At 33.1% G+C, this 72,089-nt stretch overlaps 5 protein-coding genes and 1 long non-coding RNA gene across 6 annotated transcripts; 4 read left to right on the plus strand and 2 right to left on the minus strand.

Moving 5' to 3' along the window:
- Positions 1-3,275: 3,275 nt before the first annotated feature.
- LOC133202880 (NFX1-type zinc finger-containing protein 1-like) lies at positions 3,276-10,090 on the minus strand. The gene is made up of 4 exons (XM_061338752.1): positions 10,086-10,090; positions 9,302-9,315; positions 3,710-9,103; positions 3,276-3,610 (listed from the first exon to the last, which is right to left on the minus strand). Exons 1-4 carry the CDS (start codon positions 10,088-10,090, stop codon positions 3,426-3,428), a joined length of 5,598 nt encoding a protein of 1,865 aa, XP_061194736.1. The 3' UTR covers positions 3,276-3,425.
- Positions 10,091-16,628: 6,538 nt separating this feature from the next.
- Positions 16,629-19,856, plus strand: LOC133202355 (uncharacterized). The gene is made up of 2 exons (XM_061338162.1): positions 16,629-16,750; positions 18,786-19,856. The coding sequence occupies exons 1-2, from the start codon at positions 16,629-16,631 to the stop codon at positions 19,393-19,395; spliced, it is 732 nt and encodes a 243-aa protein (XP_061194146.1). The 3' UTR covers positions 19,396-19,856.
- On the minus strand, positions 19,650-22,946 carry LOC133202356 (protein N-lysine methyltransferase METTL21D-like). The gene is made up of 4 exons (XM_061338163.1): positions 22,694-22,946; positions 20,903-21,080; positions 20,042-20,161; positions 19,650-19,853 (listed from the first exon to the last, which is right to left on the minus strand). The coding sequence occupies exons 1-4, from the start codon at positions 22,930-22,932 to the stop codon at positions 19,746-19,748; spliced, it is 645 nt and encodes a 214-aa protein (XP_061194147.1). The 5' UTR covers positions 22,933-22,946; the 3' UTR covers positions 19,650-19,745.
- Positions 22,947-23,146: 200 nt separating this feature from the next.
- Positions 23,147-46,110, plus strand: LOC133202681 (uncharacterized). Its single transcript, XM_061338536.1, has 7 exons — positions 23,147-23,284; positions 24,535-24,759; positions 25,828-25,947; positions 26,683-26,818; positions 27,348-27,535; positions 28,985-29,091; positions 45,063-46,110. Exons 1-7 carry the CDS (start codon positions 23,153-23,155, stop codon positions 46,108-46,110), a joined length of 1,956 nt encoding a protein of 651 aa, XP_061194520.1. The 5' UTR covers positions 23,147-23,152.
- Positions 39,494-40,639, plus strand: LOC133202755 (uncharacterized). The gene is made up of 2 exons (XR_009723294.1): positions 39,494-39,612; positions 40,458-40,639. It is a non-coding gene; the product is annotated as an uncharacterized LOC133202755 (long non-coding RNA).
- An 11,142-nt stretch (positions 46,111-57,252) lies between the features above and the next one.
- Positions 57,253-63,494, plus strand: LOC133202881 (uncharacterized). The gene is made up of 2 exons (XM_061338753.1): positions 57,253-57,532; positions 63,085-63,494. Exons 1-2 carry the CDS (start codon positions 57,253-57,255, stop codon positions 63,492-63,494), a joined length of 690 nt encoding a protein of 229 aa, XP_061194737.1.
- The last annotated feature ends 8,595 nt before the right edge of the window (positions 63,495-72,089 follow it).

The raw sequence follows: 72,089 nt of genomic DNA on the forward strand, positions 1-72,089 counted from the left end.
ACTGTCCAATGGTTACAATTTAGAATTTTACATAGAATATTACCTGTAAATCATTACCTTAAAAAATTGAAATAAAAGAAAATGATAATTGTACTTTCTGTAGCAATGAATGCGAAACCATTCTGCGTGTATTTTTTATGTGTAAAGCTGTATTACATATATGGAATGACCTTAGTCTATATATTCATAATTATACATCAAAACGGGTAGGTTTTAATGTTCAAAATGTAATTTTTGGAGAGTTGCCTCTTTCAAATTCAAACTATGTTATTAATTTATTTTGTTAAACTATATTTCATTGTATGAAAAATATTAAAATGTGTGTGCCAAATTTAAATGGACTGGTAGCCTATTTAAAAGTGTACTATAATGTGGAAAAATACAAATCTGTTAAAAATGCAACTGCTGATAAATTTGAGTCTGTATGGAACAATGGAAACTTATGTTGGAAACTTAATTGCTAAGAAAAAAGATATTAAGAGACAAAGGCTACATACAATTTGCGTTTTTATACATAGTTTGTAAATACGGCTAAAATATTAAATATTGTTTATGTAAGTATGAGTGAAGAGTGGAAGTAAGTGTACGTGTTAAAATTTTTTTTGTAAAATTTATTTATGTATTAACTGTATTAAGTACAAAGAAATAAAGCATTAAAAAACTTTTATTACTTCAAGGAAAAAACTTACCTTTTGTACATGGTTCAGGCCTTAAACGAGATCACAGTTTTTCTGAAATACTTGTATTTATGCGTAATTTTACTTATATATCTATAAGGTAGATGACCTTACATCATTTATCAATTCAAAATCTTTGATATGAGTTGTTTAATTTTCTGATAGACCTCTTCAATCCTATGAACCAATCAAGTCTTTAAGTGGTTTATCTGCAACAACCAGAAATACTTTTGGTGTTAAGCACTGTAGTGCGGGATTAAGACAAATGATTAAATCTATGAATTGTGATATCAAATATTAATTATCTTTATATAAATATTAAACTTTTCTTGAATAGTTATTTTGAAAAGGGGCAAATATGTTGCTGTTTTTTTTTTAAATGTTAACTTTTTGTATATCCCTAACAAGTGACCTGTGAACAACACCGATCAAATAAATCCTGGATCCTGGAAAATGATTATGTACATGTTGACAAATGAAATTTCTTTTTGTCTTATCCAAATTAAATTTCTATTTACAATATTTTGAGTTGATGTCAACTTTACAAAGTGTACCTTCTTATTATTGCAAATTTTTTTTTTTTTTTTTTTTTTTTTTTTTTGCTTATTAAACTTTGTTCCCAAATTGTGACCCCAACCTAATCCCTTGAAAACTAGTGTGTTCTACTGTAACCATATTCTCTTGAAAACATTGCTTTTTTGAAACAATACCCAACATTATATTTCTAATCAAAAAGAAAATTGTCTTTTACGTGTATTTGAGTAGCCTGTGTTTGTCTTCAAAAATTCTATCTATTGAAATAATATACAAAAATAAACTTTTCCGAATTTATTTTTATAATTGATCCAACTCATTAAATTATAAAAATGTTGAATTTATGCTTGAATTAGTAGTTGTGTCTTACTTAAATTAAAAAAAAATAGACAAAAAATAAATAAATAGACAAATAAAAAAATATATATAAATTCTTCATACTGTGTAATCCGACACTCTCACTATTCCGACTCAATTTTTGTCTCCCATTGCATGTCAGATTAGACATGTTTCACCCTATCAAATATGACAAGAATATATTGTACTACATGTAACTTTTTATGCAATTTTCATCGCTACCGATGACAACATTTTACTTTAAAAATTAATTATTTAAGACAAAAAACAAGAGTTTGTAATTTACAAAAATAACTGCGTCACACTAAATATGAAGCTAAAAGAAAACGACGCAGTTTATTCAGAATTTCAAGCCGATTCATGACTTTTTTTCTATCTCCAACCTTCGATTGCATATCCAGACTTCAATATATCTCAAAGCAAACAAACGCAGTGTATTGCAAAATATTACACTAGTATAGATAAGATTTATTTCCCTGTAGATAATGGCACTTGAATATACACTTAAATCAATATAAATCAGTTTTGTGACCCAGAAAAAGAGACACTGATATTAACCTACATGTATGCCGAATGAACATTTCCACATCTTCCTTGAAAAGCAATAAATTTAAAGTTCCCCCAAAAGACCCCCACCCTTTACTTATACCCCCCTCAAACAACCAATCAATCAATCAAACGAAAAACAATTGCAAAAAAAAAAAAGGAATAAAAAAGAAAAAAATAAATGAAACCAAAAAATGGGGGGGGGGGGGGGTTATAAAAAATCTTGATAACTATTTTGAAAAAAAACAACTTTTTTTTATATAATTCTACATTTTTATTTGATTTATGAACTACGCATATATTATTTTTAATCTGTCATCCACAATTTGCTTATACATGTATCAATATTTTTAATCTCAACTTCTGACTAAGTGATCCTTAACCTGTAAACCTTATAGAACAACTTTAATCACGCCATCTGTAGATGTGAATATGAAGTCCGTTGACAACCTATATTACATTTGTTGATGGGTTGACCTTCCAAGTTGGGTACTGATGACCTTAATTTTTTTTTCAAATGAAACATAGTTAAATCAATTCAAGATATATTTGACGTAGACATATACCAACGATGTTAAAAATCACACCACATATATCAGAAAGTTTGGTAATTTGCATATCTTCGTTATAAAGGTGTTCAAGATACGTACAGTTATTATTTTCATCAATAAATATTATAGTTCTTTTACAAAATTAATCTATATTAGACACAAAAACAACTAAAATAAGATAATAACATGCTAACATTTGAATGTTTCAAACTGTCAAAGAAAAAGAATAACTTAATTATGTCTTGAAGAAATTAAAATATGTGTAGCAAAACATTTTTTTCTTATAACCTATATAAGTGTAGATAAAACGCCTTATATAAGAAACTTGAAATTTTGCATCTATCGATACAACTATGAAATTAACATATCTGGTTCAAACATATAATTATGTAGAAATTTACTTTTCACTCTATATATATATATATATATATATATATATATATATATATATATATATATATATATATATATATATATATATATATATATATAATGTGCTAATCTTATGCAAATTTAACTATTTCAAATACAATATAGTATATGGTATCTATGTAACAAATGACAAAATACTAAAAAGAAACTAAAGATAAAGAATTATCACATGAATATCACATTTTAAATGTAGCAAAAACCACTTTTCATAAATAAATGCTCAGAAAAGTTTTATGGAAAGAATATAAAGACTATTACACTTCATAATTTCAGGGGAAAACCTATCATTATTGTATAACCTATCACGAAAGTATACAGCAAATATTGATCAGAACATGTAATTCGCCATGTTTGCTGCATCAGACCATGCTGGATGCTGAGCGCCATCCATCTCTCCTGCAAATTGATTATCACTACGGAGTCGGTGACCACTTCCACCAATAGTAGCATTACACTCCGGACATCTACTCTCAATCGTGGCTCCACCACAGTCCCCAATTACATATGGATGACCTATGAAAGAATATTTTCATTAATTCCTCTAGAATTTCTTTACTCTTATTAAAATATGAAATCGATAAATACTTAAACAATCGAGTATGGTTCACTTACCATTCGGACATTTAAACCAGTGGCCCTTCTGCTCCCCCAAAGCTTTGACAATCTGGATTTTCTCTTCTTCTGATACCCCGAGTCCACTTAGAGGATATTTCTCTTTCAGTTGTGCAAGCACATTTTCTAATAACCTTTTTTCATCTGCGTTTAACTTTTTACCTCCTTTCAAAAGAGTTTCTACTGTACTAAGACTTTTCTTAAGTTCGCCTCCTGCTGGTTTTCGAAGAGATATGATTCTATCAATATATGCTATGAAACGTTTAAAAGATTTGAGACGAAATATTTCATCCTCGGCATCCATTAGTTCTTGTTCTGTGAAATACTTTCTGGTTTTAAGAGTCCATTCTCTAAAGTAAGCTAGATCTTTAAGACAATGTTCTTTGAACATCTGTTGAAGATCACTTATGTGTATGTGCTTGTCCCAGTCTTGTTCAATTTTATTGATGGCCTTCAAAAATTCAATCTGATTTGTAACAGCCAACAAAGTATTTTCATCAACAGTTGTCTCAAAAAGCTGATCGTAAATTCTTCTCATTGCTTTACCATCAGTTGCATATTTTCTTGTCAGATCTCTAATGTTCTCCGGGATATCATTCTTCATTCGCCGTATACGAATTCTATCTCCAATAATTTTTTCCTTGACTGCTTCAATATCCAAGACTGCTTTCTTAACTTCGTTTCCGTATCGCATATTTCGGCGGATTAGAGTCTTGCATTTAGGACATTCAATAAGTTTTATGACAGCATCTTTATTTCCTTCTCCTTTCCCAAAATGGTTTATGTATTGATCTAGCCCTTCTACCTCAAATACATGACCACAATCTTCCAGCTCTACAAACCTTGCATCGTCCTCTTCTTCTGTACCAAAAAATATTTCCGTTACTTCCTCTTTATTACAAATGCGGCATTTTCTTGGACAAGGCTCCCCACAAAGTCCTATGCACTGATGCCCACATGGAATCCGTAGACGGCAAGGTCTGTCGCACCGAGGACGGTTACAGGGCTCAAAACATCTCTTCGTGCATTTGAAATGTTCACATCTCCATGCACACTTCTCGACGCAAGGTATACACATTTTCCCACAAGATTGGGTACATCGGCTATGCACACAACGGTTATTGCACAACTTTTCACAGGGGGGACATTTGGAACATTTGTCAGGGCATATATGTCCACAGACGAGAGTTCTTTCACATTTACTTTTACATCCAATATGAAGTCTTCCATTTAAGCACTCGCCACAAGTTCCTCTACACTTGTGCTCGCATGATAAAATTTGTCGACACTTTTTAGGACAAACAGCTGATTCCACCTCAAAACAAAGTATATCTAATTCATGGCCACATTTGAATTTTCTTTTTACTGGATGTTGACAAAATTCAGTGTGTCGTTCTCCGCACAAACTCTGGCACATGTGGCCACAAGGAAGCCGAGTTTCACATTGTGCCATGCATTTGAACTGATACGGTTTAGTTGAGCAAGGTACTGGTTGTTGATGCCCACAAGACAGCAATTTAGTCACACGAATTGAACATTCTCCACAATCCTGGTAACACATTCGCCTGCATCTGTGATCTTTATTGTCACAAATTTGCTTTTGACATGGCTTTCTACATTGGTATTCTTTATGGTCGGCATTGATGACATGACAAACGAGGGCACATGTGTGTCCACAAGGTAGCCGGTGTTCACAGGGCTTCATACAGCCTCCCTCAGGTGCCTTTTTAAAGTCCTCTGGCTCCGTCGCATGGATTCCTTCATCGTTCGGGTGATTTTGACAATATAAACGTAATCCTTCTCCGCATAAGTTCTTACGTTTAACATGGTCAACAACTTTTCTCCAAAGTTCACTGTTACCAGACATAAGGTTTAAATTCCCGATGACATAAAATCCCATCTTAGCACGGGAGAGAGCAACGCATACTCTATTCTCTATTTTCAAAAATCCTATCTTTCCTTCGTCGTTACTGCGAACCAATGATAAGAGGATAATATCATTTTCCTCTCCTTGGAAATTGTCTACCACTGTTATTCTTATCCCATAAAATTCTTTTTTGGGCATCAGTTTCTTCAATTGGAAAAGCTGTCCAGAATACAATGTTAAAATCGTGATTTGTTCCGGGTCGTATCCTTGAAGTTTGAGATATCGACAAAGTGCCACAATGTATTGAGCTTCGTAAATGTTGGAGTGACTTCTCTGCTCATCGTCATTACTTTCGGGGTAGTCATGATGTATAAAATACATGTTCTCTGAAATACCTCTAACGCTTGGATAATTTTTCACCTCGTCATGGTCTTTCAATTCCGGATATATGATTCTCATCATTTCCGAAATTGTCGGTCGCATCCTATGTTGGAGATTTAGGCAATCGCACTGCATTCCATTTTTCACCATTCTCTCAAATAAAGACACATCCAGATTATAGTCCTTGGCAAGTTTATAAACTGTTGGATTTGGCTTCAGCTGCTTGTGGTCACCAATAAGAATCACGTGTTCACAACCTTGGCTCAACGTTGTAATTATATGCGCCTCGAGAACTTCTGCAGCCTCCTCCACAACGATGACTCTTGGACCGATTTCCTGAAGTACTGACTGATATCTTGCAGCTCCTGTAGTTGTCATCCCAATAATTGTTGCCAAGCGCATTATCTGCTGGTCTTCCTGCATATGGATTTCGTTTAATCGAGCTGCATTTCTTTCATACTCTGCTTCTTTTCCACGAATCTGTTCTCTGTACACACAACAGAACTTGTGTGTCCAGTATCGATACAAACGCCATTTTTCTTTTTGAGTCAAATTCCAAACATCATGACCCATCCTCTGCAAATTTTGAAACTCTCGTTCTGACATGCGATTTGTAGACTTAAGTTCCTTACGCAATTTTGATTTCATTTTTTTCTTCTGTTTCCTATCAATTTGCCATTCCATGTCGCCTCCTTGTTCATCCATTTCTGACACATTCAATGCTACAGCCTTTTTCTTAATTTGAAGATTTGCTAGTTTTCTTTCTAAATCTTCAGGTAGACCAAGACCTGCAAATAGATCTAAGTCATCCAAATCTAGATCATCTTCATTGTCTAGTTGTCTCATCTCCACCATTTGATCAGCATCATCAAAGACATCAACTTGTTCCTCTTGTTCTTCCTGCAATTCATCAATGAGGTCTCCATCTTCATCAACTTCTTGTCTTCTCTGCTCAGGTGGAACTTCCACATTCCCATGTTCTATATGTAGCAAGGTCCCATATCCAAGCCATTCAACAATAGCAGATGATCCCTTAATTTTTTTAAGAGAAATGGTGGGATCATGATAATGCACATACTGCTCAAATCCTTGGACAAGTTCATTGTAATATGGACCCATATAAGGTTGCAAATAACCCTCATGGATAACTTCTCGTTCAGCAATTTCTATTTTCATTGCAATAGCGTTGATGGCTTCTCTTATTTGATTCAACTCCCATCCAATTCTACGGGCTTCCCTGGAAATGTCACCATGAATTTCCCTACCTTTTCTCATATTCATGCGGTAAGTATTGATGTTATATTTCTTCAAAAGTTCACTAGAGCTTCGCCCTCCAACTCTTAAAACGTCGCCATGATAGAAACCTAATATTCCTTCTAGGAACTGGTCCAAGGCATGATTCGTATAGCAGACAATTAACATTGGTTTGTGGTCAGTAACACCTTCCAGGTTAGTGTTCCATATTTTGTGATTGTGTAGCAAAGCTTTGACAATTTTGAGACCAATGTACGTCTTCCCTGTACCAGGGGGTCCTTGAGTAATCACAAACTCCTTGGTAAGAGCATTTTGTACTGCCTTATATTGTGAGTCGTCCAAATATAATTGGTCTGCAGAAGGCCATTCATCAAAATCTGTAATCTTCACATTCCCAGCCCTTGCAGATAGGCGACTGAAATTGTAGGTGGGTTCACGCAAAACAGGAGCTCCCAGATTTCTTAACTTTATTTCTCCTTGCAGAACGATATCATTATCCACGAGAGGACGGAGATCATAATTTGCATTTCGTCTCCGTCGCAAATACACTGGTGGCTTCACTTCATCTGTTTCACACCTGACAATGTATTTCTCGAAAGGGATTTGTCGCATATTTTGAAGGCCATTTAGAACATGTTTGTAGGCTTCAAAATAAGCTGTTGTCTCTGCCATGACAAATCTCGCATCTCTTGGGAGGGCTGCCATTTCTTCATGGGTGTTTTCGAATTTCAAGTCAACAATTCCTTTTGATATCAGTTTTAATTCTCTGTTTGAGACACTGGCAAACAACATTGTTCGAAACCCATCTCTAGATAAACATACAAGAGATCCAAATATCAAACGTTTGCTTGATTCCCATCTTACACGTTTGAGATTTTCTATGTCGAAACTAACCCTATAGGACAAACCAGACCGATCACATATTGGTGAAATAATTTGAACATCTTTGTATATCCTTAGATCCTGCAATCTTTTGACTTGTCCAGTATTGTGTAATGCCTCGATATATTCTTGAATACCTTCACGCAAGGGACAAATGAAGTCTTCTCTCAGAAGACGAAACTGTACATCCAAGTAATGTTCCAGGTCTCTGTACCCACCTTTAGCTTTATTTCGCCGTAGGAAAGGGTCATGATCCATACCTGCTGCCACATCAACAGTCTGCGGACACACATTGATCTCTCTGAAATTATTATCTGGTTCTCTCTCGTCTTCTTGTTCGAATTTTCTTTCTCTGTTTTGCTTTTGGGGTTTTGGTTTCATAACCCCCTCTTTGTGTACCCTACAGGTCTCAAAAGCTTCTCCTAGACTGCTGTTCAATAACCCCCCATTTTTCAGCTTAGTAACTACAGCTTCAATGGTAGCATATATTCCCATAATGGTTGAAAGACTGTGGGGCATATTTTGAGCTAAGGCAACAAATAAAGTTATCACATCTTTGATTGCATCCTGGTGCTCCATCAATTCAAATTCATTCACCGCTAAACCAAACAAAAATTCCATCAATTTCCTTTTCAAAAAATTGGAATTTTCTATTGTTGTAAGTAGAGTTATAGTTCCTTGGCGCTGAGATTCACATTCTAAAGCTATAGCAATGCACCTGAGTATCAGCACCATCATATTGGTATCATGACTGTCGTCTTCAAGGGCTTCTTTAAAGCGGGTTCCCGATGAACTAAGTGTCATTAAAACTTCGTTCGGGGGCTTCATCTTCAGTTCCTGCAGTCGTCGAAAGCCACATCTTAACTTCCAAGAACCTTCTGGTTTCCCCTGAATTTTGCCTGAGGAGCCTCCGCGCCCCTGACGTCCGCCATGACCACCTGCTCCTCCTCTTCCAACCCGTCTGGATAAAAGTAAAATAAAAAAATAAACCCATATATGGTAGACAAATTCTGTATACACATTTCTTAATTTTAAAACCAATTATATACAGGTTTTGCACAGAGAAGACACTAAAATATGGACGTCTAAAAGAATTCCTATTATATTTCAGGTACCTCCATGATAATGTTAACATGCAAATATGCTTGTTTATACACACAAATATATTTCAAAACGAAAATATAAAGTTGTCTATGATGCGTACATACCTTCCGTCCATATTCTTCAATTAGAAACAAAAATTAAGCTGTGTCATGGGATATAAGTTCCTACAAAAAAGGGTATTTTAACATTATCGGGACACTCAGTGAACTGTTTGTGAACTAAATAGACTCATACAAAGTACACTTCAGTCTTTTTGAATGATATGTAAAAGTCTTAATATACGCAAAATCGAAAGCAAAAGTTCTGATTTGAATAATATGTATATGTCTTAATGCGCAAAGTCGAAAGCAAAAGTTCTGATATAAATGATGTCATTCACATTTTATACGAAATCTAAAATAATTATACTTTCGGTTTCGTTTTGATTTCATGTAACATATGTAGACCTATAATCAAGCTCAAAGATAAAAATTGAAAACATATTAAGTTTAATTTAGACATAAATTCTATCTTAAAAAATTAATTAAACTTTATTTTCGAAGGTTTGGATACTTAATTGTTCTTTTTTAATCAGTGTCAAACATAAGAGAGTTGTTAGTTACTTAAAAAACACAAAGGAATTATAAAGAAAATAGTTATAAAATTGACTATATTTTGGCATACATTATAGGTAAATCATATTACATATATTTTTAATTGTTAAAATTACAATATTGAAAAAAACTTTTTAAAAATTTTAAGGTTTATTTTTGATACGAATTTATTTTAAAATTATTTCTAAAATTAAATGAATTTTCAAAAATAAAAATCAGTAAATGACACTTAATCAAACGTTTGTGATACACGTATACTACACGTAATCATGATAAATTTGAAACATCTGTTTACGCCATCTCAACCCAGTGGTGGATCTTATGATCTGTCTCCTATTGACACTGCAGTGAATGTTCTAATTATTAATTAAAATGTTTAGTCCTTTGATTACTTAGTAGTATTACAATTAATAAATTCTGATAAACTTAATAGTTAACGAGGAACACGTCACTCACTCTAAATCAACAATACGGGAAGTATTTTCTCGGTTAATCAGTACAATCTCATGTTAACAGGTTTGTTTGAAAATGTTTGTATACATGTGTAAAAGCATCAACATAACAGTTTTCATACCTGGAGTAAGTGGGCACCATTCATAACTGCTTCCATGGCATGTATGTTTCATTTGATGGAAGATTTCTAGGAACTTCTTCAAAAAAATTTCCGTTGTGCCTATTAATAAAATATCTACTTTCGTTTTCTCTATGCAGTTCACTGAATAAACATGACGTAACATTACATAAGAAAAACGAAAGTACCTGCAACATAAAACTATATATAATTTTTTATAAATAGAATTTTGATTTAATATAACATTTTGTCTTTTTAGTTGATGTTGTTGTTTGGTCATCAAAATTCCAACACCTCCCTTGCCTGAAAAAAAAAAACCGAACGTATAAACAGTTACACAGAATTCCCTATAGACTGCAGGAAATGCATTTCCACCCCCCCCCCCCAGACTTTATTTCCTTTTCTGTACAAAAAACAATTGAGGCCTCAAATGAGATAACGTTCGCATTATAAACTCTTATCATGATTTTAATTTTAAATCAAATTTTACTGTTGATGATTTGAACTGGAGCAAATTATAAATCTTCTAAAATGCCCATACGAACCGGTGCGGTGGAAACGCACGAAGTGTGGTGGGAAAGGGAAGAGGTGAACGCGCAATAATTTTGTTAGCATATACTATTCAGTGAAAAATATAGCTCGTAAATGTACATGTAGTGTCGCTTCAATAACATGCCCTTTTGTTTATTAAAGAATATATTCGATTGTGGCCTTTCCTCCTTCAAAATGAAATAATATTCATATTAAACATGTATAAATACCGTATAACGGGTATTTTCTGCGGTTGGAAATTTTTGCGATTTAACCCCTAAAAGATAGCAAATTAATTTCTGCGTTTTCAAGTTTCTGCGGTTGCATTATACCGCAAAAAATTATTTACTGGGTATGATCACCAATCTCTAAGAATTATCAGATAGCTGCCATGTTTACGTTTTATAAATTCATTGAGACATATTGATCAAAGTTGCATGAGAACTGGTATTAAGCTATTAAGCTTAATTAAACTACTATCTTTCAGTTAGTCTTTGTAAAATTATGTCGAGTCCCAATTGAAATGAATTATTGCAGTATCGGTCCACCCAAACAACAATAAAAAATCTTTATTCTACAATGTAACAAACGTTTTATGCGATCTATTAAAATATTTTAATATATTGATAATTAATGCATCCAAGCCATATTCTAAAAAATACGCTTATACTTAATTGCCATCCAAATTAATCTGGGGCTCGTTTCTCAAAAAGTCGTAGATTTGGGCCTAAGTTAGTCCGACTAAGTAAGTTACGCCAAAATTTAGACGGGCCTAAACCGCGTTTCAGAAAGCAGCGTAAGACTGGGCCTAAGACTAAGACCTCTCCGCTAAGTACTAAGCATGCGCAGATTGTATTTTATTTGGTTTAGAGACTACAATTACATGTGGCGGATCAAATTAATATCAAACTTAAACCTAAATACAGAAGTAAAGCACGGAAAGCATGAGCGCGCGTGTATGTTTTCTCTCTTCACCATCTTTCAAACAGATATATTACGCAATCCCACCTGTATTTTCAAGGTCAAAGCATTAAAATTAAATAACTTTTTTTTGTAAGCTCAAATAAAAAAAATCGATATAGGTACAAATTACATTAGAAAAACATAAACGTGTACACGATTGTGTTATTTTGATATACAATCGTACATTAAACCCAAACGATGTACATAGTATATGTACTTACGAAAAATTCGAATTAAGCATGGGGAATTTTAAGTAATTTTCCTTTGATTATAGGCTATATTGTCTTTCACTTATGTTAAGTGCATTAAATCAAATACACATAAGGTAATGGCAAAGGGCTGGAACAGGCTTGTAGCAACAGTTTAAAAGGTGGAGGGGCAACTTCTCCAAAAAAATCTGACAAGCCAGAAAAAACAAAAACAAAAAAAAAAAACTAAACTAAACTAAACAACCAAAAAGTAGGGGAGGGGGCAATATCCCAAATTAATGTGACAAAAAAAACTTCATTAACTGTCCAAGTGAAAAATTTAATTATTATAACTGTTCATGACTGAAGTCATGGAATTTGCCAGTCCTCGACCTTACAGCGGGGGGGGGGGGGGGGGGGGGTGTTAAAATCTGAAGAAAAATTTACAATAGCAAAATACTATACTCAGAAAAAGTGGAGGGCCGGGGGCCACCGCATTCTACGGGCCTGTTGAAAATTTAAGAATTATGAATTCATACACTACTTTTATTAAAATATTGATAAGAGTTTTGAATAAATATCAGTTGTATTGAATTTATAATTTCATAAGAGAATAATCAATTCTATCTGAATTAGTCTTATTGGCATTCAAAGTGATACATGTATTATAATATTACACTTTGGACATACAGTATTACATTGATATCGATATGATAATTTAAACAGTCCATGCAGAAATACGCATATACAGCATCAATTTCCATTAGCACACGCATTCTTATTAAAGGTTTGCAAAAGCTTAATTAGTTTTAAATCAATTTCTTGTAAACCATATGACAGGCAAGCAATCTTGTATTTTTATAAATTTCTGAAATATTTCCATTTAATATATTTTCAGTCGGGATCAGATTTATTTAGATCGGACAAAGTACAACTTTCAACATCACCATCTTTGTCTTAAATCTAGCAATTCCGTTTAGTTCTTATTAAGAATATATGATCATGATCATGTAATATTTCTTTTATGGATGCAGAATGTTTCTTGGAGATTTCATCTAGATTTAAAGATATTAACAAGCATGATTTTCATATTCATAAATATTTTTAAATAAGCAAAATTTCTTCGTCTTGATATGTTTTATGAGTATAATGCATTAAATGACAGCAAATTTGAAACTGTTTCTCATTTACTCATAAAAACATTTTTAACACGTTATTGACCACTTTCTTTTCAAATGCGTGTAATATAAAGTGTTTATCTGTTCATAAATCCATCAAAAGACACTCTCAAACAAAATTCGTCTGAGAAACGTACGATAGATTGTATATTAATTAAAAACAAGTACCTATTTTTAAAAAACATGATAGACCAATCTGCACATCTTATACGCCATGGCAGTTACTCCCTTGACATAGGAAAAAAAAAACAGTATTACGGACAAGATGATTAATTACTGGAACATTTTACAAATTCCTATTTTTCTGTTCTATAAATTTTATATTGAATTAAAGGGGAAATTAAGGTAAAAGGTTCATTAACTTTGCATAATTACCGAATATTTCTTATTATCGTAAACATATCAAATGTATATTGTTTGTGGATTTTTTTTTTCAAAAACATTATCCATTTAAAAAACAAAAAACAAAACAGGGACCCAGTGTCTGGGGGGAGATGGGAAAGGGGGGGTATGTAATTGAGTATCGAAAAAAAATATTCAGCAAACTTTGACAGTACAAGAAAACAAATGCTGAAAGTGAAGTTAAGCCTAAATTACAACTTAATTTTTAGCAGAAAACACCATTACTGAAGAAAGCGGGGGGGGGGGTGCAGCCCCCTCCCCATACTACGCGTGTCTGCTTTTTTTTTTTTAAACTCGGGCACTTCTTAATATCTTAAGCTTACCCAGTTTCACAATTCAAATTTCTTACTTACAAATGTCTAGCTCTTCAAACCTTTTTACGGAAAAAAATTATGCATCCTCGCTGGATTTTAATTACCTTTCTATTTAGCTACATAATAATTGTATATCTCACGATTTTTTGCATATCACGTATGTACATGAATCGGTATTATATCGTTTACGTACAAAATAATTATTCTTTTATCTCTTTATGATCAAAACACTTGCCACTTTTTTCAAGTTGTGTACAGACTAAGAACTTACGCCTACTCATGAGCAGGCCTAGATTTAAGCTTAACTTTGGTCTCGACTAAGTCTGCGCCTTTTTGTGAAACGCTACTTAGTCCGATTTTGGGGTTTAGTCACTGACTTAGTCCGGACTAAGCTTACGCCTGGTCTTAGGCCTTTTTGAGAAACGAGCCCCTGGTGTTTATATTTTAAGCTCAAACAAACAGTTGCATAATCAAGTAACCTTAAGTTGACCGTGTACAATCACAGGTGCCATGTGCATTGAGGCGTAACTAATCCTGTCAGTCGTCTGCATTTTGTGAAATTCACGAGACAATCAAGCCACTTTGTGTATACAAGCAGTAATTATGGTCTCCAGATAAAACACAAGATTGAAAAAAGTGTTAAAGAAAGAAAGAAAAGCTACTATGTGTTGTTTGCAGCTGTGGGAGTTTGGGCTATTAATTGCGAAATCTCTTTTAGTCATTTACATGTACATGTATATCCGTATAAAATAAAGAAGTAGGTACAAGAAAAGATGTTTTTGTATAAACTTATTAAATTGATATTATTTACAGCAACGTTTTAATTCAATATGTTTTGGAAAAATCCTGATATTCTTCGAATTTCGATGACACCCGAATTTTCTCGCTAACGAGGACATACGCACCATTTATCATACTTGCATGTATAAAATATATATCTGAAGAAATATTGAAAAATATTTTGCGAATGTAATTTTTGCGGATTTGGGCTATCCGCAAAATTCCGCAAAAATTAGACAACCGCAGAAAATATCCGTTATACGGTATTTCGACTGCGGGTTGTTTCCGCAAAGTTTACGGGTACGGTAACGTTTTAACTGAAAAATTTAAGCTGCGTATATAGTATTAAAAACCACGTTAGTGAAGCTTTCTGGTTGAGAAAACTCGGACAGATAAACCAGAAAGCATTGTAAAAACTTCGATTTCAAACAGCCCTTTCTAGCCTTGGAATATCAGCATGGACGTCGGAATGCGGATTTTTTAAACTGACATTCCAGCTGGCATACAGGGCTGTTTGGGACTTTTAAAAGGTAATAAAGAAACAAGATTGGGATTACAATATATTGTTAGTTAATGGACACATGCTTTTGGCGGGGTACGCATATAATTCAAGAAATAATACCGGAGTCGAGCGACAAAAAAGCGGCGCCGTAAAAGTTTTTTTTTTTTTTTAAATACATTGCTTCTGAATTTTCTCAACCAGAGAGATTTATAGTTCTTTCACTGAATACATGCATTAATATTATTTGAATATCTTGGATAAATCTAATGCTATCTCTTTTTATTCATCAGTCAGTTTTTAACTTCAAAAATTATTGGCAAGCATTAAATTTTCTTTTACACTCGTTATTAAAACATATGCATGAAGCCCAATGAATTGTATCTTTCAATCCATAAAAGAATCGTTTTTATATATTAAAAGTCTTATAATTTTTAGACCAAAAATTATTTCACTGAGGACCATGAAAGGCAGAAATTGCGACTGTCGATCCCAAGCCCCCTAAGGGTGCAAAACACAGTTTTATGTATGACGTTATCACGACGTAATTAAATGAGGGACATGCAAAAGTGACACCCATAAAGAAATAATATGAAGACTTGTTACATAGACATCTATAAATCAATAAAAAGATAAAATGGTGAATTTTATCAATATAGAAATATATTGTATTTATCACTTACTAATAAGAAGTATTTGACACATGAAACATGGGGGAAATGGGGAAGTTTATGCGTCTAATTGTAGTACACCTATGCATTATTAGCTCCCTTGATCACAAACAGTGCAATAATCAGAAAATATAAGTGCTATGCATTTCACAGGACAAATCCTTAAGTTTCTTATTGTTGTACTTTTAGGGTACATTTTCCAGCTTTTTAAAGAGCTACTTTACCTGCTACTCAAATCATGCAATTCTTCACATGTGAAAAATTGGTGTTTTTAGAGTTATCTCCCACTATTAAAAACTCACACATAAATTAATTCTCAAAAAATATTTGTATACTTTTTTCATTTAATCTTAAGATAAGACTCTACTTTATGCAAATAAAAATAAAAAAGCTGCAATTTTCATGTACACTGCATAAAAATAGCAGGGAAATCCCTACCCATCATGCTTTTCTCTGAGAAAACCCCTGGATTTTATACGAAACTGTGTTTAGCTACCTAAGCCTGTAAACCGCAAACTCTTTGTATCCCACTCGAGCTAAACTGTCTGTCTGTGTCAGTGTGTGAGATAACAAATTAAGGTAGACTATATTCCATATCTTTTTAAACATAACAAGAATATTAGCATCATTTTTTTTAAAAAAAATAGTTTTAGAGGAATGTTGCAATAGTCATGACGTCACAATTGTAATATGACATCTATGACGTCACAATCGTACAAGGCATTGCAGTAACACACTGCAATGTCAACCATCGGTCGACTTCAAAAACTGCTTAAATCAGAGGAATATTCCGAATTTAATGATGAAAATATCATTTTAGAATCGCAATTTATAGAGATGACACACAAGGGAGAACCTATCAAGTAAGTTTTATCCGAGGACTGGTCGTGAAAGCATTCAAACTCGATCATGACAACTTCTTATTTTTATTGTTGTACATGTTAATATGTTTATATTCGAATAATGACAACATTATATTTTTATTGTTGTATGTTTATATTGCGTTATTTTAACCTATTCTTATTACAAAGGAATATACAAGTCTTAAAAGTACATTACGGTGTCAAAATAGCACTGATACGCCTCCTTAGAACATGTATAACACTGAATGAACTTTCTTTTACGTAAAAGTAAATTTAAATTTATAAATAAAACTGTGCCCCATAATTACGCTGTTGATGCTACATCCAAGACATTCCATTGAATCATTTCAATTTAGCTGTTTCAAGTCAAATCGGGACAACTTCTTAACAAAACAAACTGAAGTATGTAAAAAGTAAATTTTGAAAACGAAACTTTATTTTCCATGACATCGCCACTCAACTAAAAAAAAAACAGCATTATGTCCTATTAGTTTTAGATTAAAGTATTAAAAAAAAAACAATTTAAACCTGCATATGCAAATGCATTTAAAATATTACTTATGAAAAGGGATTTTTAATTTTGAAAAAAAAATGCATAAACCAGCAATTTTAGGATTCGAATCCATTCTCATGTAAAAGAATATTGGTGCTGTCCACCTGTTTAACCACTAGATCAATGCCGACACTATGATAGAATGTGTTATTTTATGTGCAATTTTTGCATTTCGGATGGATAATACTTTTTTAATTTTTTTTAATGGTTTTTGTATGTTTGTTTTCTTTGTTTTTTGCTTTTTTTTTTAAAATATGCATGCTCATTGAAACAAAAATCGGAAATGGCAGTTTTGAAGAAAATCCCTGCCTTTTTATGCTTATATCAAATTAATTCTTGTTCAAGGAGGCAATTTTTCAGAACAATGGGGATTCCCTATTTAAAAAATCAGAAAATCTGCATGACATGTTCTGTTATATACTTAAAATTATTCTTATTATCTGAGACAACTTTAGGGAAAAATAACAAAAGAAATGCAACACGCTCTTTGCTCCATATTGTAATTCATTTTCTTAAATCTTTAATTGGAGAAATAGGGAAAATGCTAAAACATTTCTACAACACATTTTATATATATATTGATTGTTGCTTAATTTCTATTGTCCAGTTTTTGAAATTATTTTGGAGTGAGCATTTATCACTTTTCCGGAAGAGTAACTGAGGGAGGGGGTATATATTAAAAAAATTATGAAAGAATGATGCGAGTGGGGGTTTCAACTCATCAAGCAATTTTTTTTGGGGGGGGGTCTTTATTATTATTATATATCCTCATGAACTATAACCAATGAGGGGTAATGCTGCAGTAATACGGCACTATTTAAAGTTTCAATGAGGAAATAATTAACCATAGGACGTCTGACAATTTCTGTGCTTTTGAATGAAATTAATGAAGAGTTTGGGTGTAATTCCCAATATAAGTAATTTATGTCAGTTTTTATAAAAAAATTCACGATATACGACCAGATACTTTTTAATTCCATAAAGCTCTTCATTGAACCTCTGAAAAGTGAAAACTCTGACTCACTCGGATAAATTATGAAATTGTCAAGTCAGTCAAATCCCCCCCCCCCCCCCGCAAGATATGCTATTGATGTGTGCATTTTAATCATAATTTCGATTTCTTTTGGAAATTCATTTGCGTAAGTCTCCATCTTAAAAAAAATTGTTTGATTGCCCTCTCCCGACCGACTGACTAAAACGGCCAGACTCGAAACTTTTTATCATTCCGAAATTTTCTCATCCCATTAATAATTATTTTACATCATATTCGTATGTTTAAAAAAAAATCCCCCTGCATGCCTACATATCCAATATTTTTTTAATCCCGAGTCGGGAAAGGGCAATGAAACATTATTTTAATGATGGTCATATAGCAAAATTATATATGAGTTAACAGATGGATAATATGAACCTTTCAGGCCTGGAAACATTTTTTTTCCAAATTTAAATTAATCATTGCTATTCTCGCATTTCTTTTGACAGAACCGTTATTGCTGGGATCACTGAAAAGTTCTTTATTGTGGCAAATGACGTCATCAGCGATCTCCGGAAATCGCGTGCAAGTGTCCTCGTTGCTGACGTTGATACTGACACCGTGGACCTGGAGCTTGAGTGGGTGGTCCCCATTGTTCACGTTATTCCCGAACCCGTACCAAACGAGCACGTTCTAGACGTACGTGGGCACAATGAACATCATCGATACTACATGGTCTCCATCACCCGTAGCAACGGCAGCGAAAGCAAAATTTGGACAAAGTGGATGAAGCATTTGGCTAAAAGTAGCCCAACACCTGATCAGTTTTTAGGCGAAATACCCAAATTTAAACTGAAGAATATATTCCATAAAGACAAAGCATCCAGTGGAGAGGTTGTTGTCAAAACGTCAGTGATCGACAACATAAAATCAAAAACGTCTTCGATAATAAAATCGCCAAGGAAGCAGAAAAAGAACAAAAGCTCCTCTGTCATCCGTCCAATAGATAACAAACTGCCCAGAATCATGACAGATTTGTATGATACGACTGGGATTATAAAGGAGAAAAACAGCCTTCTCTGCTGCTGTCCAAGGAAAAAGAAAAGAGTAAAAGACTAACTTTAAAACCATAACATATAAACAGGGCAAACGAATTCAAGAACTGGAAATACACAATGATCCATCTGATCATGCTGAAATAACACTCATAGCTGAGGTTTTATGTGTAGGTACACTACTGAAACATTTAATATGTGCAATATTTCAAAGAAAGATTTATATTTTGAACTGTATTAATGCTTTGAAATATGAATACATTACCAAATTTACTGAATCCTTAGAGATCTCGTATATTTTTCTTGCTGTTAATTCTTTATTCCATAAATACAACAATAATTGTTACATCACTATGTCACATAAACAAAAATATTCAGAGGAAAATATATATATTTACAGATATTACACAGGTGCTAACTTTTTTTTCTCACAAACTTATAAATGTGGATGTCTTCACTTCTAAAAAGACTGTCATGGCGTTCCAAAGGAATTTCTTCCGTGTCAAAATTTTCACAAATGAGCTGTGGGGGGAAAATACAGAAATGTCAAAACCATTTTGCAACTGTTATAAAATGTATCTGTGAATGTTAATTAATATCTCATCATATAATAGAATTTTTATATTTTGGCAGTCTCCTTTCCTTTCTAAAGTATTTATTTGTAAGAGAGAGAGAGACAGAGAGAGAGAGGGAGAGGGAGAGGTACTAACTTGAAAAAATTTCCTCTGCAGCTGTGGTTTGTTTCCTGTTGTTCTTTCTTCATAACAACAGAAAACCTCCGTATCTTCTCTACAGTGGTCTATGATGGCCTTCACAAGGGGTTCAATGGACTGAAACAAAAATACTCTGTTGAAAAATCTGAGATTTATCAGATGGAAGTCTCGTACTAGCAAAATTAAGACTATTACTGGATACATTATCTCCATTACAATTCATTACAGGTTTTGAAAACACACAAAAAAATTCTAGGTGTTGACTTGCAGTGAAAGTCTGTCCATGAAGATCAGAACCTGGAAAGTAAACCTCAAGAAATTCTTGAATAAAATACCCTTGGCTTTGCTACTTTCAATTGTGCTCTATTAATCGCAGAGAACTTTGTGTTGTTTGTTTTCTTAGGCTTTATATTCCATATTATATAATTGTATATATATATATATATATATATATATATATATATATATATATATATATATATATATATATATATATATATATATAATTTTTACTGTGTACAGTAAATCACTTTTTATTCACGAGAACTTTATTTTCGCATAATTCCATGAGACTGTCTGCTCGCAAAAATTTTGTTTTTGCATATAGTTCTACTATACTAAAGATTATACAGAGCAATAACCAAAATTTGTGAAAGTAATATACGCTTACAAAAACTTAACAACAATCTTGCAAAAATTAAGAGACATTAATGAAATAGGGCAGCGATAAATTCAAACCTTGATTGTAATTTTGTTGCTTTTAAACATGTAAAATGTTGACCAGTGTATATAGAGAACCTTTAGTGAGGAGTCCTTTACATTATTCAAAAAATTGAAAAATAGACTGTGCTTATTTACCTCTTCATAATAAATGCAGTCTGCTAGCAAAATATAATGGTAATAGTCTGCAATGGTGTCCTGACCCCAGGTCAAAGGTTGTGCTCTGGCTGAACCTTTTATTGCAGATTTGTTTTTATCAATGTTCATTTCAATCAAAGGCACAAAGTCTGGTAAGTCTGTGATTGTGACCTCAGCTCTAGTGAGGAAAAAGAGAAAAAATTAACAAAGGAAGGTAAGAAAAAAACTTTAGTTTCACATGCTTAATTGTACAACTATAAATGGAAATAAATCTGTGTCAAAGGATTAAAAGTCCCCCTGCTAAAAATTGTCAAATAACTCTCAAAAACTTTACTACAAACTACTGACAATTTCCAACAAAGTTTTTAACTGAACATAATTGTTGTATATATGATTTTCTTTTATGATAAAAGAGTGATACTGAAATTATGAGGATATTGTACCTTGTACACATCCAGATGCACATCATGATACTAGCTTTGTCACAGAAACCCTGTTTAACAGGCTGTTAGTGTACGTTGCAAACCCAGAAGAACTTGGGCGTGCATGCACCCCCATCCTCCCATTTTTTGAATGTAGGACGGTTTGCCCCGAAAGACCAATCGCACTGAAACCTTTCGATCTAAGACTATTTGTGCCAGATATGACTTTCTGCTTTATTATAATTGTATATAATTGTCTTTGTTGAATAAAGTAATACCATGCCAAACAACACATTTGACTATATATTTGATATATTTTAACAATTAATTGAGTTAAATTGACGTTTTCTCTTTAGCAAAATTATTTCTATATACAAATTGATTTATACGTAATTGAACCTGTCTCAAAATTTTGAATATCCTCTTTAATTTGACATGAAGAGTCTCCAGATTAGTTTTAACACCATTCATTACTTACTGGAATGTAATGTATTATGTAATATTTGAACAGATTTTCTGTTGAAGAAATACTATGTACATCCAAATATAATAAAATTCTGTAATTTGGTGACAAATACTGATCCAGCATTCTTAAGAAAATTGTGTATATTTATCACCAAAATTGTTGACACTGTCTGTTCTACTGTAATCTCTGCTTGTCCATTATTATTGTAAATACATGTATGTATATATGTTCGTCTTGTACCATTCATATGGTTTTTGAGAGAATAAATGAATGAATGATTGAAACACCTTAGAAAAAATTTAATTATGATTGCTAAATAAACATAATTGTAATCATATCTGCATGTGGATATTTTTTTTTTTTACTAATTAACTTGAAATAATTTGTAAGCAAAAAATCGGTTTCATCTTTGAATTTTTTTTCATTTTATAACTTTTTTCTTTTTTCTTTTTTTTTTGGATAAAGTTAATATAAACTTTATATGTTAACAAATATCAACATCTTAAAATTTATAAATAATATTCTCTTTGATGATTACCGGTATGAGGTGCGAAACATCTCAGCATGAATGGTCATTTAATCAGGGCGAATCATTAAAAGGAGTGAAACGTCCTATTACCATTTTTTACCAATACTTATTATATAATAATAAACAAAGCAACTCTTTGGTTATCCCTCCTCGATAACAACGTCTGATGATATTTTCCTGTTTTGTTGTTTGCTTGTCAAGATATATTTGCTTTGTTTTACCCCCAAATTGAAATAAATCATTAAATGTTACCTCCTTCTTACAAAATTCTCTCTTCGGGCCTAGGTCATAGAGTTTATTGTAATGTTTTGAATACAGCAATGTACATATGTATTGAATTGTTAATGACAAAATGTTGTTGGTGTTTAGTTTACCCTAAATAAGCAGCAATGATTCCAACACACCCCGTTCCTGCTCCAAGTTCTAGGATTTTCTTGCCTTTTAACAGTTCGCCGTTTTTGAAATCGGGAGTTTCGATGTATTTTGACAAAACCAGTGCCGCATCCCATACAACACAACCAACATCACCAACTTCCAGTTGGTGTATACAAAGGACTTCATCTGTATTCGTCTCTATTTCACGAACAAATGTGTTCTGCAAGGGGGCTGCCATGACAGTTTATTAGATTTCCGAGCCCGTGGGTAGAAAAAAAAAAAACAAGAACACATTCTGAACCATCTCTGTCAGAGGACATGGAATAATATGATATTGTTAATGCTTATTTATTTCTAAGTAGGCCTAGTGTCCTGACATTATCGTGGCAAAGGCAATAACAACAAATATTCTAACGAGATTTCGGGATCGATGATCAAAAATTTCGAAAGCGGTAAACATGAACAAGAATTTGAACCAATGGCAATGTCAAAAAATTTCTGTTGAGGTTCTCGATTTTTTCTCTCCAGATGTGAATAGAAAAAGTCTTTTCATCAGTGGTATCCCTAACATGCCAGAGGACGAATTAGTGGTATAGTTTTATAATGAAATCTGAACAAATTATCATTTATTCATTTATCAGATAATCACGATGATATATTGACAATATTCATTATGAACATATATTTATTATGTTATGCTTATGTTAGTATATTTTCCTCTAGCTCGGAAGATTCTGAACTTCTCGAACAAACGATCCTTAGAGAATTCAGATAATATCTCAAAATCCAAGATAAATCATAATTTCAGTATTATTCCACTCAGAATGGCAAACAAAAGTTGAAAACAAATTCTAAATTTATTGCAAAAAAGAAGTTTGAATAATTAATAGAATTGCAGCTCAGTACTTGCTGTAAACAGGTAAAGCAGTCAACTGTCCAAAATATCTATCTGAGGTTTAACATATCATCACATATAATGACCTGAGTATATAGTTACCATGTATACTATATAATACATGCAGGGGTAGACAAATAGAATTTGTCAGTACTTGCCCTCGGACAAGTTACCATCGTAAAATTACTTGTCCTACCCAAAAATATGCTTGTCCCACGTATACATTTCCCTGTATTTTTAAAATGAAAATAATACAGCTGTATCTACATTATTGTGTCATGAAAAACACTCCTGGTTCAACTTCATGACTGTGTGTGTTGTCAGTCAATACCTCCAATTTAATAACAGCAACATGTGTTTGTATCGTGTATTCAAGGCATGAATTTTACATTTTGACAAAAGAAAGGTCCAAAACCCTCTTCAACTTTTTTGACATGACATTGATACCTGCCGTGTTCTACTTCTTATGTATATTTTATCAGGACATGAATGGGCAATTCTAGAGTTCAACTGCATTGAAAACAGATACTCTGCTGTGATTCATTATATTTTAACAGCGGTAAAACAAATGAACATTTGAGTATATGATTTTTTGTTACCTGGAAAAATACTTGTCCGCGGGCAGGTACCAGTTATCAAATAACTTGCCCGCCAAACGAAATTGGTTGTCCCGGGCGTCGGGCAATGCTATTTGTCTAGCCCTGTACATGTATTATGAAACTCTATAACTCATCAGGATAGACTTGCAACATCAAATGTCAGTTCCATTAATGCAGGACTGGAGTGTCTAGAGAGAAAAAAAGTCAATCAGAAAAGAATAAACTACATGTGACTGACTGTCAGATAGATGGACAGACAGAAAGGGGACTTTAAAAAATAAGATTATCAGTATGTAATTTAAATTACATATGTTCATTTGTTATACTGTAATTATTTTAATGCCAGGAACTCTTATACTCCACGTTTTCGAAGTATGGCCTGCTGTTTGGGACGCAGATTTTTCCTTACACAGCCAGACCCCAGCAACATTCACCTCCCTCAAATGAGGGTCAAGACATCAATAAACAACCTGGTTACTATGCATTTGTGAATTTCTACTTAGCCATGTCAGCCAAGCAGGCAAAAGATGATGTTAATGGGAAGATAATTCTCCATGACACTGAGTGCAAGGTAAATGAATATCCAAAGAAAATTGTGTCTAATAATATTTATAAGAGAGAACTACCAAAAATGTTGCTGCTTTGTCTGACCCCATGAGGCTTTGGTATTATTGTTTGCAATAGAGTTTGATCAAAGAATACAATTACAATCTATGCTCTTGATTGTCTTGTCTTGCAAAAAAAAAAAGGCAGAGGGCAATCTGATTAAAATCAGATCCTTTGATCCGCTCACATAGATCGCTGCACAAGGATCTAAAGAAACCCCATTCAGGATCATCTGTTGACCTTTCAGTTATCCAATCAAACGTTTGCTTGCAAAAATTTAGAAGTATCTTGGAATTCAGTCTCAGAAGTGAAAGCCCCGATGATACACGAACGAAAAATTGTTACCTGGTTTATGTAGCCTGTCAAAAGAATGACCACAGTCTTTCTTGTACAGAAATATATTTAGTATTTGCTTTTGGCCTTTTTTTTAGCTCTTTGTTTTGTACAAAACGATAAGATCTTCTCCACAGCTACTTTCACTTCTACATTCATTTTCCCGAATGTCGCTAAAGTGCAATCTCTCTGATTTGTCAAAATTTTAATGAATATTTTTATTAGAAAGGTCACCAGGAGATGACCCTAAATGGAGTTTCTTCAGATCCTTGTGCAGTGATGTATGTGAGTGGATCAAAGGATCTGATTTTAATCAGATTGAGGCAGAGGGTATACAGCTGCAATTTAACACTCTTTTTAGATTTTGTCACTACATGAATATTTAATATAATAATCAGATGTACACATACCATGATCATGTGTTGTCAAAAAATGAAGTAAAAAACCCTTTTTCAGTATTTGAATATATATAATTGAACTTCGGTATCTTGAACACAGATATCTTGAATACCATGGATATGTCGAAGTCATTTTGAAGTCCCAGCTGCTTATTCCTTAAGTATTTTACCCTCGCTATCTGGAATCCTCGGTTTTTTCGAAGTATTTTTTGGGTCCCTTCGAGTTTGAGATAACAGGGTTTGACTGTATTTATAGTCACAAGAAGTGTAGTATAAAATAAATAATTTTAAAATTTGGATAGATAGCATTTGCAAAGAGGAAGAAGGAGGTCTGTGAGAAAAAGCCTCTTCACTTCAGTAAATGTCAGGATGTTGCCAATCATTTCCTGGGCTTCAATGGCTGGTCAGTGTCACACAAATATGTAAGTTAACAGTGTATTAACATATTATTATAGAATAACTGTTAGTGTAATGTCATATATATGCTATGTATGTAGAGTAAACCATATGGAAGGTTTCAATCAACTGTCTTATACTTGTGTGCTCCTATTTATAACTCATGGTGTCAGAATTACAGCAATAGAATGTCCCCCCCCCCCCCCTTCAAAGGAAAATTAAAAAAATGTTTCTTAATGAATTTTTCAGGGCTCACTTTATGAAAAATGCACAGAAATCATTTTAAAAATTTGAAGAAAATAATTTTTTGGCAGGAATTCCTGCCATATTTTTAGTTTTATTGAAAAAATTTATTTGTAATGGAGAAGCATTTTAGGAATGAATGGCTACTGTTTTGTACTTTTCTTGTGAGATGAGTGATCATATTTTTTTAATTCCTGACCATAATTGTTAGATCAAGTAATAAGTTTCTAAACAACCAGCTGTGTCAAAGCAGTGTAGGAGGTTGAGCTTTTAAATTTGGATGTTGTAGAGTTACCTCCCATTAATGGCAATAAAATACCCCAATAACCTACTCAAATTTGTTAATACAGCTTTGTTTTTCAATTACAATTGGTCTCTAAATGGGTACTAGTATTTAAAAGCTCTTAGTGGTGAAATTTGTGAAATATGGCAATTATAAGAAATATAGGGTCAATTTTATATATTTGCGTAGAAGAGATGGAATCGCCCAATTTACAGTAATTTATTTGCTTTTCTAGACAGATAGTGAAACCAGCCCAACAGAGGATCACACATACAAAGTAAGAGAAGTGTCTGTTGTCAGACTAAACCTGAAGACTGATGGATTCCATTCTGAGGGACTAGGGGCATGGGAGGAGATTTATTGCACCAGAGGTACTTGTCCATGTAGGCTGGGTAGTATTGGATAAGGAATTCATGTGCATGTAGAGGCATTAGAGTATCACAGTTAGTATTGTTTATTATGTAGTGACATTTTATAGTTGGCACTTGTTAAATATGAAAAAGAAAAGGACAAAATTTATGGTCAAACAGGGAATCGAACCTACGGCCCTTCATTACATGTCAGGTGATCTCACCACTGAGCTATCCAAGTCCATATCTATTGTCCATATAGCCCAATCACTACACAATACAATTCCTCTGTCATGTAGATAATTTTTCATTTACTCTGACAGCTGGTGCCAAAGAGAGCTAATAATTACAACAAACATATAATCAAGTTCTGTACCATCTGGAATTTATGTCCCAGGTTTAATCCAATGTAATGAAAACATTTGCATTCAATTTTTATGAAATTACTTTTCGTATACATGTTACATTTATGTTGTATCCCACATAAAGATACATCATATATACAGGGCCAGTAGGATTTTGGATCATATTTTGCATGCATACTTTGTAGATCCTATAAGTAGAGGAAAAGCAGTTTGTAAGTGCAAGAAATTGGCATACCAGCGAGCTGTAGAAAATGCCTTTTCCAAAATCATCGTTCTAGTGTTATCTAATGGAAAGATTGCTGTAGAAGTGGATACCACACAGCCAGAGTTATTGTTGACAGAAAAAGTACTGGATGATGAAAATGTTTTAAAGGTATTTTTAACAAACTTGGCATAAATTGAAAAAAAATTTTACATTTGATCTGCAAGTGAACTGCTCTCTGGTCACAAATAATCTTTAATTGTGCCATGTATGAACTTCCAATGTTTCAATTACAAGGTTACCTGAGATAACCAAGACAGGAAATATATATATCTTCCGTGCTGTGGCCTTAAGTTTGCTATAAATAACCTTATTTAAAAGGTCATCAAATAATCTATTCACCTATACTCCTTGTTGTAAAGTATGAACCTCCAATATTTATCTATAAGAAAGCTTGTCTGCCAGTGACCTTGAAACTGTCCACATGACCTTGAGTTAAGGTCAAGATACACCCTTACATCATTAGGAATGTTTGTGTTAAGTATAAGCACAATATGTATTGGGCTTATTTCCAAGATACAAGGTTTAGGTAATTCTAAAAGTGGAGATAAAATGTTTAAGGGCATTATTACAGAGGGAAAATTTTCGGAAAGCTTTCTCATCACATAGTTAACATAAATTATGCCCACACATAAAGAAGGTGGGTGAACAAGGCAAGCAAAATGCCTATAGTGCAACAAATATGACGATGAAAAATCAAATCTCAAATATATCAAATTTTTTTTTTGATATTTCATCTAATATTTATGTATACTTGAAGTAAAATCTCCACAGTTTGCAAAAAATTCACAAAGATTGAAATTATTTGCCTATGAAATAGCATACACATACTTAATGGGGCAAAATGGATCATTACCTCATACTATAACACAATTTTTCGATATGATTGGGTCTTTCCTCCATTTTTTGAAAGTTAATCATAAAAGTTTGAGTCAAAATATACATTTTTTGGTTAACAAAAACACGGAGCAAAGACCCACTATACCTTAAAAATACACTTTTATGACAAAACATTCACATCTTTCCAAGAAATACTTGGTCTATATAGTTAAGGATCATATCACAAATATGACTTAAATGGCAATCTTCATCAGGAGATGTGTAGGGTAGTGGTTAGCATGTTAGTATCAAAGCAGTTTGATACTCAGGATTTTTATTGCTAGGGTTCGATTCCCAAAAATATCACCTTATATTTTTAAGTATAAGAATAACTTTTTCTAAGAAATTTTTTCTCAGAAAAGTTTTGTTTTATTACTCGCTTTTATTCTTATGGTGCTGAAATCAATGTAAGATCTCTTGATCAACCGTCCACTTGCAGATTATTGTTCTCGCAATTTGACATTAAAGAGGCATTTCGCAATAATAAGTACTCGCGAGAAATAAGGAATCTACAGTACATGAAGCCATCGGCATTCTGCACGCCTTGTTCACCTATCTTCTTACACATTTTCAGTATACAGATGTGACTTGACTTTTCAGAGATTTACTTTTCAGATGCTTGGTCTCATAGATATTTGTTTATGCTCAGAAGATTTGGTATTTCTTATTTATTATGACCAGGTTAATGAAGTTGACGCAGACACTGTAATGTTTGAAGATGATGATATCACCCTAAGTGAAGTTCCTGAGGAGGATATTGATGCTGCCAATCTCCACATACTGCATGAGTTAGAGGAAGTCTGATGATTCCATTCCCTCCATATACTGCATGAGCTAGAAGTCTGATGCTACCAATCTCCACATTACTGCATGAGTTAGAGGAAGTCTAATTCTACCAATCTCCACATGCTGCATGATAGAAGAAGTCTGATGCTGCCAATATCCACATATTGCATTAGCTACAGTGAGGCTGATGCTACCAATCTCCACATACTGCATGAGATAGAGGAACTCAGATGTTAATAAAAATTTCCATCAACTTCATGAACTTTATGAGAATGATTTTTTCTGTTCAGTAACAACATTAACCATGGGAAGTCTGATACCACCAATCTTTATATGAAATCATACTGCAGGTCTGGAAGTCTGAAGCCATTATTATTATATTATATTATATTAGAGAAAATTTAATCCTGCCGATCCCCAGAAACTGCATAGGGTTTAAATGATAATATTAATCTCCAGTAACTCAGGAATATGAGTGCTATCAATTTCCACCTACTTCGGAGGAAGGAAAATCTATGCTGCTAATCTCCACATACATGTACATGTACCTCAAAAATGACTGGAACTTTAATACTTCCATACTTCTTAGATTAGAGGACAATGTTGGCCATCTCCACAGAGTGCTATGAATGAGTGGAAATCTTATCTCAAAATGCTGCATAAGGTAGAAGTTTAGTGTTTTAGTATCCATACAGTGCACCATATATAATTATTGTAGAAGAAAATTCATAATTTTGATCTTTACTTAATGTATGTCTAATGTTTGTATCCTTAAAATGCAAAAAATAAATGTTGCAAGTGTTGACTTCAATCTCTAGCTTCTATTTGAATCAGAGGAAATTTATAATGCTACTAGCATTATGCCCATATTATAGTCTGATGTAGACAGTAGTGTGCAGATGGTTTCAATCCCCAGATATTACAGTCTTCCACAAACTCAAACTGCATGACGTAGATGATACCCAATGCTGGATATCTATTTTTTCTTTCTACACAAGCCCCTATGATTTAATTGGATAGAACCTTTTCTAGAGGTCTTCTTAATGTTTTACTTCGTGCTTTCCATTTCCAGTAACTGCACAAAAAGTACAAGGTTTGATGTCTTTGTATTTTTACATATTACTTTAAACTAGGGATGTCAATTTTGTCAATAATTCATATTCGAATATTCCATGAAAGTATTCGAATATATTCGAATATTCGATAAAATAAATGAAATCTGGTTTATTTTAAATATGCATGATCCTACTCTCATGAAAGGTTTAGCGTAGGTATTCTAATATTGGAGTAAAACTGTGTGAAGGCTTTTGTAGATGTACAATAAGAAATTCCATTTGATATTTGTCAATATGTGAAATCAATAATTGATTTAAATGTAGAAAAATATGATTTTAACAAATTTAATAATTTAATAAATTAATAGTAGCTCCAACTGAGGAACCAATCGTCTTACCAAAGACAGGATAGTCGTATACTGTTTAGATTTCAATACGTGTAATTAATTACAATTATCAGTCTAATAAGAGATATGATTAAATATTGGATAAAATATTTTTAAAATATAAACAAATATTTCCATAGACAATTTTCCTAGGTAATTAATTAATTTACCGATAATGAATATAAAATTCAGGATTACGAGGGATTATCAAAAAGTTCGTGGACTGATGCGATAAAATTAATACTATGTAGTCTTTGCTTACAAAATTTATAAGAAACATAAAACAACAAAAGTTTAAGAAATGTTGAAAATTTTAGCTCGATTCGTTGATAATTTTCCAAGTTATTCTAAAATAAAAAAGACATTATATGATCACCCGGCGCTGTCGCCGTTTAGTTTCATGACGTCCGACAACGTCATTGTTTCTCATTTCCGCTCTCTCTACCTCATACACTTATCTTGATGAGATTACCTGGAGTTAAGTAAGGACTAAAGCCCATCTTGCTTATATGGCTTTATAATGTCATGAACAGCTGCTTTCAATACATATAATATTGTAAATGGATCTATACAAAGGGAAAGATCCTCACTTGATTATGCCAGAATACTTAGCTTGTTGGAGTTCAAATTCTACCACACATGATCAACTTCACTTTTCGACGTGACTGACTTTTGACACCCTGACTACAAATCGACATTAACTGTGCATTTTTCATCTCTCTGAATCTTTTGGGCATTTAAAAACAAATACTCTGGATGCATTTTATTTCTCTTTTGCCCATTTTAACATTCCGTAGGTCTATACCAGTTTTTCCGGGTTCGAAACTTTATAGAATGCTGGAAAAAGAAACCCCTCCCCCTTTTTGACGTCATTTTCAAGCCCTAATTTTTTGGACACTCCATATAAAATTTACGATAAAATTTCATAGAACGTACAGAATGGGGTAAAAATTGCAAATTTTACAGAACAATTGTGTCGTACCACATGCCTGAAATAACGGGATTTTTTGATGACAAATGCTCATATCAAAAGAGTTTTTCTCAGTTACACTCAGGTAGAAAAAACGTCATATTTGAGGTTGCGCCGCCTGGACATACCATTGCTTACAAAAACATTAAAAAAAATATTTAAAAAATAAAACTTATGATTTATGGTTTATTCTATAGATAGAAAAGATGATGCTAACTAACTGTTTTAAAATTCATTGATGTACCTAAAGCGGTTTTAATCTTATGGCGCTAGTCCACGAACTTTTTGATAACCCCTCGTATGTACAACCCGAGATAATCAAGTAATTTACACATTTATTCAGAAATTGAGCCCTTTACAATATCAGTTACAGACTAATTCTATCAGACACTCATTCAACGATCAATTAAATTTATTTTGATCAGTATACTCTTCACGTCTTTTAGACATTCTAAGAAGGTTTTCATTTAATCAAAATTTATTAAACACTATTTCTTTTTACGAAATCTGTAAAACACCGAATATTCGAATTTTTAAATTTATACTCGAATATCAACTCATCGAATGAATATTCGAATATTCGTTGACATCCCTAAAATACACGTACATGTAGCGGACACCATAGTCCGGCGATGTCCGTTCCAAGTTTTGTACATGCGCAAAACTTACTGCCAGATAAAACACACTGGAACTCTCCGGACATTTAACATATTCACCGAATAAGCACTGATAAGAAACGAAATTTTTCCATTTGTTAGCGCTTTTGTTAGCTGTAATTGAATTCTGTGTCTTGAACGGCTTCAAAATTGATATACCCGGTATTTAACATCATTTTGAGTGTGTCGTACTTTGAGTTTTAACATTCAAACCTAGGCTCATTATATTATATTTCAGCCTTTTTAAATGAGAAATGATGAGGCTTTTCCCCTTCATTTAAAAACCAATTTGACACCAAGCTTGTGTCGATAAAAAGCTTTTAGATCACTCCAAATTAAATTTATTTACAAATTGAAGTGTGATTTTGATGACACTCTACTTCTCGTTTGTAAGAAAACGTTTATTGGCCTACTTGACTTGTATTAATGATATCTGTGAAAGATTATTTATATGCTTCCAGTCGAATGATTATAAACTACTAAATGTCAATCCTGCAGGAAATGAAATTTTCCTATGTAGTCCAAGCTTTTATGCGGAAAATACTCGGTCCCTTTTATTTATTCTAAAATAAAAATCATAGAACCATGGGGAGGGGAATGAATGTGATGAAAGCAACATTCATGCGATATTCCAAATATTTTTTCTTCATTCTGTGAAACACCGTCCTTAAATTACATCATTTGAGTTGCTGTTGCTGTTGCACACTTTTAACTTATATTTCCACTTGTCAGAGACCAAAAAGTTTATGCAGTGTTACAACGCACTTTGAAAAATTACGCACTTTGAAAATTTTTTCAAAGTACGTTAAATTTGGGACCAAGTTAACGCACTTAAAAAAAAATATATTTCTTTTCAAAGTGCGTTAATATCGACCATATTAACGCACTTTGAAAAAATAAATGTGCACGGCTTGGTCAATATTCTTGCAAATTTTAGGTATGATAAATTATTATCTGAATCTGTTTGGATAACTTTTCGGTGATGACGTCACTTCAGGAACTTGGGATATAGACGTTTTAAAGATTTTTAGGGGTTTTCTTGTTCCCAAAGGTTCTCGTAAATGTTATAAAAGGGAAATGGGTCTTTTGGGAATAATGGGGGAATGATTGTTTAATAGCACAATTTCGTTTCCTTTTTTACTTTATCCAGTCTGTAATAAGTTCGGTAGATGTAGGGTCGATTAGTGACTTAAGCATCGCATTTTTCTTAGGGAAAAGTTAAGGGAGAAATTATGATTTTTCCATTGAAAATGAGTCTCTTCTTTAATATACACAGGGAAAAGTGGCTCGCATGAACTTCATATAAAATTCGCACGAATATCATGCGAATTCTTCGCATGAGAAGGAGACGAAAAGGACCACGCATGATATTCGCACGAAAATATCATGCAATTTTCACATGAAATTTACACGAATATCATGCGAAAAGAAAATCGCACGAAATTCATGTGAAAAAAAGAACCCAGGTTTCATATGAATATCATGTGAAGACAAGCATATTTTTTGTACCCCAGATATTAATATCAAGCTATTGTCTATGAGTGCACCAAACCTAATCCATTAATTCTATCCTTCTTCCTTGGAAACAGAATTTTTGCTTCTTGCAAATGAAGTTTTCTTGAAAAATTCTCTTTTTCTTACTTAGTCAGTTAATCCAGACACAAGTAATGCATGATTATACAAAAAGTAACTTTGAATTTGAAAGAATCGAAACTTGTTTTCTGGACTCCCTGACTAAATAAGGACATCTGTGACATCAATTTCTACATTGAAAACTAAAACAATTGATCTTTTTCTATCTTCTTTATTGAGGTTCTCATCACATAAGATTTCTTTATCTTGAGGATTCTGTTGAGAGGGTGTTGTCGTTACAGCTGAAAATACAAAAGTAAACAATCTCAGGTTATTGAAATTCATAATGGACAATATTTTTTTTTAAATTAACTATGACTAAAACCCTAGGCCCTTAAGTAGGATTAATACCTCTTGGTCATAATCACCTGTATGCCAAGTATGTTCTGCAGATACTACTCCAATAAAAAATTGCATTTTCTGAGACTTCTATCAAGTCTATGACCTTGACCTTGTCTTATGACCTCTGTTCTGGAAATGGCATATCTTATGATCATTATCAACCATTAGGGCAGTATGATCTTTGGGAGTTACTTTTTCCAATATACAATTATGTTATGGCCAAGAATTTAAACTTCAATTCCTGTTACCTCTACATTGCTTAAATGACCAACAGGCAGGATTGTTTCACTGCCTCAAGTCATAATTAAGCAACCTTAAAAACATATCTAGTTCATATTACCCTATGTTAGTCTTGGGATATACCTTTGAGTCACAGGTGAGTTTTGTCTCAGGTATGTCTACCGTGTTTCCATTATAGAGTTGTGAATGAAAATAATTTAATACATTTGTGCCCTTTTACCTTGAACATTTCTAAAATGCCCTTGGTACTGGGTCAAGACTCATCTCTGGACACAAGCTACCTTTCTATCAGTTATGAGCCTAAGATTGTTTTCTTGGTTACAAAGTCATGTTCAAATAAGAATTTAATTCTCTTATTCCTCTTTTTAAAAGTTTGACAAATCAGTCTGTAAATTTCTGTTACCAGTTAGTTCATATGTAATTTCAAAGTGTAGGGAAAAAACAAGATGTGTTTGTGAAACACTGATGCCCCCGTATGGCAGCTTATGGTGAAGGTTAAACTTTCTCAAATGCAAGTCAAACTGCAAAGTCGGGAGATCAAAAATGCCCAAGCACAACCATTCAAAAGTTATGGTCAAGGTTAATGTTTTCTAAAAGTGGGCCAAACTCCAAGGTCAAGGTCAAAGGGTCAAAATTAATGGTATTCAGGGGGAAGACCTTGTCAAGTAAGAAATATACATGCAGAATATAAAAGCCCTAGCACCAACAGTTCAGAAGTTATGGTCAAGGTTAAAGTTTTTCAAAAGTAAGTCAAACTCAAAGGGCAAGGTCAAAATTGTTGATATCCAAAAGAAGGTCTTGTCACAAGAAATACACCTGTGAAATTTGAAAGCCCTAGTACTAACTATTCAAAAGTTATGGCCAAAGTTAAAGTTTTTTAAAAGTGGGTCAAAAGTTATGGCCAAGGTTAAAGTTTTTTAAAAGTGGGTTAAACTCTAAGGTCAAGGTCAAAAAGTCAAAAATATTTACACCCAAGGAAAGGTCTTGTCAGGATAAATACACATGTGAAATCTGAAAGCCCTAGCACCAACTGTTCAAAAGTTATGGCCAAGGTTAAAGTTGGGTAAATTTTTACAAAAGTGGGTCACACTCCAAGGTCAAGGTCAAATATGTTGGTACCAAAAGGAAGGTCTAGTCAATAAATACACATGTGAAATATGGACGGACGGGGCAAAAACTTATATACCCACGACTCTTCGATTACCAGGGCATTATTATAAAGTGGTTTAAAAGATAATTTCCATACAAAACATGTCTACAGACAGACAAACAGACATGGTGATTCCAGGACACCCTTACAACTTCTTTGTAGGAGCTAGTATATAACTTCACTGTAGGGGCAAAAAAGTTTTAGCTTTTACCAATAATATATGGCCCAGTGATCTTGACTTTTGAGATAATTCAATATTTTACTACACCTACATCACTGTTTTCGTTATCCCTAAATGCTCTCCCATTGGAAAATGGTTAGTCTGCACATTTCTGTTAAAACTTGAATTTCCTTAATCTGAGACTTAAACAAAACATGAGTTATGCTAACTGGCCAAGTTTGCAATGGTTAAAATTGGCATTTAGGTGTGATTCTAGAGAATGTAATACGTACATCTGGAAAGTGCAAAAATTTACAATAACAGACAGACAAGTTTTGACAGTAAAAAGCTTACTAAAGCTTCTGGCTTAGATGGAATAATTAAATTAAATATGTTCAGCTTAATGTCAAATTTAAATTGTCAAAAAAAAAAAAAAAAAATCATACATGTATTTACTTACATGTACCATTGACAAATCTGTTTGCATGTATCTTTTGAGGATATAGGTACTCTGGTATTAGAAGCTGTGATGACATGCTAACTGTGCCTACAGTGAAAATTAAAAAATTTCAGATACTGTCAATTCAATAGCATTTGCTTAATTATCTCCTTAGTACTACTGCATTTTTATGCATTTATTCTATAAATTAGCAGAATATATTTAAGAATTAGAAAAGCAGAAATAACCTGAATGCTTATGGTTCTGCTAGTCTGATTCAAATAATTCACAGGAAAAAAATCCTGCTTTCCTGCAGCCTTATCCTGATTTTCTGCAATTATATTTTTGATTTTTTCTGTTTGATCTTCTAATATGGCCCCACCCTACCCCAGGGGACATGGTTTGAACAAATATGAATATACCTAACCTTACCTGAGGATGCTTCTGAATTGATATGGCTAATCATGGATTTGCAATTCTTTGGAAGAAGATTTTTATGATTTCTCCTATGTATTCTCATTTTAAACTTTGATCACCAATTATGGCCCCTCCCTACCCCTAAGGGACATGATTTGAACAACCTTGAATGTAAACTATCAAGGATACTTCCATATAAATATGTTTAATCACTGCTTAACTGTTCTTGAGAAGAAGATTTTTCACATGTATGCCTAACATAAAAATTTGATCACCCATTTAAGCCCTCCCAACCCCCAGGGGTAATGAATTGAACAAACTTTAATCTAAACTACCTGACAATGCTTTCATATAAATATGACCATTCATGGCTTTGCTGTTCTTGAGAAGGAGATTTTTAAAGATTTTTTCTATACATTGTATATATATTTCTATGTAAAAATTTGTTCACTCATTGTGATCCCACCCTAGCTCCGGAGGTCATGGTTTAAACAAACTTGAATCTACACTACTTAAGGATGCTTCTTCATAAAAATCACCAATAATGGCTTAACTGTTCCTGAAAAGAAGAAATTTTAAAGATTTTTCATGTTTTCCTATGTAAAACTTTGATCACCCACTGTGGCCCCACCCTATCCCAAGGGGTCATGATTTGAACAAACTTGAATCTACATTATGTCAGAAAGCTTTCACATTTCACATAAGTTTCATCTTTCTGACCCAGTAGTTCTTGAGAAGAAGATTTTTAAATATCCACACCCAATTTATATACTATTTCTTACTTATCTCCCCTTGGAAAGAGGGTATGGCCCTTCATTTGAACAAATTTGAAACCCCTTTACCATAAAGGATACTCTGTATTAAGTTTGGTTGAAATTGGCCCAGTGGTGGAGAAGAAGATGAAAATGTGAAAAGTTTATGACAACAATGACAGACAACGGACAAATTTTGATCAGAGAAGCTCCCTTGAGCCTTTGGCTCAGGTGAGCTTAAAACCAATCATGGAAAAGCAGCATGGAGTAGTCGCAGAAAAGCAGACAGGTTGCAAAAATAAGATGGGGGGAAAAGTATGTCAGCCACTTGATCATAAATAACAACATTATTTATATATATTGATGTATACCTTTGCAATAAATATTTTATTCTAGATATTTTTTACCTTTTTGCATGCAACATATATGTATAATCTTTGAGAAGCTATCAGTGTGGTATAGTGGGGGACCATCTGCTCATTTTCTAGCAAATACCTGCAAGTTAAGAATACAACATTTTAGTAAATATTTCTCAAACATGTCATTAGTAAACACAGAATATACAGTACAACTCACTTACAGGGAAGTTACTCGGACTTGCTTTCTTATAATTAAGCTTCTTTATATATCTGCATTACAGTTTAATTCCTAAAACAACTGAGATTTACCTCTTTTTATGAGAACTGAGTCCTGTTGTATTTTCAATTTAAAATGTATAGATTTGTTTACAGTGGCATTAGTGCTCCTAAATAAATACTTTTTATCTCTAGCTCAATCAGAAACCAGTTGATTTATTAGCTATATTACATTACTGCTTTTATTAATATTGCAAACAGAGCGTCAAACTTCAAACTCAATGAATTATAAACATTTTTTATATCTATCCCCATTTATAATTAACCTCCTAGTGTTTTTAAAACACTGAATTTATCACAGCACACCCCAATGCCTGCCCTGGTGGCAAAAAGATCAAAGAAAACATTATTCTTTTCACTCTTTAAGTCTTGACCTTTTGTTTAAGTGATTATAGTGGAGTGTACCACATGGAAAGAAAAAAAAGACCCCACAAAGGGACACAACTCATTTACTATTTGCAAACTAGTGAACATGAACTATAGTGTATCTAAACAGATGTGCCCCCACTGTGCATGTCATTAGTACATTGTAGTACTTATATAAATATCATGGTTCTATACAGAGAGAGAGAGAGTAACCTCTTTGTGATTATACATGTACATTTACAAATTAATGTTTTGATTGGTGGTGATGGGTGAATGTGAGGTGTAAAGCAGAGTTTGGAGAGGAAGAAATAGGGAAGGTTGGAGTCATACAGAGGAATATAATGGAAATTCAAAATAGTAAAGTTAATGGGATGGGAGCTAGGAGAAGGATAAATTAAAGACCCACCCCACTTTTTTCCAGGCCACCCTTCCATTATGTATCTATTTTTAGAACAAAATGATTGATTTACAGTCTGATTAAAAAATAAATTAGGTATATCCTAATATACATGTATAACTTTACAGTGCTGTATATTGCTTGGTGAGGTTTACACCGGACCCAGGTGCAACAGGCAAAGAGTGCCTGTGCCAGGTCCATCTTATTTCAACATATCTATTTATTAAGCTGTCAGCATACATGTATATTGCCAATAAATTATATTACATTCATCTGGTGATAAAGGAGATGATAAAAATATGACAAACTTACAGAAAATATGCAGTTAAATTTACTCTGCTCTTTCTTGTCTGCTTTCTCAGCCGCATAATGACGTAATATGTGACGTACGGCATTCCATAAAAAACCTACTTTTGGTTTCGTAAAATAAGTGTAAACCCCGTAGTCATCAAAGTTCCGACTTCGACGCGGAAATAAATTTTCAAAATAAAGATTTAAAGGACAAAAATTATAGTTATTTAGATATTTCCCGATTCTGTGATGAATACGAAATGGACTGGCAGATTTAGCCAGGTTCTTCTACTTGCACTTCCTGCTACAGAAAAAAAACGAGTGTACCCTCCTGTGGCTTGTTCCAGTGTTTCCTTTGGGGTTTATGTGCTCTAATCCCTTGAAACGACGGTGAATATGTATGTACTGTTAATTGTTTGTCAAATTTTGTGTTTAAAATGTAGATTCTTATTGTTATTCATTTTGCAACGAAAATTTTCAGAGTAAATTCGGATCTCGTTTTCGTTTCAGGTTCAACAGTTCAACGTAACACCACGGCCAGGTGAATCGAATGCTTCCGTTTCATCGAAGTCATAATGAAGTTATGCATTTTTTATGCTAAGCGACATTTATTTGAAGGCTTTACTAAATTTTGAGTAAGTAATTAACATTAAAAGTGATTTTTAATTGTGTATATTGTTCACATGTGCAAGACTTGTAAACGCGACTTTTACAGTGTATCACACAAAATATTTTAGGACGCAGGTCCCACAAAAGATCCAATTTTCTTGGGGATTATTCTCACAATTGTGAGGGTTATGAATGAAAAAAATTCCTTGTAATAATTAAACTGTTGCATTTGATATATTCTAATTATTTTATGCAGATTAAAAAAAACCCCATCTTTTCAGCATTATAATGTCTGTAAAACTCATAAATCCAATTGGAATATCATAACTAAAATGGACTATTAAATCTAATTTGGACAATAGGTTCCAATAACAACCTTATACAGTGTTTTCCCTTTATTTCAAAGTAAAGCATTAGAGATCAATTGTATCGGGTTGATGTTTATGACAAATCTCTGTGGACCTTACAACAATTAAATTTTATTTATTTTTTTTTTTTTACTATTTCAAAGCAGCATTTTTATCAATTGAAGTGACTAATTTGGCCGGTAGCTGGTTCTTAGGGAAATCACTACTTATATAGAGAGTTGCATGGTCAATAACATGTTCTGATGTCTGACATATGCCTCTATTGTGCAGTTATTAATGTACAAAACACAGGGTCTTCTGTTTTGCCCAAAACATGAAATACCAGTGCAGTTTAACATAAACAAGTTGACAAAACATGGACCTTTCAGGTGATAACATGGAATTTATTGTATGTAATGACAGATCCTATTCAGTAATTATAGGAGTTAGCCCCTTTGACTGAAACAATTGGAATATCAGTATGGGTAGTTAATAAAGATTTTTATGATTTAATTTCTTTGTAGGAAATGCTTGTCAGGACAAAAGACTGAAAAAGACTGAAAAACTGCCTTTAAACACAGCCATCATTAATGTAAATGGATTCATAAGGAGCATCCAAACAATATGTTATTAGGATCATCAGAGACTGGCAATTTTTTACCACTCACTGTGATAGATGCATCTAAATAAACATTGAAATGTTAAATTTTTTTGTTCATTGCTTTTCCTCATATGGTATTAATATTGCATAATATTCTTGTGAATATCGCACGATTTTCACACAAAAAACAGACAAAGTGGAATTCGTATGGATATCATGCGAAATTTTAGTCACATGAAAATCGCATGAATTTCGCATGAAATTTGTGTGATAACATTCGCATGAAATTCGCATGTGGGACTTTTCGCATGATTTTTGTATGATTTTCGCATAAATTTCATGCGAAAAGGCAAACGCATGAAAATCATGCGAGCCACTTTTCCCTGTGTAATAGGGTTTGTTATTTTTTTTTTCAGGAAAGCTTACCTCAATTTTTTCATCTATTTTGTGTTAACTCAAATTTTTGGAAAGTATATCAATGTCATACCAGTTATGTAAATACATATATTTGTGTAGGAAAGATAATGAGTTGGGCTGAGGGACCTTATACCTGTCTTCTCCTCGTTCTCGATGATGGTAGATCAAAGGCGGATCCAGCGTCGGCGCCCCCCCCCCCCCCCCCGTTTGAACTTATTTTTTTTACATGTAATAACACCTCTTATTTGTAGAAATTCGTTAGCTTCCGTGGGCTTCGTCCCCGGACCCCCACCAGGGCTTTGCCCTGGACCCACTTGGGGCTTCAATGCATCATCCAGACCCCATGCCTTCTACTGCGCCCCCTCCCCGTTATGAAATTCCTGGATTCTCCACTGTAGATCAGTTCATCAGTTTTTTGAAAGAAATAGAACAAAACAATGCTGTCTATTACTAAAATCTAAGTCCAGAATTTTGTTTTATACATATTTTTTCAAAGTGCGTTAAGTGTCTCCATGGTAAAAAATATTGATGTACACTCTTAACGCACTTTGAAAATCTTTTTTCAAGGTGCGTTGATTTTGTCCCAAATTTAACGCACTTTGAAAAAAAAATTCAAAGTGCGTTAATTTTGTCCCAATTTTAACACACTTTGAAAAAATTTTGTAAAGTGCGTAATTTTTTCAAAGTGCGTTGCCACAATGCATTAGAAAGGTACATCACGAGTGTGATAACTATAATTTGATTTTGGTTAAAAGTGTCAGTCTGATTTGTCATGAAATTTTTACAGATTATATCACGCTGCATTAATTTATAAGCAGCAGATTTTAACTCTAACATGTCTTATTTACAGCGAAAACAATTTTCCATTTTTCTTAAAAAAAAAATAACCCTCCACCCCCAAAAATATATATACGTGTATATCGTATAAAATTACTAGGAGTTTATATTGGTTCTTTTAAAATCACGTCAAAATTTGAAAAAAAAACTTCAAATGTCTATTAGATAAAATTCTGATGTGACACACTCCTTAATTGAGTGATGAACACATATGTATACTAAAATTATTTCAGATACGCTGATATACCAGCTACATTAACTATCACATAAAAACACATCACATATAAAGATAACATATCACTGGTTGAGTAAATAAAATTTATAAAATGTGAATACATTTGATAGAAAAGGTAGGGAAAAAAGAACGTAAATTTAAACAACTTTTAAAACAATTTTTAGGAAATTAGTATAATTTTGACATTTTTGCAAAATTAAAACCACCTTTTCATTTTTATATAACTTTTCCAACAGTTTTTCGTCGAATTCCAAGTAATGCAGGAAGAAAGAAATCACAGAGGCTAGACAATTTTTTTTTATGCGTGCTAAATTGTCGACGATAAAGTCGCATTACACCTCAAAAGAAAATGAAATAAAATTTAAAGGAAACAGATGTTCTAACTGAATGCTTGTCAATGATTCGTGCAAAAGGGAGAAAATTTAAATATCGACACCCGAGACGTATGAAAGATCGTTTTGCAGAAATTCATTAAGCGATCATACAATGAAAAGAAAGGAAATCGCTATTCTATTAGTTTACATGCCTGAGTTTCCTTCAATATTACAGTCGAATATTCATTCGATGAGTTGATATTCGAATACAATGATATACAAACTTATTTGTCAAATATTGAATGACATATGAGGGGTTACTATAGGGGTATTTAAAAATCAGTCCTTACATCTTTAAAAATAAAGGAATCCTTTCACTCCTTACCTTCTTTTGTAATTTCAAAAAAGGATATTTGCATTTATCTTTCATTGTGGATCAAAACAGAGACTATTTAATGTACTACCAAGCTAAAAAAAATACGTTAATTGTTGGAATTTACCCAAATAATCCGTGGATTTTTAGAGACAAACAACTAATGTGAGAAGGACATCAAAGATTCGCCTAATATTACATCTTCAACCAATCGTGTGTTGGAGATAATACAAATAAAGAATTATCAGTGAATATACCCGCTGTGTTTCATAAGGTTAATACCTCCAAATAAATCCGAGAATGGAATGTTCCTTATTGATTTTCAAATTTCCGGGTTACTAACATTGATAGGAGAAAAGAGAAAAAATCAAATTAAGCCAAGACAGGTAAGATATTCTTATAGATGATTTTCTTGTTTTATCTTGTGTCGTTCGCTGAAGCCCAATTAAACAATTGTTTGTAAACTTTAACATTTAATCAAAAATGCCAAGGCATACTTGAAACTTTATCACATTTATTTTTCTTATTGATTTTTCAACCAGCTTTCTACCGACATTTGACATCTGATAAATTTTGTTTAGATTACAAACGCAGCTTATTTTGTATGTCTATCAAAACACAGCACTTTGTGTTGTAAAAACTTGGTCGTCCATATATATCCTTTGATAGTTTTGATGTGCAAACATGCATAATGTTTGAATTCCTTTTAAATTATTGAGAAAAGGTTGATTCAATCATAAATATTCATAGCCGGATTTCTTTGGAGAAAAAGAATTCATAAGTCCATTGAAAGCATTTTATTGAGATGGTTAACGTTAAAGGATGTCAACATTTCAACTCCTAGGAGACGTGGATTGTTTGCTTCTACCTGAATTTCCTCGAGACTTGGAGAACTGATAATTCTTTTCTTAAAGGACAAGCTTTATTCTTTTTAGGTACGAACAAATATGATTATGTTTACCCAAGCAATTAAATGAAATACCAGTTACATGTAAGTAAACCTGTAATAGGGTTTTCATTTGGTTCGCTGTGCTAGTGTTAATTTTGGTTTTTGAGGATATGGACAAGTCCGGAGCTTCGTTCTGAACAAATTAGTGATCTGAAATTTTGAAAACCATAAGTGTTTAGAAATGGCACAGTCAATTAGCAAAAATCACGCTGTTTTGTACTTTTTTCTCTTTTGCAATTTTAATCAAGTTGCATGTGCAACCTGAGTATATAAATACAAATTTAAGAATCTGCAAAAACAGGAGTCAGAAGTCATGATATTATGATTTATAAATTGTCCTTTCCATGTTTATAATGTCTTGAGTTATATTTTAATTTGATGTGTAGCTTAATGCAAAATGGCCATGTTTACATATGTACAAATTGCTTCCTGTTCCAATGACGAAACAAAAGAAATTGTTTTAGTGCTTCCCTTTCTCTTTGTACCTATATGTAAATCAAAATAAGCACTGGTTTCAAATCAGCTTAAAAGTAACCAATTTTCTCAATTTCAATTTTTATGGCAAAAGAGGTGTCAATTTTAGATATAATCTTTCAAAATCGTGTCGCTTTGCCCGCCATTTTTCGTTTTAATGATGATTGCATATTACAACATATATTCACTAATGACCCTAGCCATCGCCGGAGAAAATCCCTGATTCTCGGGTGACCGTCGAGGACTTTGAGCATTTTATTCCATGGTATGATTGCTATTTTAATTCAATATCCTGTTGTTTAAAAGTTTTTGACGCTGTTATATTTACACACTGCTTTGCATCCATTATGAGATAACTGGATAACATGCTATAATTTCTTTTCAAGTGGAAATTAACTCTTCAAGCGTCAAATGACACCCCACACGACTCCACGAAACAGCAAACCGAACCCTAGTATTTCTCAAAATAAACATAAGCAGCTAAATGGACAAAAACTGTCGGTTCTTGTAAAAATTCTTTCAGAATGTTCTGAATGCTTTGCTGACAGCTCACTCTAGACCTGACATCAAAGCATGCTAAATAGAATTCGACCTTATTTTGGAAACTCTTGAGTACATACCTAATGACTATATTTGTTCACAATTTACATGATATTAACTTTATACACCGTTGTATTGCATTTCATCAACACCCCCCCCCCCCTTAATTTGTCATGTTTGAATAAAAGATTGTCTCTTTAAACAGTAATCTTGCTTACACATTTGATGTCAGAGTACAGTAGTCTCACAGTTACTAGGTATTCATTCGTAAGCCGGATCGGCTTGACCAAACTTTGAACATCCAAGAATTTCATTTATTTTTTTTTTCTAGATGTAGATGATCAAAGATTTTTGTGATGTCATTATATCATTGTCGTGGAGATGTCAAGAGGAGCAAGCAGGAATTCCGTTGTTTTAACCAAATATGGTGAGCGTCCACTTATCGACATGCCGCCATTGTCGTTATCTAGAAGTAGTGGCAATAACGAGGATGTTCCGGCACACATATTTAAAGTTCCAGGGAAACGAGCAACTCATGTATACCATCAACCACCGAGATCTCCTCAAGTGTCGCTTACTGCGCCGCAACATCAGCGAAAGCAATACCAAGAACCGCTTATGGAGTATCCAGATTATTCTCAGTCACAGCAAGGTCCTAACAGGAACTATTATCAGCCCCGATACCCCGTTCAGTATCAGTCACAAGCACCGCCTCCACAAGCGCTCCCACCACCACCTCAACCACAAATTCGCCAATCATATTTTTCTAATTTAGCCCCGGATTCTAATTTGATTCCTTATGATTATACACATTATCGGCCCCAGCCTCAAATGCCTCAGTCTGTGCCAAAGTATGATACTTCACCAACATATGCCCCCGCTCCAGCACCCCAACAGGTTCCAAATGGGTCCCAGTCTAACGAAGTACACGTATATTATGGACCAAATGGTGAAAGGCTTCCAGGACCCTTACCTCCTCCTAGTTATCCCACAGATTTTACTCTGGAAGGAACACTAGAATTTGGAAAATTAGTATCAGTGAAAGTTCGTCACTCAAACATATCCTATCGGGAAATTCCGGATTTTGTGTTCCGAGACTTGCACAAAACATACGGAATGATTGAAAGAGTGGACGTGAAAATCGTAGCTCAAGGAGGTGAATATAACATTTACGCTTCCCCTAGTATACAGAGCGACGTGAGCAATAATCCGGGTTATATCTTTGAGCAACAACATGCGAGACAGATCCCTATTCCTGCCTTCAGCCAGCCGGAGATTCACGACAACAGAAGACGGGATTCTCACGATCCTTACACCAGGTTATACAGGTACGGAAAAGAAGGACATCATTCCATGTCTGGGAGGGGCAGTAGTGGTTTGTATGATATTGATGAAGATCGTGAGAGTCAACCGATGACAAGAGACTCTCGTCGATGATGAAAATTAAAAACGAATCTACATACATTCATATTGTTAAAATCAGACTTTTCTCATACTTTTAGCATACTATGCTTATAGTGTATCACATGGTTGCACGTTTGCTGATGAATATGTGGATTTTATTATACCCTCTACAACGGTCATTTATCGCATAGCGGGTTTTCTTGGCGGGTGTAAAATTTGGCGTTTTGCCTGCTCAAAGGTATGCCAATGACTTTGGCGTAATTTACTGTAGCAGACACCATGGGTTGTAGGTTTCAACTCTTTGCAGATGAACACTAAGAAGAGTACTGAATATTTTAGCAATTTAAAATTTTAGCGGGCTATTATCAAAACTCCAAAATTAGCACCCCGCTAAAATAACCCGCTATACGGTATACTAGAATCACCATGCTCAGACTTTCTAGCAGTACAAATGTAGCTAGAAAGTAGCTATCTGTCTAGACGTCTGTTTGTCCACCTGTTTTTATATTGCTAAGTATTGCTAAGTATTAGACATAAGGTTAAGCACAGCCACATTCAAGCATATCTGTAGGAGTTTCGATACCAAACTTTCAGTTTGCATCGATTGGATGCCTAGATTGATGCATTCCCAGATGCTGCGTGTGAACACAACATTTTATGCTCTAGTTACTCCTGATAAGGTCTGTTGTTGTCTGAATTCAAGAGATGTTCAAACCCAACTTGTAAGACTGGTGTATCAATATTTGGATGATTCCTACAGTAGTGTGCTGTTATCTTTGGATGATACGCCTGGCCTATATTTTACACCTGACTGACTCCTCTTGTCAGCATTTCGGACATTTTCTGGCTTATCACCCGTTGTATCCCAAAGAAATTTGAACATAATAATTCATCTGATACCCTTCTTAATTTTTTCTACGTTCACCTACTTTTTATGCTTGAGTGACTTCAGTAAAGAAGAGCATTTAGGCTCGTTTTAACTTATCATAAGAGACGTACCAGTACTAATCACGCGGCACCAAGTCAAACGTATCTCGCCTTCTAGCACTGGAGTAAAAGCTGGATGCTGACCTACATTTTACACTTCAGTGACTCAAAATAGAGACACAATTTAGCTCTTTCTCGGCTTATTACAAATCACAGCAAAGGCATATTTGGACTCTTTTGTGTAATAGTATCTAATGTTTACAATAAGTCATGTTTTGATTTAACCTAAAGGAGGTATCAGTCTCTCATGGACAACTGCTGAACAATGTAGCTTTAGGTTGGTTATGTACTATTACAATTCAAAAAATTATTAAGATGAAAAAATGCAATATACTTGAGAGGATATTCTCACATTCCAAAATACACGTTATCATCTTTGTATTTAAATTATTCTGTATGTGCTTGACTGTGCATTTGTTCAATAAATCCCCCTCTCCCTTCTAATTATTGTGATGCATCAAATAACAAATGAATATTCACCGATGTTTTGTCTTTATCCTAAGGTTTTTGTTTTATCAACCAAGGTAATTTTCATAATTCTATGTCCAAAATTCACCACAAAGAGCAAAACAAATTCAATACGTGATAGAAGACAGAAACGTATAGTTTAAACAATTCAAACAATGTTAAAATAAATGATTTTTTTAATGGAACACTTTCAATATAGGCATCTACTTTCATGCAGTTTATATGCAACACTTTTAAACTCTACATCTTAAAAAAGTATTGTGAGAGGACAAAGATTATATCTCATATAAGTATTTACCAATTATCAAAATTCTTAATGTCAGTTAATTCAAGTTCAAAGGTAATTCTTTTAATTTTTATTTATTAATTTTTTTTATTTTAGATGACGTCTTGGTTGAGGAAGCACAGAATCATAAAATTTGCACCTTTGCACGCAGTGGTATTAGGGTGCATTGTAAGAAATAAAATAATGGACTTGGGCACAGCACTCTTCAACATTTCCAGTTGCACACAGATGTCTGCAGTCAATCACATGAACTGGTTTGAAAGGGGAAAACACTCGCACTTTAATGCAAAATTTGAATTTAGTATACTGTACCATGGACTCTCGAATTCTTATCTTTTAGTCAGGTTGCACTGATAAATACATTTTGAGTAAATATATGATAATGCTTCATTATTCATTTGACTTAACATGTTTCATTCGCACTTGTTCCAATGGTAATTAATAAAACATTTCAATATCAGTTAATAATTTATATTCAACGCCAAATGTACACAGAACTGTAAGTTACCTAAATTGCCAATTTGCTAACCGACCAACCAAACTTTGATCCATCTACATCTACGCATATAAATGTATAACAAATGTCTTAATTTTAGCTACGTTATAATTCAACTGTGTAATAGCGAAATTGTGTACATCTACATAGAAATTGAGGAATGTGATAGAAATTCTATACTGATTTGTTGGTTTGTGAACGGGAGTATTCTATCATAGAATACTCCCGTTCACAAACCAACAAATCAGTATATAATTTCTTATACGATTACTGTATGTATAGTAGATCGAATCATTATTAAAATCTGATAAATGAAAGTAAATTAAAAATGTTACCTTCATCTATAATTCTACGATTCTCCTGTATTTTATCTGGAAAATATTTTTTTACACCGCAATCCTATTGTCACAATTGAAAAAAAAAAAGACTATTTCTACGAATTGAGGGGTCAGTTTCTGTCAAATTTGGTTATGTACAATGAAAAGAATGCCAATCGTTCAAAGGGTTCGGACATAATGTATGATGTAAAACGAAGGGATAAACTTACTATAGTAACATATTCTGATATTTACAAAGAATCTTGATCTAAACTTTCGTAAGAAAATTATGATTCACTACTTTTTAAATTTCCTTGATTATGAGTCTACTACCTTCCAGCTACGTGTCTCGTAAATATGAAATTACTTCTATAAGCCTTATATTGTTGGGTATAGTACATTACCGCTAACATTTTCAAAATAGTCTTTACCGATACAAAAAAGTAGACATTACCGCTATATTCATAAGTATAAATTACAGCTATAAGGCCTTATCTGTTAGCCAGCGCCTGATGCATGTACAGACATTACGTACAACACATACTTCAATAAGACCTGTTTCCCCTGCTCACCATGCAGGGTATATATTTTTTTTATTTACTTTATTATTTAAGATCCTTAGCCATTCTATTTATGAAAGATTCATGAAAATTCATTTTTTTTTCTACACATCTTCAACTTCAGAATTTTTGAAAGCCTTATTGTATTTCGACTACAGGCTGAAGGATTACTTAATTGTACTCCGACTACATTTTGAGTGAATTATATTGAATAGAACTCACTTTTCTAAACACTTTGTTGTCACCTCCTTTTTTATATGTTTAATTCCTAAACATGTAAAATTTCTAAACATGTCTTAGAAAGTGTTTAGAATTTAAAAACCTGTGCGCTTAGAAATTAAACATATCTAAACACAAGTGTTTAAATTCTAAACACATAACAGCAGAAGTGTTTAATATATATAAACACATCATAAGTATAATTTGTACCTGCAGAAAACAAAACACTCTCGTAAATTAAGGCACAAAAAGTATATGTTTTTTCAGTGCGCATAATTGTCAGAATTTTCAAAATATGTAACCGATATTAATTACTTTCCATAAAGCCACTGAACTTTGGGATATGTATTTAATTATGCGATGTACATGTACTTAATTTACACAAATAATGTAGGAGATAGAACTGAATAGATTTGATTAGTCTCACCAATTCAATCAGAATGACACATAATTTATAATGTACACATAGATAACAAACGTTTAATCTTCAAAATTATTAAGAAAAAATATTAAGCTGACAATTTAATATCAAAACTTCACTGAGTATTTCTAAAAAGATTTATTAAAAAAAAATTTAAATGAAAAATACAGAATGTTTATATATATATATATATATATATATATATATATATATATATATATATATATATATATATATATATATATATATATATATATATATATATATATATATATATATCTCTATAAGATGTAAATTTTGAACAAGCGAAAAAGTAATGATAAGCATCTTCAACAGAATCAATACAGTGTTCACACATTGGTGTTTCTGATAAACATTGGCTATATAAGTCTGCCTTTAAATTACTTGCATTGTTCCTTAACTGACAATGTATTATATTGTATTTTCTTATTCCAATATGAAATATAGTTCATTACTTTTTTTTTACAAAAATAAGAATTCAAAAGACTTTTGAATGATGATATTCCAGAAGCATTTCTAAAAAGATCTGGCAAGTTATTCCATAGTTTAACTGTTGATGGAAGGAAACTTTCCATGTATGATGTAGTTCTAATATGAGGAATTTTGAATTGTGCATCACTGGTTCTAAGATTATAGGAATGATTTGATGGGCGATAAGGCTCAATCAAATCATGCAAATATTGAGGTGAATAGCCATTTATAATTTTATAAAACAATATCAATTTATGAACCTTCCTTCTTGTTTGTAAAAGATCCCACCCTAATTCATCATACAGTTTTGAACGAGAGGAGTTACATCTTAACCCAGTGATAATTCTACCTGCTTCAACTTGAATATCTTCTAAAAGTTTTGAGTCTTTTTCAGAGCAATTGTCCCAAACAACATAGGAATATTCTAAAACAGGTCTAATAAATGCAAAATATATCTTAACAAGTGTTTTCCGCCTAACCTTATACTTAAGCATTCTGAGGATATAAATTAGTCTTTTTGTAGCTTTTTCATGAATTGATTGTATATGCAATGTCCACGTAGCATCTCTTTGAAAGTGTAGACCTAAATGGGTATGAGATATATTCTGAATTATGTTTGGACCATGTTCCCCAAATTTGATAGGGGGATATACCATGTTTTTACGACTAAAGTCCACGTTAATAGTTTTGTTTGGATTAAAATCAACTAGCCATTTTTTTGACCATTTATCAATAAGTTCAAGATCACTAGTAAGGGATTGTGTTACATTTGTGGCTCCATTGTCTACAATGGCATATAAGGAAGTATCATCAGCAAAAAGTCGTATATTATTAACTAAATCATCACAAATATCATTTATGTACAAAAGGAAGAGAAATGGTCCCAGAACGGAACCTTGAGGAACACCAGCATTTACTGTTTCATGGTTTGATGAAAAACCATCAATTACAACTTTTTGTTGTCTATCACACAAATAATTTTCAATCCAACCTAATATGTTACCACTAATACCGTAATTTTTCAGTTTAGATAAAAGTCCTCTATGCCAAACTTTATCAAATGCCTTTGAGATATCACAAAAAATAAATCTTACATCTTTTCCTTTGTCAAGACTGGAAATTATAGTGTTATATATTTCTACAAGTTGATTAACAGTTGAGTCCCCTGGTTGAAAGCCTGACTGATACTTGTAAATTACATTATTGTCATTCATAAAATTATGTAAATGTTTAAACAATATTTTTTCCATTATTTTACACAATACACTTGTAAGGGATATTGGTCTATAATTTGGTACTTCTTGAGCACTGCCTTTATTTTTGAAGACGGGTGTGATCTGAGATAGTTTCCAAATATCTGGCAATTTTTTCCCCCTTAATGACAAGTTAAAGAATTTAGTCAAAGGTTTTTTAATTGTAGTGGCTATTTCTTTCAACACTCTTGGGGAAATACCATCAGGACCAGGTGGTTTAATATTATCAATGATACTTAATTGATCATAGACTTCATTTTCAGTGATAAGTAATTCAGATAGAATGTCATTATTCTGTGGTGGTGGACCAGGGCCATGAAGAGGAATGTCTGGTTCATCATTAATAGAAGAAACTTGTGCAAAATATTTATTAAGGACTGTAGCCTTCTCAACTGGATGGAAAATAAGTTTACCTTTTGATTTTAGAGGTGGTAATGGTTCATAATTTTTATTCAGTTTTGATATCGACTTAACAATTCTCCATCATTTTCCAGGAGGGATTGATTTATCAATCATTGAAGACATTTTTTTTGTTATACTTTTCACGAGATTTTCGAATTTCATCAATTACTCTATTTCTAAGTTCTCTATATGACTGCCAGTGTAGAGGATTGTCTGTATGTTTTGCTTTGTAGTGAGTCCTATTTCGTTTCCTCAATAGTTTACGTATAGTATTATTCATGAATGCCTTATCTCTAGGTCTGATGGTAATGGTTTTTGTTGGGATATGTTTATTGATGCAGCTATTCAGAGTTGAGACAAAGTTGGAATATATTTCATTTATGTTATCAGAATTAAACATAATGTTGTTCCAATCAACTTTTGATAATTCCTCGTTTAATGCATTAAAATTTGCATTTTCATAGTTTCTTACCACCCTTCTATAAGCATACTGTTTGTAGACAGAGAATCTGAGTTCAACACTAACAACACAATGAGAACTGCAGAATGGTGCTGTTATGTCATGATTTTCAACCAGGCTGGTATTGTTAGTTATAATTAAATCAATACATGTCCCAGTACTCATAGTATAGTTAGTAGCATCATTTATAAGATTTATTAAGTTGAGTCGTTGTAACAAAAATTTAAATTGTCTACTTTGGTATATATATATATATATATATATATATATATATATATATATATATATATATATATATATATATATATATATATATATATATATATATATATATATATATATATATTATAATCATTATAAATTGAATCGGCTGCAGAGTTTTCCTCATGTCAATTACAAAAATATAAATTTTTATTAACTTTCAGCAAGTCCCAAAGCACCACATATTATAATCTATTTCCCATCAATACATGTAGCTGCCAGAAAGTAATCCATTTTGAATGCACGAGGATAATTGTAAACACTGTCGAATTAACCCAGTAGTCTTCACAAAATGAAGTTTCAAAGTGTTGATTATGGAACAACAAAATTGCACTTGAAGATGACACCAGGTACTCTGATATATGGAACGCTGATACGTGTATTCTGAGTTCGATCTGGACTAACCTGTAGGAAAGAAATCCAGATTGTAGTAAAAGTACACTATCACTGATATTTTACATTACTTAGAAAAACAAAATTGTTCAAGTTTTAGTGAAATCATACTGATATAAGTATAGATGTTTTTAATGACATGCATTTACTAATATTTCCTCTCCTGCAAGTCTATGAACGAATTCAAGATATCCGAAGTCCACTTTATTTACGTTGCTCATCGTGGTTATTTAATGCAAAGAAAAAGAAAACAAACCTTTAATGTATTGCAGAAGTAAGATGCCCTTTAAGGTATTTCACTATTTCGTCATGGTTATCCCTTGAATTGGGTTGTCATAACTCTCATTGATACATCACCTTAGCTTGTGTTTTCTTTGTTTAGATAGCCGCTCAAATTAACGTTCAAATATATGTGTGTCATTTCCGGGAAGATAACTCTGCACTTTACAGTAAAAAGTGTTTAATTTCTAAACGCGTTTAGATATAAAACATGTTAAGACATAAGTGTTTAGTTGTTAAACACAATACTATACACGTTTAGATCTAAACATGTAATAGAAGTGTTTATTTCCAAAACACAATTTTTACAGTGTATATTTAACTGCACATAATGATTTTAATGGCCAATCGTCTTATTAATAAGATGTAGCGGTAATGATGGTAATGGTAATCGTTTTATTGAAAAGATGTAGAGGTATAATGAGTATACTCGAAATTTAGATGAAAAGTAGCAGTAATGAGTTGGAATTTTTTGCAAATATAGCGATAATGTTGAACCCCCATATTATTAATTTCTACAAACTAACGAATTAAACATTCCTTTTAAGGATGTTGTAGATTACCGCTAAAGCAAGAATTGACTATGTACTCCTACATGTAGGTTGGTTATCCTCTCCGTAAACATTGAAACATTAAGGCCTATTACTCAAAACATTAAAATGGTAATGTTGTATATTTCTGGATGCTGCATGTGGGTTATATTTTGCGGATGACCGAGAGATCTGGCCCCAGGATCATGAAACAGACTTAGACTTAAGTCAAATTTTCCATCAGCTGTAAATTGTTTACTAACAATTGAATTAATCTCTAAATTTGCAGGTAGCAACACTTCTGTGAAGCAATATTGAAAAATATTTTAATTTTGATCTGCTTAACGCCTACAACATTTTATACGAACTGAAAGACTTTGACTCAAGCCTAAGATGTTTCATGATCCCGGGGCCAGGTAGTTTAGAAAATCCATTATAAATAATGAAAATTCTGGTCCTTTGTTGCTAAAATTTATATGGATGATGACAAGAAGGATATACACTAATCAATCAATGTTCTTGTGTACCTTCACCTTGAATAATTATAACATCAACATTCCATATGAACTAAACAAATATATTTATTATTTTCTGCATTTGATGACGTCCAATACAGATAGATGGTCTTTACAAAACCATTCAATTCATGTCACAATATCATTTAAACTCTTGAAAGTTATCTCGTCACCTTGCGAACCAGAATAGAAAGCAAAAGTTCACATAAACAAGCACCATGAAGTCCTAGACTGACGAATCTGTCATATATGTTGCATCCTTCGATGTATATATCAAGTACGTTATAAAGCTGCATGTAACCCATAATTTGGGATGAATGTCCAAGAACACGTTTTTAGCTCACCTGAGCTGAGAGCTCAAATGAGTTCTTCTGATTACATTTTGCGTTTGTCTATTTATCCGTCTAGCTCTGCGCTTTTCGACTTCTCCAAAACCTCAGAGCCATGTTCAACTAAACATGGAACAAACAATCTTTGGGTGAAAGGAATTTGATTATTTTTTTTTCAAACGAAGAGTCATTCCCTCTTATAAGGGAAGAAAATTAAAAAAAAAAAAAAGTGAAATCTGGCGTAAACACTAAAAAAAAAACCTTCTCAAGAATCGCTTGGCACGAAAAATGATGAAACTTTAATGAAAGCTTTCTGACACGTTTTGCAAATCATTAGCTCCAGGGTAGAATGGGACCACAAAAAAGATTAAAAAATTACATGTAAATACATGTATTGAAGAAAAAAATCTTTTGAAATCTTCTACATAACAACAGCAGGGTCATAATAAGTCATATTAGCAAGCATTTGCAGGTAATCATGGCACCCCAAGGGCAGGGTGGGTCCAAAATAGGAGATCAAAGTTTTATTTGGTAGTATATACCGGTAGGAAAAAAATCTTTAAAAATCTTTTCAAAAACAGTTGGACCCATATTAATATGCCGTCGTTCCGAGATAGTGCAGTTCAAATCATGGTCGCTGGAGCTAGGGTTGAACCATATTGGGTGATCAAGGTTTTATTTCGAAATATATACATGAAGGAGGAAAATAACAAAAAAAAAAATAAAACTGTTCCAACCAAGAAAAACAGTCCCATGACTAATCAAATTAATATGTAAGCGTCTTCAATTAATGCAGATTTAAATTTGGTGAAATCAATCACTTTGCTCCTCAGGCTGGGGTGGGGGCACAGTAGCTAGAGGATCAAAGTTTTACTTTGAATATATACATAGGGGGAAAATTAAAAGTAATTATATGCAAGCGTCCCCCAGTAGTACAGTTTTAAGGATTTTCAAACTGGGACTGGAAAGGGATAGGGAGAGGCAGCAAAAGGGGATCAAAGTTTTACATAGGATAATAAAGTAAAAAAAAAATAAGATCTTCTAAAGAACATATGGGTTGTAGTTGTTAAAATATTTATATGCAATTAGCCTGAGGTAGTACCGATTCAAGTCTGTTCAAATAATGACCCCGGGGGTAGGTGGAGCTACAAAAGGGGATCAAACTTTTGCATATAGGACTAAGGTAGGGCCATAATTAGGGACCAAAGTTCAAAAACTACATGCAAATATATAGCAAAAGAATCTTTAAAATATTTCTCGAAAATTTTCTAAAGAACAGCAGGGCTATGATCTTTGATATTAATAGAAGCCCCCGCAGATAAAGTTTGTTCAAATAATGGTCCCTGGCGATAGAGTGGCTTCACAATAGGGGATCAAAGCCTTGCATCGAAATATATAATTATATAATTTAGTTAATAAAAAAATATTTTCTAAAGTGGAAAGACCACATTTAATTGTACTGTGTATTAAGGGCAGATGATACAAACAAAAATTGGATGCCTGTATTAGTATATATTTTTGGACCTATTTTGGTAGTAAATGATGCAAATATCAAATTTCTAAAATGTTAAGAAATTTAAACTTTCTATGATATTTAAAATTCCACTTTTCTGCAATTATCCTTAAAAATCTATACAACTTTCTGTCACTTTATAGGATATTATTGTGAACTTTTTGTCACTTTACAGGATGGGGCTAAATTATGGAATTAAATATTTCCAAATGCATATATACAAGAAAAAAAAACTTTAATAAAAATCATTTTCTCAGAGGTACATGTTAGTTATATTGTTATTGATATATTGATACAAGATACATGTTTGTCATGATCCCAATGCGCTATAGTAAGGCTAAAAATTGGGTCGACTTTATATTCATATGAATAAAGAGAACATTGTTTAAACAAATATTTATCTTTAGAACAGGAGGATCAAGGCACAGACTGTAACTTAGGTGAGCCTTGTGGCACATGGACCTTTTGTTGTAGCAGCTCATTCCAATTTTTACTATAATTATGTAGAATGTCTTATCTAGAGCAGTACTGCATACATGTACAGGTTGCATACGTGGTCATTTAAAAAATGTCCCTACACTGATATAGACACTAGCCTCTGGTATCTTGCACAAATGCCTGGTAAACCGTACATTGAAGTGTTTTACAATAATCTGATCCCTTAAACGTCTCATAAATGTTTTGTGTTCATTGCATAATTTTCATAAATCTTCAGGTGTTTTAATTTGTATCTGCTTACCTGGTATGTATAACATAAGTATAGAGTTACAAATTAATTTAGACTCGGACGATACCCACTTCTAGAGGGTTCTTTGAAATCTGTTCAGCAGTATAATGATGAATAACAATGTAATCTTAAATTCACTCAGGCGAGGGTAGAGACAATTAAATATACAAATCTGCGTGATAAGACAAAATCAACTATAGCATAATTATAGCAAGATTATCCCAAGTGTAATCGAAGTAAAAGATTTCATATTTATTTTTGTGCAAAATGGAAAAATCAGAAGACGAACCAGGGTCTACTAAAACCGAAGCCAATGAATATTTTCTAGAAGAACCCGGAGTTACCGATGTTGCTCTTGTTGTAGAGGGAAGAAAGATGTATACCGTTAAATCGGTTCTTGCTTTAGCGTCTCCCGTCTTCAAATCCATGTTAACCTCAGATTTTAAAGAAAAAAATGCAGCTGAAATTGAATTACCCGGGAAGAAGTATGAAGCGTTCAAAAATTTTCTGATGTTTTTATCCCCAAATGAATACTTGGATTTAAAGGGTATGTATTAATTTATATTCATAAAACAAAGCGTCAAAGCAGAAGGCAACAATAGTCATACTTTACCTATTAAATACTGGTAAGAATGTCCACAATTTTGCAAAAATGCTTGTAGGAAATAGTATTTTCTACGGGACATTCGCATGAAGTGAAATCTGATTTTAACAAATCGGAATGTTAGCATGTGTCATACCAACTATTATTTGATTATTGATTTTACTTGATTATCTTCATAAACACTTTGTAAATTATGAAATTATGCAAAATTAAGCATCTTGGTATATAGATATAGAAACTCGTTATTGCCTGACGCCACGTGCGTCAGGCAGTATAAGGATTAATTTTTCAGGGATCTGAAACTAAGCGATCATTCTTAATGAACTAGATTTTGTGCAAGCTGATTTACATCGGAATTTGTTACCTGCATTTAAACAAATACAGCTTGCAGAAAAAAGAATCATATAACTGATGCAAAATAATGATATGTTTAATTCCTTCAGTTTTTGTTGCATGCATATGTTTATTCTTTGCGATTCTTTGTACGGACATGTCCATGTAACATTTTTTCTGCGTTTCTAACTACTGGATCAGTCCATTTGCCTTCTACGAAAGGGGTGACACAATCATTTCGCGCCAAATGTCACATGTAAATTTTCTTCGGTTATTCTTTTGAATGGGTGTGATAACTTTTATGGAAATAAATAAAGTTTATTCTTTTAACTTGATTCTTCAGCTCCAGATTTTTTATTAACAGTAAATTTTATCTCATTTTTTTTTTAAGAGAACACATTGTATATGGACAGGCAACACTAAAGCAATGGATTTGCTGATTATTCTTACTATTTATCCCATAAGTGGACTAGTCTAATCATTAATGAACTCCCTCCACCTAGTAAATGGGACATCCTTTCTTGATTTATTCTGTTTTCACCTAGCCTTTCTTTCAATATTACATTTATTAATAATGTACGTTACAAGGTTAGGTTTTTAAAAAAGCTTAGAAAGTCAGCGAGTAGCATATTATTTCATACTTTGTGATGAACAAGATTTTCCTTTTATACAGTGACAAGAGTGTAGTCAGTACCCGTAGAGGAATGGGCTTTACTCCCGTAAGGTTCTAAGTAAAGAATCGGCAAAGTGAAGAAGACATCATGATCTGAACTGGTTTTCATTTCATGAAAAGTACGTTATTATAATTTTGAGGAAGGTCCTGAAATCGATTGAAAAGAAAAACTAAACAATTTTAAACTCATTTAAAATACATGTACATGTATATGGTAAGACCACCATCGCGTAAGTTTTTTGTCCGGGGGGGGGGGGGGGGGGGTTAATAGTATCTTGTTTTGTGCTAGCTATAAAGTGTACAGGTCATTTACTTTCATTTCTAGAGCAGCATTGAAGCATTTTTGTCTTAAATACTTCAAGACAACTTTCCCATTTATAACTGTTCATAATTTACTTCGTCGTCGGGAACGACGGAAAACAGACCAGTCTATAAATAGAGGCCGTCTCATTAATCTATCACTGACCAGGGAGTGTGCATGAATTAAGAAGCGCGCCCTCTAGTAAGAGAGAACATGTGATATGAATTTCTTTAAAACGAATCATCTAAGTATTTTTCCTAGAATTATCAGTGGCGGATCCAGGAATTTCATAACGGGAGGGTGCAGTAGAAGGCAGGGGGTCTGGGGGAGGGGGCTGTATTGAAACCCCCAGTGGGTCCAGGGCAAAGCCCTGATGGGGGTTCGGGGGCAAAGCCCCCAGAAGCTGACGGATTCTTACAAATAAGAGGTGTTTTTTTTAGGATAATGAACATATAAGTTCTACATACAAAAAATTCAAACGGGGGGTTGGGGGGGGGGGCGCACGCCCGGCGCGCTGATGCTGGATCCGCCTTTGATTATAATCTACGCTATCGCACTTGCAGTTTCATCCCAACGTAACTATTCAGCCCGTGGGGTAACTAATAAATGCCCAAATAGTCGCATGTCTTAGATATTCGTTAATCTGTAGTATTTGGTTATGACATTTGAGAAAGTCAATTGTACATCTTGTGAAATGAAGTATCGCAACTATGTCGCTCCTTGATGACGGAAACGTTTAGCACCCCTCTTGCATATACGTTCCATAGATATTGATTGTTTAGTCAGGCAAGCTTTTTGAAAAGCTATTACTTGTCTTTACTTAAGCTCACATATTCACTTAGAAGTTCCACTACCGAAACGTATTCGGATGTGTACAAATCCAGAATATTTTTTGCCTCTCCACTAAAATTGATCATCTCGGGGTTTTTTTCGTCAGAGGTCGGAAAAACAACCTCGAATGTATTAACATGACCGTATGTTAAAAAATTATACATACATGTACAAGATGGAGTCGCTTCCTATTTATTAAGATATTAGAAAGACAGAGATAAAAGTCAATCCTGTTGTATATTTTAGGTAATATCTTCACATTCAATAAAGGTGAGCTCCAAATTCTACAGATAATAGGTCTTCCTACATTTATTTCAAAGTTCATGAAAATGGGGTGGGGTTGTCATGGATGCCTACGTAACACATTTAAGGTTAATTGTTTTTCCGCTTGTCTGAAAGGCCCGAGAAGTTCTGATTGCTCTCCACTAATTTAGGTTTTCTTTTTTATCGCCGGAGAGGCGCAGTGGTTAAAGCGTTTGCTCTATAGTCGCGGAGTAAAGAGTTGGATCTTTACCTCGCGGGTTCGAATCCCACTGCGCGACGTGGAGACCGGTCCTTCGGATGAGATCGTATAAACTGAGGTTCCGTGTCGCAAAATGTGCTGGCACGAAAAAGATCCCTCACTGCTCAAAGGCCGTAAGTGCCGAGTACAGGTCTAAATTTGCAACCCTCCACCGGCAAATGGTGGTGTTTACTCGCTGCGGCGTGTTGTGAATTGTCCTTCTTGTTCACGTTTTAATTTCTTTGAATGCATTTGTGTTTATTTCACTTTATTTCACTTTGTAATGCATTGATCTGTGCAATTGAGATCGAATATTTTTGGTAACTTTTTACCCTGACATGGCAGACCATAAAGAAGTCATTTTTGTTGAGCCCGATTATATCACAATGACAATGAAGGGGACGTCTGCTCAGGTGAAAACTCTGAAGCAAAATACATTGAACCTTGAACAAAGCTGAGGCTTATATAGGGGTTCAAAAAGTACTGTATAGAGAAGACAAATATGGCAAAAATAACTCTCTAAAACGTAATAAAAATCTTTATATAGTTTAGTTTCGTAATTTTCCGGAAATATTTATGTCTTGTGGTGAAATTTTAATTATCTAAATATATTCAGGTTTAATTTCTTCAAACCATAAACTCTAAAGTATCTTTGACTTGATTTGATTACTTGGGGGTCCAAAACTCTTTGCATACAGACATGTTTAAGAGGGGCGTCCTTTGTAGAACAGCAACGTAATCTTGAACGTTTAACTAATTTGCGTGACGTGTATTGTATATTTCCAAATATAATCTGGTTTTTAATTTTAGGTGAAGATAACGAACAGTGGTTGATTTAAAAAAATTACAAGCAATGCAATAGGTCATTACGGGTATGGTTTACAAAGAAATCAGGGCATCTCTTATGCATTCATTATATTATAGATGCAAATATCCCAATTCTTACTCTTTTGAAACGGAATAAAAACATTCAAATTTGTAGACTCTGAGTGTTGCAACCACTGACCACTATTGAAATAATTTTTTAATAAAAGTTGAGAATGCATTTCAAAAACACCACCACGTCGTAACCACTGTTGAAATACAATGTAATTATTTCAATATAGTGGTCTTATTTCAAAAACAACATAACATAGTAACCACTATTGAAATGACTACTACTATAGAAAAGCTATTTCAGTAGTGGTTGAGAATTCATTTCAAAAACACCTCATTGCAACCACTATAAATAATTTACCGGTAAATAGTAACTACTATTAAAATAACTAATTAGATTCAAGAGTTGCTGAGAAGTGAGAAAGCTTTTAAAAAAATAACACTACATTGCATCTATATGGAACTAATAACATTTTTTGAAAGAATTGTTTCAATAGTAAATAAGAATACATTTCAAACGCAAACTACATTGTAACCACTACTAAAATAATATCCACTATTGAAGTAGTTATTTCAATAGTGAACGATATTTAATGGTGGTTGAAACGTGGATTTTGGTTTTGAAATGCATTCTTAGGCACTATTGGGAAAAAACTATATAATTACTTAAATAATTAACATTTTTTCAATAGTGGTTGTAGCCTGGTTTTGGTTTTGAAATGCATTCTCAACCATTTTTGAAATAATTATTTCAGTCGTGAACGTTATTTCAATGGGTGCGTATCATTACCGCTACATTTTCAAAATTGCCATTACCGCTACATATATTCATTACCGCTACAGAAAAGGTTACATTACCTCTACAAAAAAGGTTACATTACTGCTACATTTAAAATGTATACAATTCCGCTACATTGCCTCTTTCGATGCATGTACAGATTGATTTAAAGCACGGCCTATACATCTGTAAGACCTGTTTCCCCTGCTCACCACGGAGAGGTGAAGAGGTGAAAGTAAGTCTTTGAGCAAAATGTTTTTGGATTTTGTTTTTAATTTTTGATTAAAATCTATTTTATTAAATAAAACATTTTTATTTTAAAAAAGTGTTAAAACCGAGTATTGTTCATGGATAAAACACACAGTCTTTAAGTAATTGACAGAGCTTTGAAGGCCATTTGCTTGACGTACTGCTGTCTGGAAATCTCTAATATGAATTATAATGGGTAGAATTTATATTCTCTGCCATTGCTGACTGATTCGATATGTAGCGGTAATGAGTTGTAATCGGCAATAGTCTTTTTGATAAAATGTAGCGGTGTAGCGATGTAATGATCACCCGAATTTTCGAAGAAAAGTAGCGGTAATGAGTTGAAATTTTTCGTAATGTTGACCTCCCATTTCAATAGTTTTTGCAACCTGGATTTGTTTTTGAAATGCATTCTCAACAACTATTGAAATATTTATTTCAATAGTGAACGTTATTTCAATAGAGGTTGCAACCTACATGTAGTTTTGACATGTATTATCAACCACTATTAAAATAATTATTTCAATAGTGGTCGTTATTTCAATAGTGGTTGCAACACTCTGGTAGGTTCCAATTGTACCAACATTCCCTATGTAAGAATGTATGTAGGACACAATTGTTATTCCGGTGGCTGATTAACAAAAGACCAAAATCTTTGTTTTTTTTTTAATTTTATTCATTGCTTAAATCATATTGTAATTTTATTGAGATATAATTTTACAAAATTATTAAGTTGGCAAAATTTCAGAACTACGTATTTTTTTTTTTTTAGACTTAGTCGCAAGTTCTTTTGTAAAACGATTCCAGAATCGCACCTTTCACTGCCCAGTTAGTCTTGGGCCCATTCATGTCAGTTTTATGGTAATGCATTATGTTAAGAAATATTCCTGTCGTACTTTTTAAGGTGAAATTCACAGAACACTGTATTTTTATTTTATTTTAATACTTTTAGATGATGTTATTGTGGATATACTTCCGTTGGCAAAGGAATACCAAGTTATTTCTCTTCTCAACACCTGCGAAGCATGGTTACTTAAAGAGATTGACCTCAAAGAAGCAAAAAATAATACCATGTACTACGATTTAGAATTTTTACTCAAATTTTTTTATTACAGTGGTGAATGCAATCTACCAAATCTTCGTAAACGGACTCTCTCTTGTTTAGTGCAATTTACCCTGTCTTCATGCAAACAAATAGAAAAATATTATGGACGACTCTCGGACAAAGATAAATTAGAGCTTTTTGAGGCCAGAATCGAAAAACTTGACTCTTTACACTCCGGTGTAATGAGCTGTAGCTGCCATCCACAATACCTGCTTTTTTTGCAACAAATGCATGTAATCTATGATGATGACCTTTGAACGAATTTGATGATGAAATTTATTGAAATCTTAGATATTCGTTCGAACAATTTAATTTACGAATTTTTTTTCAGACAAATGTGATATTCGTTCAGAAGAATCAGTAATTCAATTTGAAAAAAAAAAAAACAGCTACATGTATTCGTTTCGACGTAGATATTCGTTCGGACAATGTAAACATTTGTTCGAACAAGCAATTTCAGAGAATTGTAGACCCCGCTTTCAGAGTCCTTGTTGTTGGGATGGAATAATTTATGACATATTGTTACTGTCTTGTCTGTGTGTTTTGTCCTGTCTGTCCATCATACAAGATCGGTTTAAAATTTGGAATAAATAAAAGATATGGTAAAGATAAAAAGTATCTTAAAACTGCATAAAACTTCAAGATCAAGGTTATGAGGTCAAATCAATAATAATAACATACAATCTGAAAGGTCTTCTCACAAGTAATGCAAATGTGAAAAAAAGAAAGCCCTGTCTTTTCTGAAGCAAAAGATGCAGCATAAGTTATAAAGTTTTTATAAGTAAGTCAAACTTCTAGGTCAAGGTTGTGAAGTTAAAATTGATAGTTTTTTTCTGAAAATTGTTGTCAAAGGTAATGCACGAGTTAAATATGAAAGCCCTATCTTCTCTCATTCAAAAGTAATTACTAATGTCAAAACTTTTAAAAATTACTGAAAGGTTAAATTTTAAAATTAAGGTGGGGAGGTCAAAAACCAAAGTAAATTCGGTAAGGTCTTGTCACAGGTAATGCACCTGTCAAAAATGAATACCCTATCTTTTCTTATTTAAAAGTTAACACCATGTTAATTTCCCCCCCCCCCCCCAAAAAAGAAAAAAATATGACCAAGGTCAAAGTTTATGTGACTTACAGACAGACAGATTGACAGACGACTGAGATTTAATGTTCCCTTGTTTTCGCAAAAGCATGCAGCAAAAAATTAGTTCGGATTTCATTCTTTGTCCAGATTATTTCGGGTTTTTTTTCCGGAAAATTTATTCGGAAATTGGACAGATAAGTTGTTTGTTCAGACAAAAGGAAGTAGGTGAAAATAACAAATAATGATCTATCTAGAAAAAAAAGTACAAATCTGTGAGCAGGGCATAAAACACAGACCTCTGGCAATTCCAGATAATGTGTTTTCTTTGGTAGATTTACATATTGTCTGAATCAAACATTCGCTTTCCAACTGATCATTAGATAAACTGGATATCCCGACAATGATTTTTTTTTTCAAATTTACTCAATACAAATAATGAACAACAGATCAATCAGAATTACAAATAACTTAGTACATGTATGTTGAAAAGTCCTAATCTGTAATCTCACTAATGATGAAGATTTGAAGCAATCAATAATTTTTACAAGCAAGGCAATACCTTTTTAATAAATTGTAGTCATTTTTTGGAATAATTATGACGGAATGAAATTAAAGCGACACCGTGACGCACAAACGGGAAAATTGACAAACATAGATGTTTTGCATGACACGTGCAAATTTTGTTCAATTCCTAAAAGTATTAGGTTTCAGAAAAATTACAGGTTTTGGAAGCTAAAAATTTTTCTTTTATGGAGAAAAAAATCTTGCATCCATTTATTTCAATATAACAATTTGGCCATTAAAACTTGAAAAGTTCATTAGTATTAAGTAATGGATTGATAATTTAAAAAATAATCAGTGGCAGAAAGTTACTTGCTCTTATTTACAACTCCTTCCATAAGGGAATACAACATTTTATAAATTGAAATCAGGCTAAAAACATCACCAGATTTTCAAATACATTGTACTCAATACATTGTACTCATGGAAATGGATAAATGACTCTTAAATCTCACCGTATGCTTACCTTATGTAAAATTCAACATATCAGATTGATAAAGTACATATTTTATTTGTTATCTCATTTGAAATTGGTAATAAAATGACTATTTTCCTGTTTTTAGTCTTTAAACACGTGCCCCCAACCCCGCCCCACCTCCGGTGAAGGATTTGTTGTTTCGCGGTGGAAGATGTTTTGAAAATAAATTTCCGATTTCCGTTAATTTTTATTGTGAAACATTTACCAAATTAAAGACTTAAATCTCTTTGTTTTCCCAAATGAGTTGTGTTTTATGAAAATTCACATAAATATCTATATAAATATGAAAATTTATTCAAATAATTGTGGCAGTTGGCATTAAGCAGTGAGCAGTTGGCAGTAAGCAGTGAGCAGTTGGCTGTCGTACATGGAATTCCATACAAAATAGACTCTTGAAAATGTTTCCAGAAACTTAACAGTAATATTTTTTTTTATTTCTAAAAACTTTTTAAAAATTATATTGAACTGTAAATATTCAGTTTGCCATTTTTCACCAAATTGCGTGGTTTGGCCAAACCTAAAGTTGCTTATCTAAATAGATATCACTTATCTGGTGAGAGAGGTGCCTATTTAAGGAAAGGTACTTAACTGTTATTTATGCTTATGTTTTTTAAGGTAACATTCGATTTTGAGTCATCGTTTCCGCTTCATAGTTTTACACCAAGGCCAAGTAATTTTTTATTTGGAGTCATCCTTTCATAGTGTAAGATCAAGGCCAGGTAACTCAGTTTGGAGTCATTATTTTTAGTGCAAAGTTTTACTTAAATTAAGTTGTCAAGACTTGATTTTACAGCATTGGGCTAAACTAGTTCTAGTCTGCGACAAAAGTATCCAGTTAATTGTGCTGTATTCATGTAAAAAAGATGGCATTCTCTGATAAGATGACAAGCGATCACTTTCCCGAAGAACCAGGCATAAGGGATATTGCTCTGGTTGTAGAGGGAAAAAAGATGTACACTGCTAAGTCAGTTCTTTCCCTTGCTTCCCCTGTTTTCACAACTATGTTTTCGTCAGATTTTAAAGAGAAAAATGCAACGGAAATCGAACTGCCTGAAAAGTCGTACAGAGACATCGAAATTTTTTTGATGTGCCTATCCCCAAATAAATGCTTGGATTTCAATGGTATGTATTCCAGGAGATTTTTATGTTTATATAAATGTCATGCAAAAAAGCAGAATCTGTTTGAAATTCAGATATTAATCATTCACTGGAAAATAATTGAAGAATTCCATTACAAGATGCTGTGTGTTAAACCGAAAGTAGAATGTTTAACAAACTAGTCTTCAAAATAAATTTTGTTTCCTATCGATGATAAAATGTAGTGCCTTTTTCATGTGAAAAAAAAGTTTTCTATAGGTTTAATTTTAAAAAGTTTATAACGGAGACAAAATAAGGCCGAGAGAATGTGTGCTTTTAAGGTGGCCGACTTAGATTTTCAGTCACAGATTTTGCGCAGTATGTTGTGAATTTTGAGAAATACACATACACACCGTTTTCACACACCTGTCAGCTTTTAAAACAAGTTTGGTCAGAACCTCTAACTTCAAAATAATTTATTACAATTAAATTTTTATAACATATATGAATTAGATTATAAAATAATAATAATTTACGTACAATTTGCAGAATTTTTTTCAATGATAAATTTTATTCAAACTATTTTATATAAAATAAAATTATATCTATTGACATGCATACATCTGGTAAAATGTGATAAAGGCTTAAAAAGTGATTAACCTAAACGTAACAATTTAAGTGCAAAAAAGTCGAATTAGTTGTACCTTTGCAAGATGCACACTGACCCCAAATTTTCTCTTCGATTTTGAGTCTTGCTATATGAGTAGTTATCTAAAATTTAATATTGAAAAAAAAATTCTGATATAACCCATGTCAGGAGTTACAATACTTTAAAAGAATAAAGAGCCAACAATCAAAAAAAAAAAAAAAAAAAAAAAAAAAAAAAAAAAAAAAGGACCCGCAGGGGTAAGTTTTTAAACATGTGCAACCTAAAAAATTGACCCCCATAGAAAAATAACCCCAAATTTCAACAGAGTGATACAAAGTTAAAAGAGATGATTGATGCCAAGAATTGGGTCGCAGCGTTCAACTCTTTTTCTTTTTTTTTTTGAACATTGTACGAACACACAGTTAAAATGTAATATAACAGCATAACATGTGTTTCTTTCTATTAGACCTATTGTGTTCTCAATATACAATAAAAATCGCACAGTAGATACGTCACAGTAATTTTTAGTAAAAAAAAAACGTTACAATTTGAATATTAGATTGATGCAAAACACCAAATCGGCCGCAGAAAATTAACCTTTCAAAGGAAAGCACAAAGTTATCGAAGCATAAAAAATAGTTATTTTTATTTCAAAACTATTTACAAAGCTTAATTTTTAAAAGCTTTAATTTGCAAAAGGACGTCGACAGATATCTGAAAAAGGGAAGTGCTGGGGAGGTCTTGGAGGTGTACCCCTTTCTTATAGCGATTTTTTCTTAGAAATTTTGATCTGATGCGTTCCTGATATCATTTCATCACGTATCAAAATAAACAAAAGGAGGAAGCATTAATTTAAATAGATAGATAACGACATATGACTTGTGTTTCAAACTAAAGGGGCGTGATTGCACTCCACGCACTAGCCCAACTCCCATTCCGACAGCCTTGGTAATCAAAATAAATCAATTCATCGAGATGAAAATCAGTTATAAACGATAAAAATGCAATTATTAAAATGAAGAAGAAAAATACACATAAACTCAATATTTACATATATAATCAGACAAAAGATAAATTCGCCATGTGCTAAAATATAAATATTGCATGTAGTTGAGTGTAACATTGAAAATTTTCACCCTAAGAAAACCATTGTCAACCGACGCGCAGCCGAGGTTGACAATGGTTTTCGAGTATTTTAGTTCATCTAGAACTGCTCGCAAAAATTTCATTCTCGCGTATAATTCTACGATGAAAGTTTACATATAGAAATAACTAAAATTCGTGAAAATTTTGCCTGGCTTATAGACTCTCCTGAGAAAATAAGTTGCCGCGAAAATTCAATGATCTATAGTATGCTGCATGGTGCGCCTCAATAAATGCAAAATACATGTAAATGTATAGAGAAAGAAACATGCACTCAAACGCAACTCTTTCTGGAACATAAAGGGAAAAAATTAAAAAAAAAAAACTTCCCTAAAACAATGATACAATTGTCAAATCATTAGGGAAGCATTTCCACATAGTGTAGAATTAAGTCGATTGATGTTGTCAATGCATCGTGTAATACGGAACATTTTATTCGAAAGATTTAATGAGACCAACTTAATTATCATCGCTATATCCTCAATTTACCAAAGGTGAGCATTTTGGTCCACGGATCTCTTGATCAAAATTCTTTAACCAAAAAGAAAGGAATATATCATGTATATCCCTTATAAAACCTACAAGGGGTCAATATTCTACATGGTCAGTTTTTTTTTCTCGTAGGACGTATGCAGATTTTAAGGGAGATGTCCTTTTTTTATACAGGAAAAAGGGTCACCTTTCGACGTCGAATAAAGACCCAGGGTTGAATTTTCAACGTCGATAAATGTCTTCTGGTCATTATTTATGTGGGTCTTTATTCGTCTTTACACCGACGCGAAGCTCGTAGGTCATTCTTTATGTATTAGCAAAAATTAAATTTATTACACTGCTTTTACTTCCCATGATTATTTTCTCCGTTATTGAAGTGTTTTCAATACGTTTGTTTAATCTAATAATTTCTTCTTTATTTCGTATGAAAACCATATTGTTGTTTATCTGAGGCAGTGTACCGGGTATACATACAATTTTTTTCTTCTACGAGGGCTGTTCGGAAATCATTGAGACATTTACTTTTACTCAATAAATGACAGAGATAAATTCATGAAAATTCGTCAACATTTTATAAAGAACAAATAAAACAAATGTGCAAAATTTCTAATTTAGAGGATGATTAGAAAAGTTCTGGTGAAATTATAGACATGCATATGTCTATCGACCTGGAGCAGCATCGCTACGTCATTTTAACGTCACATCAGCCGGAGATGTTTTCGTATGTGAAACGATCGGGAAGCGTCTACTCTTCTTTCTCTGTTATCACATATAATATTCCAAAGATCAAACTGTCTCTTTTTCTTAAACGATTAAAAAAATTTAAAAAAAAAAAAAGTGTGCTGTTGCTACACCAGTGTAAAATATACGTGTCATATACAGGTTGACTTAGCATCATGCAGTACCAACTTGTGCAACGCAGGTCAACGTTATTAAGTCCGTGATGATTGATGGTCGTCCGGAGCTTTTTTTCTACTCTAGTTGAATTATTGGTAAGAAAAAAAAATATATACTAATGAAAAAACAAATCATTAGACATGTTTTTTTCTAACTGTTATTGTATTGGAAGGTCGTTTAGTCTGGGAAATTGTCCACCGTAGCGCTACACAGTTTTTGATATGCTCGCTGCGCCGGCTTGACGTCAAAATCCATTTTGTCGTCGTTATATCAAATTTCTTTACCGCTCTTATTTTTTTTTAATGATTTCCATATTTCTGACGGGAATACTGACAAATTTGCACAATATAAAATTGAAGAATTACATACATAAATTGATTATGGGTCCACCAGGACTTGGAACATTGACGTTATATATTTTCAGTATCTGATTTTGTGACTGCGCCGGGTACCCCTACCATTGACACATTAATATGCCATTGAAAAAAAGAAATAAAATATTTGTGAAATAGTTCTTGCTTTTACTAATTCTTAGTGTTTGTCAAACGTATATGCATAGTTTCACCGAAAGACGTTCATTTGAAAGAAAACTATACACAATGTCTCAATAATTTTCGAACAGCCCTCGTATATACTATAGTTAGATCCGGATTTTTAAAAAACCATCATAAAGATAGATTAAGAAATTACAAAACCCTAAATTTAGGAAATACGCATGGCATGTGAAGTCCAACATTATACACTTGTTATGTCTATCAATATACGTTTATTGTATATTTGATTGTAACGTTACATTTCAGATGATGTTATTGAGAAGTTACTTCCGTTAGCCCAAGAATATCAAGTGGAATCCATTATCAACAAGTGTGAAAAGTGGCTTCTTAAAGAGATTGAACTTAAAGAAGCCAGAGATAATAAAAACACATCAAAAAAGGTGGAGTTTTTACAAAAATTCTTTTATTACGGTAGAGTCTACCGCATGACAAGTGTACGCGAACGGACCAGGCAATGTCTAGTACCATTTAAACTGTCTACATACAGATCAGTAGGAACATTTTATCAAGGGCTCACTGAAAAGGATAGAATAGAACTGTTAGAAGCCAGAATTGAGAAAATTGATTCTTTACATTCATATGGATGTCAGTGTACATACAAAGACAAATACTTTTTATAACTGTACAATTTCACTTAAATACCTGGAGAAGGATATACTACTAGCTTTTATCTCGCATGGATGTAGTTTCAAAGGGGAAGAGGGATGGGAAGCACTCCTTTTCAAACAAAAATATCTTACTATTATTTTAATATGAAAATGTGTATTGAAAAGCTTCCCCTCCACCCCATGGCAACATTTTGGTGTCGTATGCTTTTTGACATCACACATAGCTGCTTTTTCAATAAAAATAGAACTCGTAAATTTACTTACATTGTCGTTGGTCTGTTGCAAAATTATTTCATTAAAAACACACACAAGTGCTCCAAAGTTGATATCTATATTAAAGACGTTCGATCACGATCTTTTGAGTAAATTTTTTTTCTGTACTTTTTTTTTTCTAGAATTCTGCATCGTATTTTTGTTCTTACATTAAATCTGGATTCTATAATCACAATTTTGAAAGAGGGATCCTTGCTCAGCATAATCATGCACTTAGTTTTTTTCTTTACATAATACCCAGGTGCAGAGAAGAAGATTTTGAAAGAATAAATGCATTTTCTTTATATAATCAATAGAACCCCACCATAACCTCAGAGGCCATGAAATTAATAATTCTGCTTATCATAATAAAACACTTAGTATATAAACAAACTACCCAGGAGAAAAGAAGCTGATTTTCAAAGAAATAATGCATTTTCACTATAAATTCAACAGACCCCTTCCAACCTGAACCCCTGACCCTGGGGTCACAAATTTCACAATTATAGAAGAAGCAACCGTGATCATTACAACCATGTATTGAGTTTATCTTCTAGATACTTGGAAACAGAAAGGGTTTTGAAAGAATTAATGCATTTCTCTATATAATCAATAGAGTCCCGCCCTAAAACCAGAACCCCTGACCCAGGGACCATGAAATTAAAAATTTTGTAAGGAGCACCCCTTACTCATCATTATTATGTACTTAGTTTGTTTGCATGATATACAGGAGCAGAGGGAAAGATTTTCAAAAAATTAATGCATTTTCACTATATAATAAATAGAGCCCCGTCCTAGCGCAAGAACCCCTGACCAAAGGGCCATGAAATTCACAATATTTGAAGATGCACCCTTACTCATGATAACTAAATACCTTTTTTTTTGCTTAATACAAAAGAACCGAGAATACTTTTAAAGCATAAATGCATTTTCACTATGTAATCCACAGACCCCCCCCCCCCCCGTAGAACCCCTCACCAGGAGCCCATGGAGTTCACAATTTTAGAAGATGCACCCTTGATTATCATAATCATGCACCTAGTTTATCTTATTTTAATATATA

Source organism: Saccostrea echinata, unplaced genomic scaffold, assembly GCF_033153115.1.
Source record: "Saccostrea echinata isolate AGI-Se365-2 ecotype Australia unplaced genomic scaffold, CSIRO_AGI_Sech_v1 ptg000047l, whole genome shotgun sequence".
In the NCBI taxonomy this organism is placed as follows: Eukaryota; Metazoa; Mollusca; class Bivalvia; order Ostreida; family Ostreidae; genus Saccostrea; species Saccostrea echinata.

Bases quoted from the DNA above. Each gene is read 5' to 3' on its own strand.
- LOC133202355 (XM_061338162.1), top strand. From the start codon at position 16,629: ATGTCAACCATCGGTCGACTTCAAAAACTGCTTAAATCAGAGGAATAT. The intron at 16,751-18,785 runs GTAAGTTTTATC...TTCTTTTGACAG, and splicing joins CACAAGGGAGAACCTATCAA to AACCGTTATTGCTGGGATCA.
- LOC133202681 (XM_061338536.1), top strand. From the start codon at position 23,153: ATGAACAAGAATTTGAACCAATGGCAATGTCAAAAAATTTCTGTTGAG. The intron at 23,285-24,534 runs GTATAGTTTTAT...TTTTAATGCCAG, and splicing joins TGCCAGAGGACGAATTAGTG to GAACTCTTATACTCCACGTT. The intron at 24,760-25,827 runs GTAAATGAATAT...AAATTTGGATAG, and splicing joins TCCATGACACTGAGTGCAAG to ATAGCATTTGCAAAGAGGAA.
- LOC133202356 (XM_061338163.1), bottom strand. From the start codon at position 22,932: ATGGCAGCCCCCTTGCAGAACACATTTGTTCGTGAAATAGAGACGAAT. The intron at 21,081-22,693 runs GTAAACTAAACA...TTTCCTCACTAG, and splicing joins ATCATTGCTGCTTATTTAGG to AGCTGAGGTCACAATCACAG. The intron at 20,162-20,902 runs GTAAATAAGCAC...TTTTTGTTTCAG, and splicing joins ACTGCATTTATTATGAAGAG to TCCATTGAACCCCTTGTGAA.
- LOC133202880 (XM_061338752.1), bottom strand. The intron at 3,611-3,709 runs GTAAGTGAACCA...ATTCTTTCATAG, and splicing joins CTGGTTTAAATGTCCGAATG to GTCATCCATATGTAATTGGG.
- LOC133202881 (XM_061338753.1), top strand. From the start codon at position 57,253: ATGGAAAAATCAGAAGACGAACCAGGGTCTACTAAAACCGAAGCCAAT. The intron at 57,533-63,084 runs GTATGTATTAAT...TAATACTTTTAG, and splicing joins TGAATACTTGGATTTAAAGG to ATGATGTTATTGTGGATATA.